The 69,224-nt window shown below is 33.2% G+C and overlaps 4 protein-coding genes across 4 annotated transcripts; all 4 read left to right on the top strand.

The window, feature by feature from the left end:
- Positions 1 to 6,478: 6,478 nt before the first annotated feature.
- On the top strand, positions 6,479 to 7,584 carry LOC132644396 (uncharacterized). The gene has a single exon (XM_060360991.1). The coding sequence runs from the start codon at positions 6,479 to 6,481 to the stop codon at positions 7,430 to 7,432; it is 954 nt and encodes a 317-aa protein (XP_060216974.1). The 3' UTR covers positions 7,433 to 7,584.
- Positions 7,585 to 10,752: 3,168 nt separating this feature from the next.
- On the top strand, positions 10,753 to 14,044 carry LOC132645529 (1-aminocyclopropane-1-carboxylate synthase). The gene is made up of 4 exons (XM_060362546.1): positions 10,753 to 11,030; positions 11,705 to 11,836; positions 11,927 to 12,087; positions 12,811 to 14,044. The coding sequence occupies exons 1-4, from the start codon at positions 10,860 to 10,862 to the stop codon at positions 13,805 to 13,807; spliced, it is 1,461 nt and encodes a 486-aa protein (XP_060218529.1). The 5' UTR covers positions 10,753 to 10,859; the 3' UTR covers positions 13,808 to 14,044.
- A 15,039-nt stretch (positions 14,045 to 29,083) lies between these two features.
- On the top strand, positions 29,084 to 29,665 carry LOC132644397 (uncharacterized). Its single transcript, XM_060360992.1, has 2 exons — positions 29,084 to 29,419; positions 29,531 to 29,665. The coding sequence occupies exons 1-2, from the start codon at positions 29,084 to 29,086 to the stop codon at positions 29,663 to 29,665; spliced, it is 471 nt and encodes a 156-aa protein (XP_060216975.1).
- Positions 29,666 to 38,965: 9,300 nt separating this feature from the next.
- LOC132645530 (1-aminocyclopropane-1-carboxylate synthase-like) lies at positions 38,966 to 41,849 on the top strand. The gene is made up of 4 exons (XM_060362547.1): positions 38,966 to 39,238; positions 39,582 to 39,713; positions 39,802 to 39,962; positions 40,672 to 41,849. Exons 1-4 carry the CDS (start codon positions 39,068 to 39,070, stop codon positions 41,666 to 41,668), a joined length of 1,461 nt encoding a protein of 486 aa, XP_060218530.1. The 5' UTR covers positions 38,966 to 39,067; the 3' UTR covers positions 41,669 to 41,849.
- Positions 41,850 to 69,224: the final 27,375 nt, after the last annotated feature.

Genomic DNA, 69,224 nt, shown 5'->3' on the forward strand with positions numbered 1-69,224 from the left:
AAATGGTAAAAGTGGGTGAGTTTATATTAAATAAGGATTTAATTTTTAAAAAATGCACGTCAGCAAAAGTTGACTCAAATGAGATGAGTGATTTTTGTGTTACAAAAATGAAAGTTGAGTGGCTTTCTAGTTATAAAATAAAGTTAAGTGACTTTTGTGTTACAATGACGATAGTTGAGTGACGTTCCAGTTACAAAGCAAAGTTAAGTGACTTTTGGATTACGATGAGGATATATAGTTGAGTGGCCTTGAGAAATCAACTCTCATGGTGCAATGTCAAAATCAAGCACTAAGAAAGAAAAGAAAAAAAAGGGAAACAACTCTAGCATTGGACAAGTATAAACACAGCCGCAAAATAGGGAAAACGGGCTTAAGTCCTCATATAAAAGATCTACTAAATTTCCCAAAGGTGGACTAACAGTGTGAACATATATCGTTGGAAGTCATTGGCTGGACTCACCAAGCTAATAAGCTTAAGCTCCAAGTAAGTTACATGCATTGACTTTTATGATGTAGAAGTTAAAAATTCTATGCATTCTGCGGGTAGTACAAAAAAATTCTCAAATATTTGCAGAAAGTAGAAGAATGAACAAAATTTTTAAGCTTTGTAGGTATATTTCAAAGTGCTTTCCACCAACTACTTGACTACACTTAAATATTTGTCGGTTCGGACCTTGAGAGATCATTTCGAATCTCAACCTTTTCTTGATTAATACTGTATTAATTAAATACTTAAATAACCTAATTGCGGCATATACTTAATCTGCCCAAAAGTATATGTTTGAAAATGAGGTTTTAATCCATAAATGGTTGCACTAGCGTTTGATATCATGCGTTATTAATTGCATTATTTTTATCATTTTTCAATTATCATTGTTCGTACCAAAAGATTTTTGTAGGCATTACCATTGCACTAGGGAATATGTCCGCTCTTCGCGCGGTCGATAAAAAAAATCAAAGTATGATAAAATAATTTTTTCATAATATTTCTATATTAAAAAAGGTATCTATACCTTTGATAAATTTTATCTCTCTACATTTCTTAATCACAATACTATGGATTGATCTTGAATATAATTATATTCTCAAAGTTGATTGTTTTTTCTTATATCCTCCACCCTCACTTCTTTTGTTTTTAAATACATGGAAGTATAGATTTTTCAACTTCACAAGGTAGTCATGTTTCTTTCTCAAAAAATTTATCGGCCGATATAGAAGTCTTGATTGTACTGCAATATCTTTCTTGACTCATGAAAATAGAATTAAACAATTAAGTTAGACAACATAATTTTAATGAATATGAAGTATCAATTATTAATTTTGGTACCTTAATTTGCCATTTGCCAAACTTGGATGACATCCTAACGTATCATACCTACAAAATGATATTAACATGGTTAAATAATTTCATTTAGAGAAAAAACGAACTATAAATAAATATTGTATTTTTCATAAGATACTAAATTAAAAATCCATAATAACATATATTTTATAAGTAGTAATATGTTTGTAATATTATGATATAACATTAATTTCAGAATAATAAATAAATAAAAAGTTTAAAATAAGAATAGTTCTATAATTTAGTAAAATCTTTGTATCATCCTTCTCTTTCTCTTCTTTTGTATGTATATAATTTTGGATTTCCAAAATAGTGATGTATAAGAGGAATGGATAAAGGATAGTAAATTATATTTTTAAAAAACTAAATAAAAAGTGAAAAAACTATCACTTTTAAATATTGAAAACAAATGGCCGCACAAAGTTTAGTTTTCTATGTAATCAATATTTTTAAACATTGATGTTATAACTTTAATTTCAAGAATGCATAATATAAGCAATTCCAATAGTCAAGGCAAATTCATGAACCTGTTCATTTACAAAACCTGTCCTATTTCATAGAAAATTACACAATCCATCATTAATTGAGAGAAAGAAGTAGAAGTGATAAATTCCCATTCCACCCTATTTAGGTCATTTCTTAAAAACTTCTTGATCAAAATCTTTTTCTAATATATTCCTTCAGGAAAATTAGAAGACAAACAATGCTTCAGTTTCTAACATTTGCAAATTTTACAAAAAAAAAAAAAAAAAAAGAAGATAAAATGTACAATAGACTTTCGGTTAGAGTGTATGAAGATTAATTTTATTTTGGATAAATGCATTAAGATAAACAAAAAAAATTCTCACAAAAGAATGACATCAGGAGGAGCCCAATCACATATCCCTTCCATTCAAATTGGAAGGTTCAACTTCGTAATACATCTTTAAATCCAAACGGATATTCATATATGCATGTAACTTTTCACCAAAGTTTCACAAAATTATCAAAAAAATGATTTCATATATATCACGAATAAAAATATTTTCTAACCATAATTTTACGAGAAAAAGAACCGACAACATATAATAGATAAATACCTATGAATTTTCGGTCTTTGTAAGTATATAACTACAAGAAAAAAAATTTTGGCAACAAAAAATTGATTGATTATTGTTGCAAAGAGTACTTTTGGCAACAAAAAAAAAATTGTTGCATAAACTTTTTCCAACGGCTGTTATTGCAACAACGTGCAACAACTTTTTTTTTTGGTTGCCAAAATTGCTTTTTGCAACAATAATCAATACTATGGCAACAAAATTAAATTGTTTGGCAACAAAAAAGTTCATTTACCAACAATAAAACTAAGTTATTGCCAAATATTAAATTTTTTGTTGCCATTTCTATACTTTCTTGTAGTCAATCGTACTTTCTGAAACAGTTCCTGTAATACATTTCAAAATTAGAGTAAACTTCAATCATTTGTCACCAAAAGAAGAAATGTTACATTAAACGTCAGAACATACCTATAGTGTTGTTTTTGAATACCGTTGAGTATTTATGATCCGCCGAAAATCATCATAAAATATAGAAATCAGAAGTTTAATATACTCATGATGAGAAAAAAAAAACAAGTTCATAGTCATTAATAGATAACTTGATATTCTTGCCCCAAAAAGAAAAGGATTAGATGAGGGCAGAGACGATTTGTTTGAAGTACGCCACAATCGTGAGGAGGAGGACTCCATGTTATTGCTATGACTCTTCGGCGTCCTCATTTACTATGATTCTTAATTAATTGCCTTTGTTATTCTTAATTGTGTTTATTGGCCATTGCTATTAATTTTGTAGTCATGGGAAACATCAACTTTTATTGGAATCCTATATATATATATATATATATATATTAAATTTTTAATCAGAAAAATTAGGTTAAAAGCCCAAAAAAAATGAGAAAAAAGATAAATAGGAATGGTGGCCATACAGAGGTGTCACATCACCTTGTCTATGCCTAACTTTATATTATATATAGATTTTTTTGTGCGGACGGATTGTCCTTCAAAGGCACTGGTCTTTAATTCTTGCCCCTCAAATTGGTGGTCTTTAATTTTTGCCCTTCGCCTAATACCCCGAGGTTCTGAGTTTGAACCCCAGCTCAATTAAAAAAAATAAATTCGCATGGCAGAGGTTTGTAGCAACGTTAGGCCTATTTGGGCAAAAGTTAGGCCTTAAGGCAAACTTTTACCCAAAATTAGGCCATTTGCCTTAAGGCAGAGGTTTCTAAACATCCAACTAAGTAAAAAAAAAAAAAAAAAATTGCCTGAAGGCAGGAAGGCAAAACTGTACCTTAAGTAGAGTTTGAAACTCTGCCTCAAGTAGAGTTTTGCATTGCGAATCCAAACTCCACCTTGCGATTTTTTTAAAATTTTTTTTGACTGAGCGTGAGTTCGAACCCGAAATCAAGAAAGTTTTAGCGAAGGGAAAAAAATTAAGGAGCACCAATTTGAGGGGAAAAAAATTAAAGACCAGTGCCTTTGAAGGGCAATCGTGCAAATGACCCTTACCATTGTCCTAAGCCTGTCAAGTGGGTTGGGTCGGCCCGGTTTATACTGGAACCGAAACGGTCTGGTGGGGCCAGGAGGGCTTTTTTTATTTTTATTTTTATTGGGGGGGGGGGGGGGGGGAGGGGCCGGATGAGCTCTTGGGCCCTGTTGACTGATTCAGGTGCAAGCCCTGGTCTCGGTCCACCAATGCACTGACTCGGTTAGTTGTAATGTTCTTTTAGCAATAAGATTAAAACTAGTCATAAAAGGTTGAAATTTTAAACAGTCAAATCTTTGCGCTAATTTGTCCGATTTACGTGAATTTAGAGAAAAATGATTGTTTTCGTATTCAATTTATATTTCCCTGCAAATTGGTGCGAGCTAATAATTTAATCTTTCGATTTATAATTATTATCAAAAATAATATAGTTGAATAAGTGACTTCTCATTGCTTATGTCAATGTCAGTTAACAGTTATAGTAATTTAGCCAAAAAATAGCCTGACCCAGCCTGCCAAACTTGGCTAAATTTCATGATAGGCAGGGGCTTGGTCGAACACACATTTTTACCCCTAATTCGGCTCCTAAAAGTGAGAATGTCCCGATCCAACACAGGACCGGTATGAGCTTGCCAACCCGGCCCCGCACAGTCGACAAGCTTACATAGTCCTAAAGATAGTGTACGCGAAAATGTTTTTGTACCTTTTTTCTGAAACATTGAATGCCTTAAAAAGTGATGGACGAATTGACACAACATATTTAAGGGGAGCTGTCATGGTGTATGTTATTTGCAGATGACATAATGTACGTTGATTGAGGAAACACACGGTAGAGTCAACAATAGGCTGAAAGTTTGGAAAAAGACCCTAGAGTTAAAAGGTTTAAGGCTAAGTGGGACAAAATTAGAGTACTTGGAGTGCAAGTTTATGTGACGTAACGCCTGAGGCGGATGTGGAAGTACTGAAGATCGATGCATTAGTCATACCCAAGAAGGGAAGCTTCAAGTATCTTGGATCTCTAGTCCAAGGAAAAGGGGAGATTGGCGATGTTGTCACACACAATTCTATTGGAGCGGGATGGGTGGAATAGACGCATGCATCCGGGTACTGTGCATGAAAATGTGTTGCCATTGTTTAAAGATAAGTTTTACAGAGTGGTGGTTAGACCGATATTGTTGTATGGGGTAGAGTGCTGGCTAGTCAAGAATGCAAACGTTTAGAAGATGAAGGCAGTAAAGATGAGGACGTTTAAATGGATATGTAGGCTTATGAGAGATATGATTAAGGAATGAAGTTATGCGAGACAAAGTGGGAGTGACATCAGTGGCGTACAAGATAAGGAGGTGAGACTGACATGGTTCGGGTATGTGAAGAGGAGGTGCAGTGATGCACCAGTTGGAAGTTGTGAGAGGTTGGATATAGCAAGGCTACGAGCAGTAGATGTAGGGCAAAGAAGAACATGGGGGATCGAGATGATTAGATAAGACACGACACAATTTCAGCTGACTGATGATATAACCTTGGATAGGAAGGTATGGAGATCGAGAATGGGTAGAATGTTAGTAGGTAGCTGAGTGTTGTCGCACTTTGTATGGGAGAGGATTGGGGCTAGCCTACTCCTCTCCTCTCCTCCTTTCTAGCTAGTAGTATTATGTAGTTATCGTGTAGTGTCTTATTTTTTAGTAGTATTATTTAGTTATAGCGTAGTCTCTTATTCTTCAATGTGTATTCTTATCTGTTGTTTTCTTTGTTTTTGTATCTTAATATATTGCTGTCCTATTTTTATTTTGAGTCGATGGTCTACTGGAAACAACCTCTCTACCAGAAAAAGTTAGGGGTAAAGTTTGTGTACATCTTACCTTCCCCAGATCCCACTTATGGGATTACACTGAGTATATTTGTTGTTGCATGTATTGATTGCCTTAAAAGAGGCTCCAAAAGGCTTAAAAAAAAATTGACACGTTTATCTTACATAACAATTACACTAATTATATGAATTATCACTATTGTACTGTCATATATAACCTAAATCCTTCATGAAAAAATGTAAGTACGCTTCTTTCATATCATTACCGTTAAATTTCCACCTAATATAATATAAAGATTTGGTTAGGGAAATGCAAATGATTAGGCGCATATATACTCCCTCCGTTTATAAATAAATGGTGTTTTAGGCTATTTATTTTATTTCAAAATAAGTGGTACGTTAGGATTTTAAGAAGAAATTACATAATCAAGAATCATTAAGTAGCTTTTCTGGGAAAGAGGTAACATAGAAAGAGGTAAAATCTGATTAGAGGTAAGTTGATAAAAACACACATAACTTTCTAGGAGTGTGCAATTTCTTAAGGGGTGTGCATAAGCAAAAAACACCAATTATTATGAAACGCTGAGAGTATAATATCATGTCCGTGTTGCACGGGTCAAATTCCATGAGAATTATTTAGGTCGGTGCATTCAATTATTCATACCAAGGAATTCTTGGGTTTATATGTCTTGTCCGTCCGAAAATAGTGTTGTGAAAAATGAGTTTAATATCTCAAAAAGAAGTTTTAAACTTATATCCAAATTCATGATTTTAATATTATATTGATGAGTCATTATTTTGCAATACAAATGTTATCTTTAATGGTCATCTATGATGGGGCCAAGACCAGGGTAAGGACTTTGGGAGGCGACTCAGAGCACTTCCCAGTGGTGATGGGGCTGCATCAGGGATCAGCTCTTAGCCCATTTTTATTCTCCTTGGTGATCGATGGATTGACGCGACAAATTCAAGGTGAGGTGCCATGGTGTATGTTATTTGCAGATGACATAGTCCTTATTGACGAGTCTCGCAGCGGGGTTAACGCTAAGCTGGAGGTTTGGAGACAAACTATGGAGTCTAAAGGGTTCAAGTTGAGTAGGACCAAGACAGAGTACTTGGAGTGCAAGTTCAGTGATATAGTACATGAGGCTGACGTGGAAGTGAAGCTTGGCACCCAGGTCATACAGAAGAAAGATAGTTTCAAGTATCTTGGGTCTATTATACAAGGAAATGGGGAGATTGATGATGACGTCACACATCGTATTGGTGCAGGATGGATGAAATGGAGGCTTGCCTCCGGAGTGCTGTGTGACAAGAAGGTGCCACCGAAACTTAAAGGCAAGTTCTACAAAGTGGTGGTTAGACCAGCTATGTTGTATGGGGCGGAGTGTTGGCCAGTCAAGAAATCTCATGTTCAGAAGATGAAAGTGGCCGAAATGAGAATGCTGCGGTGGATGTGTGGGCACACTAGGAGTGATAGGATTAGGAATGAAGTCATCCGAGACAAGGTTGGAATAGCCTCAGTGGAAGACAAGATGCGGGAAGCGAGGCTGAGATGGTTTGGGCATGTGATGCGGAGAGATGAAAATGCCCCGGTGCGGAGGTGCGAGAGGTTGGCCAGCGACGGCTTCAAAAGAGGTAGAGGTAGGCCGAAGAAGTATTGGGGGGAAGTGATTAGACAGGACATGGCGCATTTCCTGCTTACGGAGGACATGACCCTAGATAGGAGGGTTTGGAGGACTCATATTAGGGTAGAAGGATAGTAGGTAGTTGCGTTTATCATCCCTTGAGAGTTGTTATATTGTTGTATAGTTTCTTGTCTCTTGATTTCTGCGAGTATCTGCTGGTTAATAATGGCTTATTTACCTTCATTGTTTTCATTTTCATAGTTATTTATAGCAGTTAATTCTCCTTTTACCATGACTTTCTTGTTTTGTTATTCCTTGCTTTCATATTGTTTTCAATACGCTTGATCATATCTAACCTTTTGTCTTGTCTTGTCTTTCTTTCTCTCCTCTCTTGAGCCGAGGGTCTTTCGGAAACAACCGCCCTACCTTTCAAGGTGGGGGTTAGGTCTGCGTACACTCTACCCTCCCCAGACCCCACATAGTGGGATTATACTGGGTTTGTTGTTGTTGTTGTTGTTGTTGTTGTATTTGCAATCAAATTGAGCAAAGTTATAACCGAATATTTAATACATTAAATAGCTCTAATGATAAAATTATTATTTTGTGATCAGATTTATTATATACGTATTTGGCTATTTTAAGAGCCTTAATAGCTACTACATTAAATCAATTTGAATGGTCTCTGGCAGTTGATGATAGCCTTGAATGGCTTTAAAGTTGCATGTTATTAGCTTTGTTTTGTAACAGACCCTTTGTCATTTTATTGACATTTACTCCTTTTTGTGGTCATTGGACTTTACTCTTTATTAGCCTATTTTGGTCATTAGTATATTCATATAAACGGTGGGTATCTAGTTATTTGAGGGTATGACTTTTTGTTGCCTATATATATATTATAGTCCTTTTCCTTTGGAAAGAGACAATAAGAGAAATACTTCTTACAATATTATAGTGCTGGGTTTTGTATAAGATAAATCTTTGTTAGATTCTGGCTCCTAGTTTTGTATTAAAAGAGCTTGTTGAATCCTGAGGGATACGCTCATACCGGGTGAAATATCCTTAAGGACAGTGTCATTGGCATGCTTCAAGCTATGAAGAATTCTCTACAAGTATTCGCAATCAAGTATTTTCCTCAAGCTTAGAAGAATTTCCTACAAGTGTTCGTGATGAAGAGAAGTCCCTATAAGTGTGTTCGTGATGAAGAGAAGTCCCTATAAGTGTTCGTGATGAAGAGAAGTCCCTACATGTGTTCGCGATGAAGTATTTTCCATAATATTTCCAACAAATAATTGGGGGGAGGGGGACCCTTACTATGGTAACCGTCCCACATGAATCCTGAATTCTCTGTTTAATCATAAGGAATTGGATATCCCACCAAAAAAAATACACACACAAGTTATCAGTCAAGCCCCAAATTCCAACATGTTTGATGTTTCTCGGTCATCTCCCCAAAAATTGGCGGAAGCAATCTGCATATCAAGTAAGTAAGAATGCAAGAAGAAACAACTCGTTTTTTGTTCTTACAAGTTATGTCCTCATTTAGGATATGAATTCAATTACTAAAACAAAAGGACCACAAAGACTCCTACTTCCTTAATTCCGTCCTTGTACGAAATTCGGCTTTATAGTCTGTTTGCTTAAGTTTTTGGGAAGCCAAAAATGTTTTTATTTTATTTTCAAAAGGTGCTTATTTTTAGAGAGTTGAGGTGCTTTGTCAAACTTTTAAGAAAAATAAGGAATTTTGAGTAGTAGTAGCAGCACTGTTATTCACAAGCCGAAAAAAGTAATTTTTCCTTGTAAGCATTTTTTGAACCTTGACCAACTTGATCAAGTACAAATTGCCGCTCTAATATTGACAAAAGTGAGTGTCAAATTAATTAGCCAAACAACATGCTACTATATTTTAAAAATATTTCTCGGGAAACATTTATGATAAAAAGACACTTTTCGTAATAAATAGATTTAGAAGTTTGTGCGTTATTAATCCTGTCCTTGTTGAACATTTCTACTACGGAAGAAGATTGAACGCTGGTAATGCCATGCAATAAACGAGTATAATCGCCTTTGATCCAGGGTCTAACTAGTGCATGAACTAGAGTAAACTAGTCCGTTTGGGAATACAACACAAGGCTGAAGAAAAAGAACTCTGCACCTTGGGCTATTAGTGGCGGATATAATTAGCATCAGCGGTGAAACAAGAATTTTCAGTTAGGGGGTTTAAAATATGAAAAAGTAAACACACGAAGAAGCCAGAGGAGGTTCAACACGTTTATTACACACACACACACACATACATACATACATACATACATACATATATACATATATATATATATATATATATATGTATGTATACATAAAAGATAATTTTAACGATGTATAAATAGTGTAATTTTCCGCCGAAGGATCGAATCCCTTGGCCCTTCCTCCTCCGCCCTCGATTAGCACTTGAATTCTATTCGAATTATCACTAAAATTAGAAATTAGTTACGAAATTCATCGTTAAATAGCTCACTTAGCTAATAGGAATTTTTCATAATTCGTGCTTATCCGTTGTTAAAGAGGACTAGCTACAAATTTTGCTATTTAGTGACATGAATTAGTGATAGATTCATGTTAGCTACCTGTTATTTAGCGACATTAGCAACAATTTCGTAGCTAATTTTAATTAGTGGAATACAGGACAGTAGAAGAAACAAATAATTTGAAAATGCTAATTATTACGAGATCCATTATGTTTGCAAAATAAAAATAATCCCGCCCGTGGAAAGCTGAAAAATTAATTCAACAATAAGTTAAGTAACCTAGTCAAAATTTACTACATGAAATTTTATTAGTCTTCTAATCACCATTACATGCTTCGAAAAGTCATTGATGCATTTTCTATGTGCTGCTTGTTGGGAAACTTCCTCCAACACAAAGAATATAATGAATTCTCCCACATTTATAGTTGGAGCTTTAATTCACTATTGATACCAACATATTCTGAGGAAAGGAATACGAGCCTAACCAAAGACTAGGCCAATTCACAGCCCATGATAATAAGCCTCCTTTGAAAAGACAAATCAAAGCACCATATTATGTGTATTACTTGAAAAAGAGAAAAGAAAAATAAAATAAATTACCAGTATAAGTACCATATATATTCAACCTTTTTTCTTTCTCACGTGTGCCTCTATAGCTTGAAACATGAAATTTGCTTTCATACGCAAGCAATTACGAATAATTAGTCAAATACCCAGCAAAAAGAAGAGGTAAAAAAAAATAGTCAGAATCGTAAGTTTCTTTCTTTTATTGGATACTTTTATATTCCAACGTTTTGAACATTAAAATAGACTTTTCTATTTTTGTTGCGATTATTTCTTCTATACGTTAGTTGACAGATTTCCAATACTTGAGTCTTTCACCCCTATATATATCCCTCACTCATTTCTCATACAAGAAACACATATACATTTACATACACAGAATTAAACACTTGTGTGCACATACTGATCCCATTTTTATCTTCTTAATTCTCTTCAATATTTAATTTTTTTCACTTTCAAACTCGCTAACAAAAATGGGATTTGAGAGTGCAAAGAACAACTCAATCTTGTCAAAGCTCGCTACTAATGAAGAACATGGCGAAAACTCACCATATTTCGATGGGTGGAAAGCATACGATAACAATCCTTTCCACCCTTTGAAGAACCCTAATGGAGTTGTCCAAATGGGTCTTGCTGAAAATCAGGTTTCTACTCAAAACTTATGATATCCATAATTTCTTACTTCTTTTAATTGCTTCTTTTCTGAATTAAGAAGATGATAGGATGTTATATGTAGTGAGGGTTTGACTAAATTTATAAGTAGGTCAAATCAGCTTAGTACTTTTTAACTAACTTCATCTTTGAGTTTATAACTGAAAATCAGCTTCATCATCTTATTGCACTTTCAACCCAAACATGTAACTGTATACACTACAAGAAAGTATAGAAATCGCAACAAAAAAATTTATATTTGACAACAACTTAGTTTTATTGTTGGCAAATTATTTTTTTGTTGCTAAAGAATTTAATTTTGTTGCTAAAGAATTTAATTTTGTTGCCATAGTATTGATTATTGTTGCAAAAAGTACTTTTGGCAACAAAAAAGAAAGTTGTTGCACGTTGTTGCATTAACAGCCGTTGGAAAATGTTCATGCAACAAAATATTTTTTTTCTTTGTTGCTAAAACTACTTTTTGCAACAATAATCAATTTATGGCCAAAAAAAAAAATTGTTGCGAAATATATTTTTTCTTGTAGTGATATTTATAAAATCAATTTCAGCACCAAAAATTATTTTGCAGCATTTAATACTTATCAACTATTTTCAATCAGCTAATCCGAATGAGCTCATAATTTTCTAACTTCGGTTTGTCTTGCAGCTTTGTTTTGACTTGATAGAGGAGTGGATTAAAAAGAACCCAAAAGCTTCAATTTGCTCCACTGAAGGAATCAAATCATTCAAGGCCATTGCCAACTTCCAAGATTATCATGGCTTGCCTGAATTTAGACAAGTGTGTATTAGTCAATTAAATTGCAATCATAGTATAAAAAATTATCAGAATACCTAACGAGTTTTTATTATTACTCATGCTTGTTTTCAGGCCATTGCGAAGTTTATGGAGAAAACAAGAGGGGGGAGAGTTACATTTGATCCTGACAGAGTAGTTATGGCTGGTGGTGCCACTGGAGCTAATGAGACAATTATTTTTTGTTTGGCTGATCTAGGAGATGCATTCTTAGTACCTTCACCATACTACCCAGCGTATGTATCTTTTATTTTATTGCATTCTCTACGTACAAGAAATATCTATTTCGCTATTTTTATCCTTTTGTATGACATTAAAACAAAAACAAAAAAGGAATAATATGGTTTTTGTCTCTTTATGTTGGACGGTGTAACCATTGACATTGAGAGTTTATAATTAATCTTAATTAATGTCGGGGTCATCCGGAAAGCTCTTCAACTTTTCATAGTAATATTTCCCTTTAGTGGAAGCCAGTCTGTTGGTGAAGTTGGATAAACAGCGTTTATTCACATTATTATATCATTCAAGAAAATTGATTCGGGAAGCAAAGAGAATAAACTAGTAATATAACAATAGTCAAATAGACTAGTAAGCCCAAAAACATATTAAGAAGAAAAAAAATAGAAAAAGGACTAAGTGGTCAATTATTCGGAACACTTTAGAGCAAATTGAGCCGCCACTTTTCTTGCTGGACCCGTGACACATATTCAGACATTGACAATGACATGTCAAAGAAGTGTAAAAGATAGATTGCTGCTCCATTTGTATATATTCTCTTATTCTTCATTGAATTAACAATTTAGCAGCTTTTAGAAGAAAAAAAATATAAAATAATAACTTGAAAGACCTACGTGGGGATGTTACAAATAGTTCTCTTTTTCTTTTTCATTTTGGTCAATTGTTGCATATATAGTACTCCTGAGTCCTAAATAACAATATTTTGCAATTGGCTAATGCAGATTTAACAGAGACCTAAGATGGAGAACTGGAGTAGAACTCATTCCAATTCATTGCGAGAGCTCCAACAATTTCCAAATAACCACAAAAGCAGTGAAAGAAGCGTACGAAAATGCCCAAAAAGCAAACATCAAAGTAAAAGGCTTGATTTTGACTAATCCATCAAATCCACTAGGCACCACTCTGGACGAGGACACACTAAAAAGCCTCTTGAATTTCACCAACCAACACAACATCCACCTCGTGTGCGACGAAATCTACGCTGCCACTGTCTTTGACACACCTCAATTTGTCAGCATTGCTGAAGTCCTCAACGACAACGAAACGAATAATTGCAACAAAGATTTGGTTCACATCGTTTACAGTCTTTCGAAAGACATGGGGTTACCAGGATTTAGAATCGGAATCGTATATTCATTCAACGATGCAGTCGTTAATTGTGCTCGCAAAATGTCGAGCTTCGGTTTAATTTCTACTCAAACGCAACATTTCCTTGCCGCAATGCTATCTGACGAAAAATTCGTTGCAAATTATCTCGCAGAAAGCGCAAAGAGGTTAGCTAAAAGGCACAAATACTTTACCAACGGACTCTTAGAAGTTGGCATTAAATGCTTGAAAAGCAATGCGGGGCTTTTCTGCTGGATGGATTTGCGACCACTTTTGAGGGAATCCACATTCGATAGCGAAATGTCGTTATGGAGAGTGATTATTAATGAAGTGAAGCTCAATGTATCGCCTGGATCTTCATTTGATTGTCAAGAACCTGGATTTTTCCGGGTTTGTTTCGCAAACATGGATGATGAAACGGTGGACATTGCACTATCAAGGATTCGAAGGTTCGTGGGAGTTAAGAGAAGTGGAGATGAGTCGAATGCGGTAGAGAAGAAGCAGCAATGGAAAAAGAATAATTTACGACTTAGTTTCTCGAAAAGAATGTACGATGAAGGTGTTTTGTCACCACTTTCATCTCCTATTCCTCACTCACCACAAGTTCGTTAGAAATTAAAAGGGAAGATTTTGTTTTATATTAAGAAATAAAAAGTTAAGAAGTTAAAGGAAAAGAAAAGAAGAATGTAGGAGGAGGATTCTTTTCAGAAATAATTGTTATCATATGTATTTACTACTGAGATATTTTGACATCATGGCTTGTCTAATTATATGCAAAAACTAAAGTTGTGTACTCTTGGATTCCTTTAGTTTCTTGGACTTTTGGTTCTTTATTAATTCAATGTATTCCATTGATACTTGCGTCCATTTTTATATATGAGAATGACTCCAAATCAGAAGGACCTGGCCCTTTAAGTTGAGTGCAGGCAGACTTGCGTAACGAGACGGTCTTCTAGTTAGTACAGTCTTGGGGTGGATGTGTATGCAGATGAATTCCACATTTTCTCGTCATCAAATTGACCATAGTGTGCTGAAAAATTAGTGGTATCTCAAAAGAGATCGTATTCCTCATTGATTAAAGATTTTCTTCTTCTTCAGTTCACTTTATAGATAATCAATGTCCTTTTAGTAAGTTAGTAAAAAGCAAGAAAAAGTGATTAGTTTCATGTACAAGATTTGAGAGGCAACGCAAAATGAATCGATTTCTTTCCTTGTGCGCGAATAGACATGAGTCAGTAAAAAGTTATAGATCGGCATAGGAACGCTTGATCCATAATAGTTTAATTTTGGCTTTAGAAATAAAAGCGACTGAACCTCAAACATTATTCAGCCACAATTTTGTTTAATTGGAAAATAGGTAAAAGACGGGAAAGTGTGACATTGTTGGATGTCAAGATTTTTATTTGGAGATTCGCTTTCTCATTACTGAAATTTATTTCAACTACTGCAAAATTAAGGAGCCATAGGTAACTTTTTTGGAAGAAATTATCATTTGGACATGGGGACACGGCATTAGTTATATTGCAGCCCAAACACTAATAAGAGTTACACATTAGAAATTCTTTTTTTTTTTGTCTGAAGCACATGAGAAATTCGTGATACTAATATTCATTCATCAAGCATCACATATATATATATATATATATATATATATATATATATATATATATATATATATAAGTAGGACACCAGTCCGCTGACGTGGGCATCACAAGACACAAAATCACAGGGCTTGCATTTATCTATTTTTATAGAATTTTGAGGGGAAAAAACAACATTACAACCTTAAAAAACCACCCCCGCAGCAACACACACCAGTTCGCCCATTGCACCCCCACAAACTTCGGCAAGGTTAAAAAAAAAATATATTAACAGATCTCCCTTGTTTCACCATCAAACTCCCAATTCTTCTTCCTCTTCTCCTTCTTCTTTCCAACATCATTCTCCAGACAACTTTAAAACTCTTCTTTCACGATTCCTCTCGCTGCCCCCCCCCCCCCCTCCCCCCCCAAAAAAAGGACACACAACTCTCCCAGGTATGCTTCTTCCCCATTCTTAACCACCATGCCCTACTCTTGCTTGTGTCCTTTTTGACTTACAAGGACACCGATTTCGCCATTCTTAACCACTATGTCCTACTCCTGCCTGCGTCCTTCCGTGTTAACAGGGTCATCGATTTAGAAACCTGACGTTACACTTTATAGCAAAATCTCCACATAAACTTAACGTCTTTTTGAAAAAGTTCATTCAGCCCATTTAGTAGGGAAGATGAAGATCCCAATGAAGGAAGGAAGAAGTTATTAGCGGATTGAATAAACATGAAGCAAGAGAAGAACGTATGTAGTCTAAAAGATAGAGAAGAAACAATACACAGGGAGAACGAGAGAGCGTGGGAGAAAGTACACCATAGAGAGACCAAAGAACATGTGCCGTGAGAAATAGATGGGCTTTTGAAAAGGTGTTTCATGCGCGAAGGGTTGTTTTCCGATTGAGGGTCGGAAAAGAGTTCCTTTCCGATTGCCAATAAAACTATGATTGTATTCATATTTGTAATCTTCATTGTGATACGCTTACACTTTAGATTGTCTTACAACTTTAGGTACGTGGTGCAGATTTACAACTACTATTTCATTTGATAAAGTTCTTCACCGTCTTCAAATTAACTTGGTTCATACTTGTACTCTCCCCCGTGATACATCTACATTTTAGAGTTTACTTTAGGTGCGCTTCAAAGATTGTCACCATTTTCTTACTCGTGCGCTTTTTGGGTTAAGAGAAACACTATAAAATAGTTGCGATAGTTTTTCGTATATTACATAATTTCTCCACAATAAATATGCTCCAATAGTTATTAAGCACTTTAAATACATTCAATATTTAACATTGACCCATACCATGTGAAAATGGTTCGACGCTTCTTACTACTGATATCAAAGAAATCTTCTGGAACGCCGCAAATTAAAGGACATTACCAAATTTCTGGTTCAAGGCCGCATTATCCAACTTCTTTAAAAAGATAATAACAATAATAAATCCAAACACCACAAAGTAACAAGCATACAAAATTCCTAATGCAACGTCCCCTTGTTAGTTTTAACTACACATCAAAAGTAAACATGTATGAGGTAATAGATAAAATAACATTGAAAACTACTACTTTGACCCTCCTATCCCCGCTGTTTAGCGATTTACCCGGCTGTCTGGTCGCCCATTCATTACATTATAACTGTTGTCATAAATTGGATGAGTTTTTGGAAGGTGAAGTCAAATAAGTTTCATTGGTCTACAATGTACAATAGGTTTTCTGATTAAGTGCTCAGGGTATAACGCACTTTGATTTGTTTTGGTTTATTCGCAATCCAACACCCAAAAGTTTCTGTTTTGAAATCACTATTAGCTGTTGAGTACAATTTGGGATATGTGACAATGTTGAATCTCTTAAGTTATGTTTCAAATATTTTTCTAAATATGTAAACTTTTAACAACAAATGACCTTTAGGTTATCTGTATCAAACGGATATTAGAAAATGATCATATTTATGCTTTAAGGAGGTCGTTCACCACCGCGTTACATTAAACAGACCTATTTGCCATTGAAAAAAGTTAGCTACTATACTACGTTTTAGTGTTAAAATTCTTTTTCTTCTTTAAGTAGGAAAAATACTACCTTCTGGCTCCACTATAAAGTTAATTTATGTATTTTACAACCGTGTGAATAACGGCTAAACTATTTACGATTAATGAAATTACATGAAAAGCTGGTTGTAGCCAAGATGATCCAACATCTCTACCAGCAATTAAATTTATATTTTATCTCCATTTTTTTCAAATTCATTCACTCTCCTACTTTACTCTATTTAAATCCCCCAGCATATATATTCTCTAATTATTATTATTATTATTATTAATAATAATAATTAAAAAAACCAAAAAAAGCCCCAGCGGTTTGCCTATTAAATCCCAAATTAAACCGTTTTGTAAAGCCCTCATGGATCCTAATCGGTTCACTCTGTCTTCATATGGAACCGTAGACGACATCACGTCTGACAACTGTTCATGTGTCTTTTATAAAAAGTTGTACCTCTCCAAACAGTTGCCGCTGTTTGAAAAAATTCAATATATAAACCTTGTAAATATGTCTGTTTTAGACAATTTCTCACGTCCTCTTCTCTCATTCAAACCTTGCAATTACTTTCAAGCAATTTCTGACATCCTCTTCTTTCTCTTCCTTACATTGTTATCGAATATGGCCTATTCTCTTCTTTCAGAAAAAGCAGGACGGGTCTATGGGGATATGCGTGGACTATCAGGCTTTGAACAAAGTAACTGTGAAGAGCTGCGGGTTTAGGATCTCATGCTGGTTCAAAATGGCCATTCAAGCTTAAGAGATGACAGCTTCCTTTAACGCCCTGTTATGCTATGACAATCAATAAAAGTCAAGGATAATCTCTTAACCAAGTCGGACTGTATCTTTAGAAACAGGTATTCACCCATTGACCAATTATATGTAGCTCTGTCTCCTGAGCAACAATAAGAGCAGCATTAACCATACTGAATGTTGACGATGACATAGAAGACCCCGCTTTCATTAAAAATATTGTATACAAAGAAGTATTCCACAATGTATGTCTGAGAGTTGTAGAAAATGAGGTATTTCACACTCAGTCTCAAATAGCAACATACATTACTATATAATCTTATAACAAGGGGTCAATTCATTATAATCAATTTACAATGATGTGCTTCCAGATAACTAGGCATATAGATGATGATTCATAATGGAGATGAACTGCCAAGGCCGATGACCCATACCAATATTTATGCTACTCTTTGGCTTAAACGATCCAGAAAATGATGAAGCCGTTCCAATCGAAAAATTGCAGATAAGTACTTTCAATATAAATAATTCGTAATTTATGTGCGCCTGAATAGATAATTTATATTAATTACATTATACCTCTTGTAATGAATTGGACAAAATTTCTAGGAAGTGAAGACAAAAAAGTTTCATTGGTGTACAATATCTAATTGGTTCTCTAATAAAGTGCTGAGGGTGTAACACAATTTGATTCGTTTGGGTTTTGTTGGCAATCCAGTTTTGATATTGAAATCACTATTACCTGTTGAATACAATTTGGGGTACACCATCTCACTAGATGCAACTAACATTCAATGACTTTGACCCTCTTTCGGCTAAGGTTATAACCAACTATAAGTGTGTAATAAAAAAAATGAAATGTCACCATTAGAATTCAGCTATATATAGAGAGGATGTAACTATGCATGCAGCACCACACCACCTGCGTATGCAACACTAAACACAAAATTTAAAAGAAACTATAATTAGGACCCAATGAGAAAATTTGGTACGTTCCAATTATCATCCAATACTGATAAATTTTGTGTACACAAAAAAACAGAATATAATATTTGCAAGCATTCGTTAGACGGATATTCGGGAATGATCATACATAAGCTTAATGAAGTCGTGGAATATATACCCTAGTCCATGTCTTGATAGTTGATGGATTAGTAATTATCAAACTTTGTGGTATATGATTTTCCAAAATTGGTTGAATAAGTCGACGTAGATACAAAATTGTCCAATGCAGATGCCAAACTATTTCAGATATATCCAGTCAGAAGCAGATGCGTACCATTTTAAAGTCTAGCCATTTTAATTTTCAAATTTTGAGTTCCTTGTATTAACTATACTTCTCATTTATTTTTCCCCACTTTCTTGAATTTCTGCTTCTGATTGCGACAAGTCAAGACCAAAATACCGTGTCATCTAATCTAAATTCCTCCAGTCTTTGAGGTCAATCTTTTCTTGGTGCCCTAACGATTTAGCATTGTGTGATCTAAAAACAATTCTTTTTCTTATTTTTCACCATAGCAACCTTGATTGATCTTTGTTTATACGAAACAAAATACCATTTCACGGCCATTAATTGTCTTTCCCCAAAAAGAACAAGAGATTATGGTAGTGGTTCTTGATAAAAGTTGGAAAGAATAAGAGAAGAAATTGACCATCAGTCAATTTCATAATTTACTCAAATGTTTAAACACTAGTAATTCCATGACTTATAAAAATCACTTTTAGATTAGGATAAGGAATTTAAGATATTGGCACTAAGGAAAATTTGGTAATTTGTTGGAAAGAATTTGTTAGGGAGCTGCATTACTAACACATGTAATGGCGTGTTCATACTTTATATGTCTGAAGTATGGGGCAAGGAAAGTCCCTAGAAAATTAGAGACATTGACTAAAGGGATTGGATTTGGAGAACAATTAGTACAAAAGTACCAGATGTTAAAGATGTATCTATAAATACCTTTACTCTTGCCACGGAACATACCTTCAGATAGCAGAAAAATTAAAATCGGATTTAACATATACGAACATCGAGAAATAATTACTTTTTCGAGTTGGGAAACAGCCCTTGGCTGTGATTTTCTTAAGTTTTTTAGACTATAGTTGGTTTTCGGAAACAAAATTAATTGGTGATTTTATTGGAATCAAATTATTAGGAAATTTAGTCCTCATACATATAATTGCAAGTGTGTCCGACTCTAAAAGCTTGCAAGTATGACTTGGGTAAGAATAGTAGAAAATCTGACCGAAAAAAATGGATTTAATGGAAGACAACCTGACAGGAGGGTTCCAATCCAATTGAATCCCTCAGAAGGATTAAATAGTCGGATGACTTTATAATATTAGAGTGAACATCCACCCAAGCATTTGACTTCAACAGGGCAAATTATAGTACCATGTACTATGAACTTATATTTTTGGTAAAAATTAAGACTTTATGAAAACGCAGAAATAGATTTTGGCCCTTTATAATTTTTTTTTTTGTTTTATGACCTTTTTAACAGAAATCTTCATTTTTTACACGTAAGCGATCTGAAAAAAACACATCAGAGATCTGAAAAAATTATTTTCTTCTATTCAAATTGTAAGCGGCCAAGAGATCTTATTTCCTCGGAAATATTGACTAAATCTTTAAGATGAAAATACACATGTAGTTAATGCTAACGACGTCTTAAACATGGATTTTGCTTCCTTGGGCGTCTTTTTCATGATGTGTTTTCGTATGATTATTTAAATGACTAGCTAGATAAGTAAAAAGTATAGTTATCGAGTGTCCAATATTTGTATTGGAGCTCCAATAATTACTCATTGTGTATAGTCCATTAAAGGAGGAAACACTATATACCACATGATTTTTTTCATTCTCACAAATCGAACCCGAAACTCTTATTAAGAGTGGAGTAATCTTATTTGTCCAACCACAACTCTTGGTGCTAGAGTTATAATGTTGTTGCACCTAAAAAAGAGGTAGATTGCAATAATTAACCTGCAATAAAGAAGTAATTACGGAGTAAAAGTTTTACCTACTAATGGTGAGAGAAAAGTGAATCGGAGATAATTTTACCTTTCTATAAAGTTTGAGGGCACACACGAGATCAAGTATAAGTAAATGTAAAAAAAGGAGAAGAAAAAAGGAGAAACATGTTTTTATTTCAGAAATTATGTTGATCACGTTTTTTAACAATAAAATGCATGAATCACGTAACATATTATATAATCACACGAATACTGAAGGGAAAATTGTCGAGCTACAGATTACACAAGTTTCATGGATTCACATTTTTTCAAATTCATTAAATTCCTCTCTTAATTAAACAACCAAAAAAAGAAAAACCGTTTTGCTTTTGAAGATTTCTCTAATTAAAGCACGTTGATGCATCAGCTTTTGCAGCAAAAAACATATCTATTGTATCATCAAGCACGATTATAATGGTAAATTTTAGGTGTGTGATTCTCGATTTTATGTATTAATGGATTTGTGCTTAAAAATCAACTCCTAAAACATTTCCAGAAAAGATTCGCCTTTGTATAAGTTTATAATTGCACGTACTGTATATACTCGAAATTCTAACTTTAACTTAGTTTTAGTAACCGTAAAATACACGTGAAAGTGTATTCCAATATGTGCCAAGTGATCTTCAAGCTTTCTCGTCAAGGATGAGCACACCGGTACATACGGTGGTAGTAAGTGTGACTGCACCTATTGTCATCGACTTAAAGTATATATGTACAGTTGATTAATTTAAAAGAAAATTACGTATTTATAGTTAGTTTGCCCAGAGTGTGGCAAAACTAGTTCATGAAAATATGACTCGTCCGACCCGCTCAAGAATGAACGGGTTAATGATCTACTCATTTATTAACTCATCTTATTTTAATACGTCCAATTCAGCTCATGTAAAAGTTGTGTTTGATATGTTACATGTAGTCATAATAAAAAAATAAAAACAATTGTTAGTTAGCTTCCGCATGACCCCCTGTTATTTCGATCCAACATTGTTAGTTAACTAAAAAATTATAAGAAAATAAACAAAACAAATTGTAAGAGTTGGGCGAGTTAGGTTATCGCCAATTGTTTAGCCTATCTTGAAATAGTTCATCTCAATTGAAGTAACTTTGAGCAGATTATGACCAATTCTATTTATTAACTCAATCAATTTTAACGTGTTCAAATTTAGCCTAATCCGTACATTTGAGACCGTTAATTCGTACTCACTACCACAAAACAATTGTGAATGTATTGTATTCATCACTCACTAATTTACAATCTTTAAATCTGCCTCTTTCTTCAAGTCACGATAAATCAAGATTACCGTACAAACATAAGGAAAAAATTGTAGCGTTGAATGAGTATGTACTTCAAATGTAGAGAAAAATGTGGCTGAAGACCTTAAAGACTAGTCTGCACATAGTTGGATATTAAAGACTCGACTCATCTACCACCTAGCTAGCAAGCAATAAGGAAATATTTAGCTTAAGCTCCAAGTAAAGGATCTTATATTGATTTTTTGTGATGCAAGAAGTCCAAAAATTCTATCTATTCTTCTAAGTAACTCCCAAATGTTCTCAACTTTTTTTGCACAAAAACAAAAACAATGATCGCAACTTTAACATTGTGGATAAACATCTCTTAATTTTTAGATTTTCAAAGCCTTTTTCTACCCACTACTAAACTATATTAAATCTTTTGTCAGTTTGGACGCAATCTTACATTGTGTCATCTTTCAAATCTCAGCATTTTTCCTGATTAATTAATTTAATAACTACTCTAATTGCGGCGTTGAAATTTATGTGCCCAAAGTGTTTACCGGTATGGAAATGGATCTTTTATTTTTTAATGTAAAAATGGTCGCATTTGGTTTCACCCCATGCATTATTGTTATATTGTAAAAAGAAATTCTACCATAACTATGTAACAATTTGTCAGCCAAGATCGTCAATTTCAGTAAACAACTCAAGTAAAGAAGAATTCGTCTGAGAAATGGAGTTCTTTGAATATGTGAGAAAATTTTAGGCCGATGTATAAATTAAACCTCTCAAACGGGTTGACCCGGACCGGAATCGGCGCCGGTTTGCCTGGTAAAAAACCATCTATGGCCAACGGTTACCGGCTAACCGGGGCCGGTTAGCCGGTTGGGTTTTCACAACCCGTAACCAGCCCGGTTTGATTTCAAAAACCGGTTAGCCGGTTCAACGGCTATACTTCTATTTTATTTTATTAAATTATTAAACTGTGGAGCACCGGTGCTCCACAATGTTTTTTTTTTTTTAAATTTTTTGCTTAAATCCGAATTTTACACATAAATTAACACTATAGTTTATTAGTTTGGGTGTATATATATATATATATATATATATATGGTTATAAGTATTAAGAAACACAAGATTGTATATTATAAGTGTAGTATATGTAATATAGATTGTATACTTTTTATTTTCAAGTATATTTTTAACTTAAGTATATTTATATATGTTATGTATATATTCTAAGTGTGTGTGTGTATATATATATATATATATGTATGTATGTATTATAACTAAAGTTTATATATTTACTAACAACTTATGAGTATTATAAAATTCAAGATTTTTTTTTTCTAAGTATATGTATATTATAAGTATATTCTAAGTATATTGTCTTTTAGGTATATATGTTTAAGTTATATGTATTATAACTTAAATTTTATATTTACTAATAACTCATGAGTATTATAAAATTCAAAATTGTATATTTATAAATATATATAGTTATAACTTTCTATTTTATAATTTAAGTAGATGTATATTATAAGTATATTCTAAGTATATTGTAGGTATATTTCTAACTTAATATAAATAATATTAACTTGAATACTTGTAAGAATATGAACACAAGTAAATAGAAGAAAGCTCAATGAGCCATATATTTTATTTATTAATGGATAACATTTATTTGCAAGTTGTAATTTTTTTTAACTTGCAAATAATACTTGAGTTGCAACTAAGTAGTACAAGAATAAAATCACATTGTTGCAACCATTTCGGTAACATCTGCCATATCATATTCATCCATCGGGATATCTTTCATGTCTTCAATTTGGTCTTCTTCATTTGCTATTAAAATTTCAATCTCTTCCTCTTCGCCTTCCACCGCCGCTAGCCTTTGGTTGCGCCGCTCTGATCTAATCCAATCGCGAATGCAAATTAGTACTTGCAAGATAAATTCGGATAAGGAGTGCATGTGGTCTCCAATTTGTTGTCTTCCTTGGCTAAATGCACTTTTCGAGGCCACGGTTGATATTTGAATATTAAGGATATCCTGAGCCATTCTTGCAAGTACCGGATAATTCGCCTTGTATTTCTTCCACCATGCTAAGACGTCCACTTCGTCGCTCGTTTTCACCGTTGGCTACGTCAAATAAAAGTGAAGTTTATCAAAGTTTGCACTATTACTAGAAGGGGTAGTTATTTTACTCCAAATTCCTAAACTAGACATGCCATGATTTTTAGTTTGAGAAGTAGAAGTAGTAGGACGTGGAGCAACGGGTGTAGCATTTTCTTCCAACTTAGAATAATGTGTAAAAACTTTTATAAGCTCAACATCTACCGCTTTCTCGGCCTCAAATAAAGATGGTAGTATCTAAAAAACGATAAATTTGTCTAACCAACTCAACGGTAAAATAAGTTTTAAGACAAGGATTTAGAATAGAACCCAATATAAATAAAGTTGAGATGGAAAAATAATACTTCTTAAATATTTCCCTCATACTATGAATAGCCGCTTGATAACTCGATTTTTCCCTATACTCATATAAAACTCTTGTTATTTCGGCTAAGTATGCTAAAATTCGGGTAACCGCGGGATAAAATTGTCTAGAAAAAGCAAGAGTAGCATTATAAAAAAATTTCTAAAAGTCCTAAACATTCCACAACATCTTCCCAATTGGAATTACTTAACCACTCACTCATCTCCTCATTGTGATTGTTGTGGGTATCTTGTATGGGAACACTATATTCATATGCTTGTTGCAACATAATGTAAGTGTAGTTCCATCTAGTATCAACTTCAACTTGAATTTTCTTAGGTGTAAGACCATGATACGCTCAAATTACACCTATTAATGGCATAAAGCGGACGTTGTCAAATATAGTAACCCAACAAGGTTGGGGTCGAATCCCACAGGGAATATGGAGAGAAAAGAGTACTAATCGTATGTGATACCAGTCTTTAAATGCTTTAATCCTATTCCGGATAGTTTGAATTGATTGTTGAATAATGTAACTGAATGCTTTGACTTAAAATGTAATTAATGTGAGGTAGAGACTAAGGTTGTGTTCCCCAGTTTGATTAGATATTATGCTTCAGGTTTCAATGTGATATACTTCTAATGGTTGTTCTGTGAATATGTACTTGGTCTCTTAAAGACTTCTTAATGTTTCCCAACAGTTAAGCAGTATTTTCTCTTTATGATTCTTCCGAATATAAAAGAGTTACAATCGAAGAGCGACCAATAATGCCAATTTAGACTTATTCTTATTCCTAAGTTAGTCTATTAAACGAGGGTTAACGCCTCGAGTCATTGTTATTCAATCTTACCAATATTGACTCTCTTTCCCAAGAAAAGTCAATATAATGGCTTCGGCTAATGCTTGCAATCATTACCCTACGTTACAACTCAAAGATAGAATAAATAACGACAACCATTATGCATATATCAATAATAGAAACCCATTCACATAATACCCATCATGGGATTCACAACCTTAGAATTGAAATTAGCTACTCATAATGTTTGTTGACAGAAAAAGCTTAAAGATTAACATAACACACTTACAATGAAAATACAAGATGGAATGAGAGTGAAGTTGTTGCCTTAAATGCTCCAACCACTTCTAAGATTAAAGACCTAGGGTTTGTACCTCTAAAAGAAATCTATGCCAAAAACTGCAGGATAACCCAATTCAAAACCCTAGCAATCTATTTATAGCAGGTCCAAAAACGAGAACAATTTCCAGACAAAATTGCCCCTGTGCATAGAGTGCGAATCGCACTTAGTGTCGCATGTTTAACCCGCGAATCGCGGATTTCACCAGACCATCGCAGGTGATGCATATTCAGTTAATTGTTGAGCAGCATCCGCGACACAACCCGCAATTCGCATGTTACACCTGCGACTCGCAGGTGGTGTCGCATGTGGTGCCACATGTGGTGCTCAAATTTGTCCTCTCTGTCAACAGGTGGTGCACCACCTGCGACTCGCATGTGGTACCTGCGATTCGCAAGTGGTGCCATTGTTCAGTTCTGCTGGGTTTTTGCTTCATTTTGCTTCGTTTTGCTTCAAGTTGCTTCCGGCACATGTTATTCTACAAATTGACACAAAAACACGAGAAACGACATCAAAAGCACTTGGGTATTTCCAAAAGATTAAGTAATTGGCGTCGAATGAGCCGTAATTTCACGACTCATCAGACCAACACTCACGCATTGAATCTTAAAATATCTAATTTTAGCCCTATTGGTATTACAAAAAAAAAAAAAAAGCAACCTCATCTCTAACCTTTTGAATAGGATCATCAAATAACTTATGACCATCTTTAACAATCAAGGTTAAAATGTGACAACTACATCTCACATGGAAAATATTTTCTAGTGGAGGGTTTAATTCCTTTTTTATAAGGCCAACCGCCGATGTGTTGTTAGAAGCATTATCTAAAGCAATACAAAGTGTTTTTTTTGTAAATGTTAAAAGAGTTCATAGTAGTTGTTATTCCCTTCGCTAAAAAATTACAGTCATGACGACCCTTCCCTTCATCATTTATATATAAGCTATAATTATTTTTTGCATCACCCAACTATCATCTATCCAATGACATGTAATAGCAAAAAAATCTAACTTATTAACACTAAGACCAAGATCGGCAGTAAGGGGAACATTACAATTTAAACAATTAATTACATGGAGCAAATAAAATCTATATTACATGGAGAAAATAAAATCTATACTTTTTATATAAATCAATAATATCCGCTCTACAAGTACTTTTAGGAATACCCTCAAACATCGTATTATAACTACGTTGAATATAAGTAAAAAAACTCGGCCTCGAAGGAAAGGAAAATGATAGAGCATGAAAAGCTACCATTTTAGCTATCTCTACACGGTCTTTCTTCTTGTTGTAACTAAAAGTTTTTTTGGTATGTGGGTTTATTGTTTTTTGAGTACCCCCGGAACCCGTTCGCTTTCCCCAAACATCCTTATGTTTTGTCACTAAATGACACGATAGTGAACACGTTCCCCCATCCTTATTGTTCCTTCACTTGAACTGAAATGTTTTTTCCACATATATTACATGTGACTATTTCTTTCTCCCTATCTTTAGTCATATAATTCCAAACTTTAAAGGTTGGCTTACGAGTGGGTTTTGGCGGTGCATCTTCTGTTTGTGATTGTTGTGCTTGTGTATCTCCTATCGGATGTTCCAGTGATTGTGTTTCATCATCATCATCAACTTGGTGAAAGGTTGAGGCAAATCGGTGTTCCATTACTTCGCTATCCAAAATTGGATTATTTTCACTAATGTCATAACCTATATTAGGTGTTTCACCCACAAATGTTTCATCCATATTTCCCCTCCCCCTACCACTGCTACTACTACCACCACCAAAGAAGCTTCATAATTAAATAGCAAGAAATTAAATCACAAGAAAATAAAACGCAGGAAATTAAATTGCGAAAATTAAATTGCAAGAATTAAATTGCGAAAATTAAAGATAGAGTTGGAACGAAGGTACCAAATTGCCGGAATAAATTCCGACAATACAAACGTTGAATTTAAGGCGGCTAGAATTGCAAATCCACCAAAGCTTTGAAGCTACTTCGGACTGTTGCAAAATCTCCAACTCCACCAACATTTTGTTTATATAATTGCAAAATATAAAATTAAAACTTAAAGGAAACTTTATAGTGTATAATTGAGAGAAATTGTACTTTTAAAGTGGCTAGTTGTTGAGAAATAGCTATAAATTGAGAGAAATTGAGAGAAAGTGTAGAGAGAATTTGTGTGGATGAAAATAAAATGGAAAGGGGTTTATATAGGAGTGAGGGAGGGATTAAAGTGTTAAAAATAAAAGTTTGGGGGGTTGGGGGGTGGTGGGGGCCAAACAATCAGATTTTGGTCGTTGCCAACGGCCATTTCTGCAAATTGGTCCATTGGGAAACGACCCAGTAACTGCTATATTTGGATGAATTAAAAAAAAAATTACTTCGACCTGTTCACCGGTTGACCGGTCCACCGGATCCAATTTTGCCAACCCGTAACCAGCCCATCTCAAACGGGTATCCGTCAATCGGGAACGGGAATCTCGGTCCGGGTTCGGGAACGGTTTAGCGGGTTTCGGTCACCGGTTACAACCGGTTCTCCCGAACCGTTTGACAGGTTTAGTATAAATCAATCTTTCATATATACCAAAACTAATCTATTAGGTTTTTGGATAGGAGTGAGAGAGGACCTATTTTTGCTACTATCCCACATGAGTATGGTTGAATTGTACTGAGAAAATGGAACTGAATACCCACTAATTAGGCAATCTCTAAATTCCAAACATGTCTCTTACAAGTCTCCTAAAAGTCAGGAGCAAGCTAAGCAGTTCCCCATAATTCCAAACATGTTTCTTACGTTTCTTGTTGTCATAAGTTAAATCCTCATTTTGGATATGAATTCAATTACTAAATGAGAAGTGCCCCCAAAAATTAAGCCTACTTCCTTAATTCCCTCTTTGTTCGGGATTTGGATTCTAGTTGGTACGAAAACTGTATTCGTAGTTCAAGTAGTCATAAATGTATCTGTGAAGTTGAGAAGATATTCAAGCCAATTCCTACTCAAAAGCGGAAAGAAATAAAAGGAAACTTTTTCTTTGTTGGTTTTCGAGTGTTATTGGGATTTAGATCATTTCTAGGAAAGGATTAGACCTAGTAGTATAAGTACATGCTAGCTAGGATTTATTAAGGACATAACATAGAACCTAAGAGTATTCAATCTTGTAACTTACTTTCTCCCTTGATATTAATAAAAGTGTCGACCGTTCTCCGTGGACTAGGATTACATCGATCCGAACCACGTTAATTACTGTGTTTTTATCGTTTCTGCGCTAACAATTGGTATCAGAAGCCTACAGGTCGTGAGATCTAGGAGACGAGGAGACTATGGCATCTATGAAGTTTGAAGAAGCAAATTTTGGTGGGCGAAGTAATAACTTCAACATCTGGAAGATCAAGATCATGGCGTTGTTATGGAAAGAAGGATCACTCTATACTTTGGATGACTCGTATCCCGAAAATACAAAAGAGGCCGAGAAGAAGAAGATTGAGATGGATGCGTTTAGCGCAATTCAATTATCCTTATCAGACAGCGTGTTATGTGAAGTCAATACCGAGAAAACAGCTGCGAGTTTGTGGAAGAAACTTGAAGATCTCTACTAGAAGAAATCAAAAACAACTACAATGTTGTTAAGGCAGCCTTTACACACCTTCAAGATGAAGACAGGTACAACTTTACAGGATCATCTTGATGTTTTTAATAAATTGGCTATGGATCTTACTCATGCTGATATTAAAGTGGGAGATGAAGAACTAGCGTGCATTCTAGTGTTTTCATTATCACCGGCATACAAAGACGTAGTTAATTCAATGATGTACAATAAGGAGGTGGTCATGTTACAGATGGTAAGACATGCATTGAATTCGGATGAATTAAGAAACCATATCAATAATGATGAGAAAGAGGACTATGGTGAGGGTTTGACGGTTAGAGGTCGCTCAAGCCAAAGAGGAAGAGGCCAATCAGTAGCTAGGTCAAATTCTGGGAAAAGGGTGAGTAGGAAGGATGTTAAATATTGGGGTTGTCATCAAAAAGGTCACTTTGAGAGGGATTGCCCGACTAAGAAGATTGATAAAACAATAGTCAGTGCATCTACGGTTTAGGTAGCTCAGACATCTGGAGAAGATTATGTGCTAACTGCTTCAACAGATGACATTCAGACACATAAGTGGATTTTAAATTCAGCTTGTACCTTTCACATGTGCTTCAGAAAAGATTGGTTTACTAGCTACGAGTAGGCGAGTGAGACTGTACTTATGGGTAACGATACAGTACATGAAATAGCAGGCATTAATTCAGCCCGTATACAGTGTCATGACGGACTCATAAGAACATTAGCTAATGTTCGACATGTTCCTGATATGAAAAAGAATCTGAGCTCTCTTGGTACTCTTGATAAGCTCGGAAACAAATATGCGGGTGAAGATGGTCATATTAAAGGCCAAACTGGAGGGTGGTCTTTATGTACTTATGGGCAGCACCATTCTAGGTACTGTGAATGCTGCAACCTCACAATTATCAGATGATGACAAGGCTAAGATATGGCATATGAGGTTAGGTCACATGAGCGAGAGGGGGTGGGCAATTTTGAGCAACCAAAACCTTTTGAAAGGTGATAAGATTAGTACACTTGATTTTTGTGAGCATTGTGTCCTTGGAAAGCAGAAACGTGTCAGCTTTAGCACGGGCAAGCACAAAACTAAAGGGGTACTTGACAACATTCATTCAGATTTATGGGGTCCATCTCAGGTTCCATCCAAAGGTGGAAAGAGGTATCTTCTTACTTTCATTGATGATTTTTCACGCCAGGTTTGGGTATACTTCTTAAAGGCTAAAAGTGATGTCTATGAGAACTTCAAAACTGGAAGACATTAATTGAAAATCAGTATGGCAGAAAGATTAAGTGTCTCCGAATAGATAATGGCTTGGAGATCTGCAAGATTCATGGTATATTGAGACATAGAACTGTTAGGCATACACCACAACAGAATGGAGTAGCTGAAAGGATGAACCGCGCTCTTCTTAAGAAATCACGATATATGCTCTCTAATGCCAAGGTGTCTAAGGAGTTCTGGACGGAAGCAGTAAATACTGCTTGTTATGTTATTAATCGTTCTCCAGCGTCGTTGATTGTTTCCAAAACTCCAAATGAGGTATGGTCGGGTAAACCGTCTGATTACTCGTACTTGATAATCTTTGGATGTCCAGCATATAATCATGTAAGTGATGGAAAACTAGAACTTAGAGCTCGAAAAGGCTTATTTATGGGATATGCTGAAGGGGTAAAAGGATATAGAATATGGAGTTTAGATCCTCTTAAGTTTGTAATCAATAGAGATTTTACTTTTGATGAAGCCTCTATGCTTGATCCTGGAAATACTTCTATTGAGTTTGAAGGACAGAAAGTTCTTACAACAGAAACGGTGCAGGAAAATGTGAAACTCACCGAACAGGAGGATCAAGTGACTCATGTGGAGTCAGATAATGAAAAAGCTCACACAGTAGTACCTGAAGGCGAACCATACACTATAGCTACTGAAAGGGATAAACGAACTCCGAAGCCTAATCCAAAATATTATCCTCAGCCTTCGCAAGCTAATCTTGTGGCCTATGCATTAGCTACTGCCAAGGAGGAAATAAAGAATCTGGAACCCTCAAGCTATACAGAAGCTACTATGTATGGTGAAGCTGATCAATGGAATTTAGCCATGACCGAAGAGATGGAGTCTCTGCACAAGAACCAGACATGAGATTTGGTGAGTCTACCAAAGGCGAAGAGAACTGTTGGTTGTAAATGGGTCTTCAGAAAAAAGGATGGCATTTCGAGTGTAGAAGATGCTAAATACAAAGTGAGACTGATTGCTAAGGGCTTTTGTCAGAAGGAGGGAATTGACTACAATGAGATTTTCTCACCAGTCGTGAAGCATAGCTCAATTCGTTTGTTACTAGCTTTAGTTGCCCATTATGACTTGAAGCTTCATCAACTTGATGTCAAGACTGCATTCTTACATAGTGAACTTGCAGAGGTGATCTTCATGAATCAGCCCGAGGGTTTCCTTATTGAAGGAAAAGAAGACCAAGTTTGTCAATTGAAGAAATATTTGTATGGTTTGAAACAGTCACCACGACAGTGGTACAAGAGATTTGATGCGTTCATGATTACTAAAGGTTTATCGAGAAGTGCATTTGATAGCTGCGTGTATCACATGTGGGTATCTGGTATTCAAATATTTATTTACTGTTATATGTTGATGATATGCTTATTGTTGCTATTAGTATGACAGAGATAAATGATTTGAAAAAAATGCTAAGGAAGGAGTTTGACATGAAAGATTTAGATGAAGCTAAGAAAGTCCTTGGAATGGACATTCACAGGATGAACGGTGAGGTACATCTCTCACAAAAAAAGTATATTGAGAAGGTAGTTCAGAGGTTTGGCATGAATAAATGTAAACCCGTTACTTTATCGTTAGTACAACATTTCATACTTCCTTCTTTGATGGCATCGCAATCAAAGGAAGAGGTGGAGTATCTGTAAAACCGTGATACAACTACATTTTAGAGTTTAGTTTAGGTGCGCTTCAAAGATGATCACCATTTTCTTGCTCATGCGCTTTTTGGGCTAAGAGAAACACTATAAAATTGTGGTGGTTTTTCGTATATTACATAATTTCTCCACAACAAATATGCTCTGATAGTTATTAAGCACTTTAAATACATTCACTATTTAACATTGACCCATACCATGCGAAAATGGTTCTACGCTTCTTACTACTGATATCAAAGAAATCTTCTGGAACGCCACAAATTAAAGGACAATACCAAATTTCTAATACAAGGCCGCATTGATAATTTCATATCCAACTTCTTTAAAAAGATAATAACAATAATAAATCCAAACACCACAAAGTAACAAGCATAAAAAATTCCTAATGCAACGTCCCCTTGTTAGTTTTAACTACACATCAAAAGTAAACATGCACGAGGCAATAGATAAAATAACATTGAAAACTACTGCTATTACCCTTCTCTCCCCTCTGTTTAGTGATTTACCCGGCTGTCTAGTCGCCCATTCATTACATTATAACTGTTGTCATGAATTGGACGAGTTTTTGGAAGGTGAAGTCAAATAAGTTTCATTGGTCTACAATATATAATAGGTTTTCTGATTAAGTGCTCAGGGTATAACGCAATTTGATTCGTTTTGGTTTGTTCGCAGTCCAACACCCAAAAGTTTCTGTTTTGAAATCACTATTAGCTGTTGAGTACAATTTGGGATATGTGACAATGTTGAATCTCTTAAGTTATGTTTCAAATATTTTTCTAAATATGTAAACTTTTAACAACAAATGAACTTTAGGTTATCTGTATCAAACGGATATTAGAAAATGATCATATTTATGCTTTAAAGAGGTCATTCACCACCGCGTTATATTAAACCGACCTATTTGCCATTGAAAAAAGTTAGCTACTATACTACGTTTTAGTGTTAAAATTCTCTCTCTCCTTTAAGTAGGAAAAAATACTACCTTCTGGCTCCACTATAAAGTTAATTAATGTATTTTACAACCGTACGAACAACGGCTAAACTATTTACATGAAAAGCTGGTTGTAGCCAAGATGATCCAACATCTCTACCATCAATTAAATTTATATTTTATCTCCATTTTTTTCAAATTCATTCACTCTCCTACTTTACTCTATTTTAAATCCCCCGGCATATATATTCTCTAATTATTATTATTATTATTATTATTATTATTATTATTATTATTATTAATTATAATAATTAAAAAAAAGCCCCAGCGGTTTGCCTATTAAATCCCAAATTAAACCGTTTTGTAAAGCCCTCACGGATCCTAATCGGTTCACTCTGTCTTCATATGGAACCATAGACGACATCACGTCTACTAACTGTTCATGTGTCTTTTATAAAAGGTTGTACCTCTCCAAACAGTTGCCGATGTTTGAAAAAAATCAATATATAAACCTTGCAAATATGTCTATTTTAGACAATTTCTCACATCCTCTTCTCTCATTCAAACCTTGCAATTACTTTCAGGCAATTTCTGACATCATCTTCTCTCTCTTCCTTACATTGTTATCGAATATGGCCTATTCTCTTCTTTCAGAAAAAGCAGGACGGGTCAATGGGGATATGCGTGGACTATCGGACTTTAAACAAAGTGACTGTGAAGAGCTGCGGGTTCAGGATCTCATGTTGGTTCAAAATGGCCATTCAAGCTTAAGAGATGACAGCTTCCTTTAACGCCCTGTTATGCTATGACAATCAATAAAAGTCAAGGATAATCTGTTAACCAAGTCGAACTGTATCTTCCGAAACAAGTATTCACCCATTGGCCAATTATATGTAGCTCTGTGTCCTGAGCAACAATAAGAGCAGCATTAACCCTACTGAATGTTGATGATGACACAGGAGACCCTGCTTTCATTAAAAATATTGTATACAAAGAAGCATTCCACAATTTTTGTCTGAGAGTTGTAGAAAATGAGGTATTTCACACTCAGTCTCAATTGGCAACATACATTACTATATAATCTTATAACAAGGGGTCAATTCATTATAATCAATTTACAATGATGTGTTTCCAGATAACTAGGCATATATATGATGATTCATAATGGAGATGAACTGCCAATGCCGATGACCCATACCAATATTTATGCTACTCTTTGGCTTAAACGATCCAGAAAATGATGAAGCCGTTCCAATCGAAAAATTGCAGATAAGTACTTTCAATATAAATAATTCGTAATTTATGTGCGCCTAAATAGATAATTTTTATAAATTACATTATACCTGTTGCAATGAATTGGAAAAAATTCTAGGAAGTGAAGACAAAAAAGTTTCATTGGTGTACAATATCTAATTGGTTCTCTGATAAAGTGCTAAGGGTGTAACACAATTTAATTCGTTTGGATTTTGTTGGCAATCCAGCATGCAAAAGTTTTGATATTGAAATCACTATTACCTGTTGAATACAATTTGAGGTACACCATCTGCACTAGATGCAACTAACGTTCAATGACTTTGACCCTCTTTCGGCGAAGGTTATAACTAACTATAAGTGTGTAATAAAAAAAATGAAATGTCACCATTAGAATTCAGCTATATATATAGAGGATGTAACTATGCATGTAGCACCACACCACCTGCGTATGCAACACTAAACACAAAATTTAAAAGAAACTATAATTAGGACCCAATGAGATAATTTGGTACGTTCCAATTATCATCCAAAACTGGTAAATTTTGTGTACACAAAAAAAAAAAAAAAAGAGAATATAATATTTGCAAACATTCGTTAGACGGATATTTGGGAATGATCATACGTAAGCGTAATGAAGTCGTGCAGTATATATCCTAGTCCATGTCTTGATAGTTGATGGATTAGTAATTATCAAACTTTGTGGTATATGATTTTCCAAAATTGGTTGAATAAGTCGACGTAGATGCAAAATTGTCCAATGCAGATGCCAAACTATTTCAAATATATCCAGTCAGAAGCAGATGCGTACCCTTTTAAAGTCTAGCCATTTTAATTTTCAAGTTTTGAGTTCCTTGTATTAACTATACTTCTCATTTATTTTTCCTCACTTTCTTGAATTTCTGCTTCTGATAGCGACAAGTCAAGACCAAAATACAGTGTCATCTAATCTAAATTCCTCCAGTCTTTGAGGTCAATCTTTTCTTGGTGCCCTAACGATTTAGCATTGTGTGATCTAAAAACAATTCTTTTTCTTATTTTTCACCATAGCAACCTTGATTGATCTTTGTTAATACGAAACAAAATACCATTTCACGACCATTAATTGTCTTTCCCAAAAAAGAACAAGAGATTATGGTAGTGGTTCTTGATAAAAGTTGGAAAGAATAAGAGAAGAAATTGATCATCAGTCAATTTCATAATTTACTCAAATGTTTAAACACTAGTAACTCCGTGACTTATAAAAATCACTTTTAGATTAGGATAAGGAATTTAAGATATTGGCACTAAGGAAAATTTGGTAATTTGTTGGAAAGAAATTGTTAGGGAGCTGCATTACTAACACATGTAATGGCGTGTTAATATTTTATATGGCTGAAGTATGGGGCAAGGAAAGTCCCTAGAAAATTAGAGTCATTGACTAAGTAGGCGTTTGGACATGCGTTTTGAAATCATGAGATGAAATCAGTGTTTGGACATGCATTTCATCTCATAATTTCAAACCATGTTTTCAAAAAATTTAAATATAAAACTTGACCTATAAGTTTATATTTTATAAAAAAAAGACTCATAAGTTGGTAAAATATTTTTAACAATTACTCTCACCAACCATTTACCAACCTCATTAACTTTCACCAACTTTTATTTATATCTACCATGTGGGAGGATTATATTAAAGAGTACTTACATTACTATTCATGTTAAATTTTCGTTTTTATTGAACAAATGTTTGATCAATTGATGTTGTATTTTTAGAAAGGTCTTCTGCTAGCGTATTAATTTTGTTATGAACTATGACTTGCTCATTTGGTAAGATTGTATAAGAATTGAAAATGTTTTGATAGTTTTCACAACTTGTGGGGTTTTTAAGTCTATAAGAGAAAATACAACTTAAAATATCTAAATTACATATCCAAACATAGTTTCAAACCATGTCCAAACGGCTCCTAAAGGGATTGGATTTGGAGAACAATTAGTACAAGAGTACCAGTTGTTAAAGATATATCTATAAATACCTTTACTCTTGCCACAGAACATACCTTCGGATAGCAGAAGAATTAAAATCGGATTTAACATATACTAACATCGAGAAATAATTACTTTTTCGAGTTGCGAAACAGCCCTTGGCTGTGATTTTTTTAAGTTTTTTAGAGTATAGCTGGTTTTCGGAAAAATATTAATTGGTGATTTTTTTGGAATCAAATTATTAGGAAATTTAGTCCTCATGCATATAACTGCAAGCGTGTCAGACTCTAAAGCTTGCAAGTATGACTTGGGTAAGAAAAGTAGAAAATCTGACCAAAAAAATTGGATTTAATGGAAGACAACCTGACAGGAGCAGTGGCGGACCTAGTAAGAGCCCAAGGGGATCCGAACCCCCTTCGGCGAAAAATTACACTGTATATACAAGGTGAAAATTATTTTTTATGTATATATAATAAACGTTGAACCCCCTTAACTTCTTCATTTATGGCTTCTTTATATTTTTTAACCCCCTTGGCATAAATCCTGGATCCGCCACTCTTGACAGGAGGGTTCCAATCCGATCGATCCCTAAGAAGGATTAAATTGTCGGATGACTTTATAATATTAGAGTCAACATCCACCCAAGCATTTGACTTCAATAGAGTAAATTATAGTACTATGTACTATGAACTTATATTTTTGGTAAAAATTAAGACTTTATGAAAAGAGAGAAATAGATATTTGACCCTTATAATTTTTTTGTTTTGTTTTATGATCTTTTTACAAGAAATTTTCATTTTTACACATAAGAGATCTGAAAAAAAATATATAAAAGATCTGAAAAAATCATTTTCTTATATTCAAATTATAAGCGGCCAAGAGATCTTATTTCCTCGAAAATATTGAGTAAATCTTTAAGATGAAAATATTGACACATGTAGTTAATGCTAACGACGTCTTAAAGATGGATTTTGCTTCCTTGGGCGTCTTTTTCATGATGTGATTTCGTACGATTGTTTAAATGACTAGCTAGATAAGTAAAAAGTATAGTTATCCAGTGTCCAACATTTGTATAATTGTATTGGAGCTCCAATAATTACTCAGGAAATGTGTTGTGTATAGTCCACTAAAAAAGGAAACACTATATAATATGATTTTTTTCATTCTCAAAAATCGAACCAGAACAAGTAGATTTAAAAGTTTGTGCGTTATTAATCCTGTCCTTGTTGAAAATTTCTACTACGGAAGAAGATTGAACACTGGTAATGCCATGCAATAAACGAGTATAATCGCCTTTGATCCAAGGTCTAACCGTTTGGGAATACAGCACAAGACTGAAGAAAAAGAACTCTGCACCTTGGGTTATTAGTGGCGGATATAATTAGCATCAGTGGCGGAGCAAGAATTTTCACTAAGGAGTTTAAAATATGAAAAAGTAAACACACGAAGAAGCCAAAGGGAATTCAACACGTTTACTGTATATACATAAAAGATAATTTTAACCATGTATAAATAGTGTAATTTTCCGCCAAAGGATCGAATCCCTTGGCCCTTCCTCCTCCGCCCCCGATTAGCACTTGAATTCTATTCGAATTATCACTAAAATTAGAAATTAGTTACGAAATTCATCGTTAAATAGCTCACTTAGCTAATAGGAATTTTTCATAATTCGTGCTTATCCGTTGTTAAAGAGGACTAGCTACAAATTTTGCTATTTAGTGACATGAATTAGTGATAGATTCATGTTAGCTACCTGTTATTTAGCGACATTAGCAACAATTTCGTAGCTAATTTTAATTAGTGGAATACAGGACAGTAGAAGAAACAAATAATTTGAAAATGCTAATTATTACGAGATCCATTATGTTTGCAAAATAAAAATAATCCCGCCCGTGGAAAGCTGAAAAATTAATTCAACAATAAGTTAAGTAACCTAGTCAAAATTTACTACATGAAATTTTATTAGTCTTCTAATCACCATTACATGCTTCGAAAAGTCATTGATGCATTTTCTATGTGCTGCTTGTTGGGAAACTTCCTCCAACACAAAGAATATAATGAATTCTCCCACAGTTATAGTTGGAGCTTTAATTCACTATTGATACCAACATATTCTGAGGAAAGGAATACGAGCCTAACCAAAGACTAGGCCAATTCACAGCCCATGATAATAAGCCTCCTTTGAAAAGACAAATCAAAGCACCATATTATGTGTATTACTTGAAAAAGAGAAAAGAAAAATAAAATAAATTACTAGTATAAGTACCATATATATTCAACCTTTTTTCTTTCTCACGTGTAGTATAGCTTGAAGCATGAAATTTCCTTTCATACGCAAGCAATTACGACTAATTAGTCAAATACCCAACAAAAAGAAGAGGGGGAAAAAAAGTAAGAATCGTAGATTACGTTGGCCATGAAATTTTTTCACTTTTTTCCGGAAAACGTTTTTACTTTATTCGGAAATCAACATTTGGTCATGAAAATTCCAAATGCAATTGGAATTTGAAAAACACCAAAAAAACTTGTTTTCACTTTCAATACATTCAAACAACTTAATATTCTTTGCAAAAACTATAACCAAACACAACTCCATCCTCAACTCCAACTCCAAAATACCAAATAAAGTGAAAAATATTCGGTTTTCATGGCCAAACGCCTACTTAGTTTCTTTCTTTTATTGGATACTTTTATTTTCCAAGATTTTGAACATTAAAGTAGACTTTTCTATTTTCGTTGCGATTATTTCTTCAATACGTTAATTGACAGATTTCCAATACTTCAGTCTTTCACCCTATATATATCCCTCACTCATTCCTCATACAAGAAACACATATACATTTACATACACAGAATTAAACACTTGTGTGCACATACTGATCCCATTTTTATCTTCTTAATTCTCTTCAATATTTAATTTCTTCACTTTCAAACTCGATAACAAAAATGGGATTTGAGAGTGCAAATAACAACTCAATCTTGTCAAAGCTCGCTATTAATGAAGAACATGGCGAAAACTCACCATATTTCGATGGGTGGAAAGCATACGATAACGATCCTTTCCACCCTTTGAAGCATCCTAATGGAGTTATCCAAATGGGTCTTGCTGAAAATCAGGTTTCTACTCAAACTTATGATATCCATAATTTCTAACTTCTTTTAATTTGCTTCTTTTCTGAATTAAGAAGATGATGGATGGTATATATAGTGAGTGTTTGACTAAGTTTATAAGTCGGTCAAATCAGCTCATAAAGTACTTTTTAACTAACTTCATCTTTGAGTTTATAACTGAAAATCAGCTAATCATCTTATTGCACTTTCAACCCAAACATGTAACTTTATATTTATAAAATTAATTTCAGCACCAAAAATTATTTTGCAGCGTTTAATACTTATCAGTTATTTTCAATCAGGTAATCCGAATGAGCTCATAATTTTCTAACTTCGGTTTGTCTTGCAGCTTTGTTTTGACTTGACAGAGGAGTGGATTAAAAAGAACCCAAAAGCTTCAATTTGCTCCACTGAAGGAATCAAATCATTCAAGGCCATTGCCAACTTCCAAGATTATCATGGCTTGCCTGAATTTAGACGAGTGCGTATTAGTTAATTAAATTGCACTCATAGTATAAAATTATCAGAATAACTAACGAGTTTTTATTATTACTCATGCTTGTTTTCAGGCCATTGCGAAGTTTATGGAGAAAACAAGAGGGGGAAGAGTTACATTTGATCCAGACAGAGTAGTTATGGCTGGTGGTGCCACTGGAGCTAATGAGACAATTATTTTTTGTTTGGCTGATTCAGGAGATGCATTCTTAGTACCTTCACCATACTACTCAGCGTATGTATCTTTTATTTTATTGCATTCTCTACGTACAAGAAATATTCATTTAGCTCTTTTTATCCTTTTTTATGACATTTTAAAAAAAAAAGGAATAATATGTTGTTTGTCTCTTTATGTTGGACGGTGTAAACATTGACTTTGAGACTTTAATCTTAATTAATGTCGGGGTCATCCGGAAAGCTCTTCAACTTTTCATAATAACATTTCCCTTTAGTGGAATCCAGTTTGTTGGTGAAGTTGGATACGCAGCTTTTATTCACATCATCATTATATCATTTAAGAAAATTGATTCGGGAAGCAAAGAGAATGAACTAGTAATATAACAATAGTCAAATAGACTAGTAAGCCCGAAGACAAATTAAGAAGAAAAAAAGCATAGAAAAAGGACTAAGCTGCGTAGTGGTCAATTATTCGGAACAATTTAGAGCAAATTGAGCCGCCACTTTTCTTGCTGGACCCGTGACACATATTCAGACATTGGCAATGACATGTCAAAGAAGTGTAAAAGATACAAGTCAAGATTGCTGCTCCATTTGTTTATATTCTCTTATTCTTCATTGAATTAACAATTTAGCAGCTTTTAGAAAGAAAAAAATATAAAATAATAACTTGGGGAAACAATAGTTCTCTCTCTTTTTCATTTTGGTCAATTGTTGCATATATAGTACTCCTATAACTAACAATATTTTGCAATTGGCTAATGCAGATTTAACAGAGACCTAAGATGGAGAACTGGAGTAGAACTCATTCCAATTCATTGCGAGAGCTGCAACAATTTCCAAATAACCACAAAAGCAGTGAAAGAAGCATACGAAAATGCCCAAAAAGCAAACATCAAAGTAAAAGGCTTGATTTTGACTAATCCATCAAATCCACTAGGCACCACTCTGGACGAGGACACACTAAAAAGCCTCTTGAATTTCACCAACCAACACAACATCCACCTCGTGTGCGACGAAATCTACACTGCCACTGTCTTTGACACACCTCAATTCGTCAGCATTGCTGAAGTCCTCAACGACAACGAAACGAATTATTGCAACAAAGATTTGGTTCACATCGTTTACAGTCTTTCGAAAGACATGGGGTTACCAGGATTTAGAATCGGAATCGTATATTCATTCAATGATGCAGTCGTTAATTGTGCTCGCAAAATGTCGAGCTTCGGTTTAATTTCTACTCAAACGCAACATTTCCTTGCCGCAATGCTATCTGACGAAAAATTCGTCGCAAATTATCTCGCAGAAAGCGCAAAGAGGTTAGCTAAAAGGCACAAATACTTTACCAACGGACTCTTAGAAGTTGGCATTAAATGCTTGAAAAGCAATGCGGGGCTTTTCTGCTGGATGGATTTGCGACCACTTTTGAGGGAATCCACATTCGATAGCGAAATGTCGTTATGGAGAGTGATTATTAATGAAGTGAAGCTCAATGTATCGCCTGGATCTTCATTTGATTGTCAAGAACCTGGATTTTTCCGGGTTTGTTTTGCAAACATGGATGATGAAACGGTGGACATTGCACTATCAAGGATTCGAAGGTTCGTGGGAGTTAAGAGAAGTGGAGATGAGTCGAATGCGGTAGAGAAGAAGCAGCAATGGAAAAAGAATAATTTACGACTTAGTTTCTCGAAAAGAATGTACGATGAAAGTGTTTTGTCACCACTTTCATCTCCTATTCCTCACTCACCACAAGTTCGTTAGAAATTAAAAGGGAAGATTTTGTTTTATATTAAGAAATAAAAAGTTAAGAAGATAAAGGAAAAGAAAAGAAGAATGTAGGAGGAGGATTCTTTTCAGAAATAATTGTTATCATATGTATTTACTACTGAGATATTTTGACATCATGGCTTGTCTAATTATATGCAAAAACTAAAGTTGTGTACTCTTGGATTCCTTTAGTTTCTTGGACTTTTGGTTCTTTATTAATTCAATGTATTCCATTGATACTTGCGTCCATTTTTATATATGAGAATGACTCCAAATCAGAAGGACCTGGCCCTTTAAGTTGAGTGCAGGCAGACTTGCGTAACGAGACGGTCTTCTAGTTAGTACAGTCTTGGGGTGGATGTGTATGCAGATGAATTCCACATTTTCTCGTCATCAAATTGACCATAGTGTGCTGAAAAATTAGTGGTATCTCAAAAGAGATCGTATTCCTCATTGATTAAAGATTTTTTTTTCTTCTTAACTTTACAGATAATCAATGTCCTTTAATAAGTTAGTAAAAAGCTAGAAAAAGTAATTAGTTTCAAGTACAAGATTTGAGAGGCAACGCAAAATGAGTTGATTTCTTTCCTTATGCGCGAATAGACATCAATCAGTACAAAGTTATAGATCGGCATAGGAAAGCTTGATCTATATGACTTATGCAGTGTAAAAATAGTTTAATTTTGGCGTTAGAAATAAAAGCAACTGAACCTCAAACATTAATCAGTCACAATTTTGTTTAATTGAAAAATAGGTAAAAGACGGGAAAGTGTGACATTGTTGGATGTCAAGATTTTAATTTGGAGATTCGTTTTCTCATTACTGAAATTTATTTCAACTACTGCAAAATAAAAGAGCTCCATAGGTAAATTTTTTGGAAGAAATTATCGTTTGGACATGCGTACACGGCATTAGTTATATTGCAGCCCAAACACTACAAGTTACACATTAGAAGTTCTTTTTTTTTTTCTTTTTCTTTTTGGTCTGAAACACATGAGAAATTCGTGATAGTAATATTCATTCATTAAGCATTATATATATATAAGCAGGACACCAACCCTCTGACGTGGCATCACAGGGCTTGTATTTATCTATTTTTACAGAATTTTGAGAGGAAAAAACAACTTTACACCCTTAAAAAATCACCCCCGCAACAACACGCACCGGTTCGGCCATCGCACCCCCCCACAAACTTCAGCAAGAAAAAAAAAATTAACAGATCTCCCTTATTTCACCATCAAACTCCCTATCCTTCTTCCTCTTCTCCCTCTTCTTTCCAACATCATTCTCCAAACAACTTTAAAACTCTTCTTTCACAATTCCTCAAGCTGCCAAAAAAGAAAAAAACGACCCTCCCAGTCCCAGGTAGGCTTCTTCCCCATTCTTAACCAATATGCCCTACTCTTGCTTGCATCCTTTTTTACTTACAAGGACATGGATTTCGCCATTCTTAACCACTATGTCCTACTCCTGCCTACGTCCTTTCAAATTTACAAGGTTATCGATTTAAAAATCCGACGTTACACTTTATAGCAAAATCTCCACGTAAACTTAACTTCTTTTTGAAAAAGTTCATTCAGCGCGTTTAGTAGGGAAGATGAAGATCGCAATGAAGGAAGGAAGAAGTTATTAGCGAATTGAATAAACGTGAAGCAAGAGAAAAATATATCTAGTCTAAAAGATAGAGAAGAAACAATACACATAGAGAGAGAGAGCGAGAGAGCGTGGGAGAAAGTAAACAATAGAGAGACCAAAGAACATGTGCTGTGAGAAATAGTTGGGCTTTTGAAACGGTGTTTGGTGCGTGAAGGGTTGTTTTCCAACCCTTCTTATTGAAGGTCGGAAAGAGTTTCCTTTCCGATTACCAATAAAACTATGATTGTATTCATATTTGTAATCTCCATTGTGATACGCTTACACATTAGACTGTCTTGCAACTTTAGGTACGTGGTGCAAATTTACAACTACTATTTCATTTGATAAAGTTCTTCGCCGTCTTCGAACTAACTTGGTTCATACTTGTACTCTCCCCCGTGATACATCTACATACTAGAGTTTACTTTAGGTGTGCTTCAAAGATTATCACCATTTTCTCTTTAGGTGTGCTTCAAAGATTATCACCATTTTCTTACTCATGTGATTTTTGCGCTAAGAGAAACACTACAAAATAATTGCGGTAGTTTTTCGTATATTACATAATTTCTCCACAACAAATATGCTCCGATAGTTATTAAGCATCTTAAATACATCACTATTTAACATTGACCCATACCACGCGAAAATGGTTCTGCACTTCTTACTACTGATATCAAAGAAATCTTCTGGAACGCTGCAAATTAAAGGACATTACCAAATTTCTGTCACAAGGCCGCATTGATAATTTCATATACAATTTCTTCAAAAAGATAATCACAATAATAAATCCAAAAACCACAAAGTAACAAGCATAAAAAATTCCTAATGCAACATCCCCTTGTTAGTTTTAACTACACATCAAAAGTAAACATGTATGAGGCAATAGATAAAACAACATTGAAAACTACTGCTATGACCCTCCTCGCCCCTCTGTTTAGCAATTTCCCCGATTGTCTGGTCACCCATTCATTACATTTTAGCTGTTGTCATGAATTGGACGAGTTTTTGGAAGGTGAAGTCAAATAAGTTTCATAGGTCTATAATATATACTAGGTTTTCTGTTTAAGCGGGTATAACGCAATTTGATTCGTTTTGGTTTGTTCGCAGTCCAACACCTAAAAGTTTCCGTTTTGAAATCACTTTTAACTGTTGAGTACAATTTGGGATATGTGACAATGTTGAATCTCTTAAGTTATGTTTCAAATATTGTTCTAAATATGTTAACTTTTAACAACAAATGATCTTTAGGTTATCTGTATCAAACAGATATTAGGAAATGATCATGTTTATGCTTAAGGAGGTCGTTCACCACCGTGTTATATTAAATCGACCATATTTGCCATTGAAAAATGTTAGCTGCTATACTACGTTTTTGGTGTTAAAATTCCTTTTCTCCTTTAAATTGGAAAAAAATACTACCTTCTAGCTCCACTATTTTACATAAAGTTTTAGTATATTAATTAATGTATTTTACAACTGTGCGAATAACGGCTAAACTATTTACAATTAACGAAATTACATGAAAAGCTAGCTGTAGCCAAGATGATCCAACATCTCTACCAGCAATTAAATTTATATTTTATCTCCATTTTTTCCAAATTCATTCACTCTCCTACTTTACTCAATTTTAAATCCCACAGCATATATATTCTCTAATTAATATTATTATTATTATTATTATTATTATTTTATTATAATTATTATTAATAATAATTAAAAAAAAAAACAGAAAAAGCCCCAACGGTTTGCCTATAAAATCCCAAATTAAACCGTTTTGTAAAGCCCTTATGGATCTTAATCGGTTCACTTTGTCTTCATATGGAACCGTAGACGACATAACTTCTAACAACTGTACATGTGTCTTTTATAAAAGGTTATACCTCTCCAAACAGTTGCCACTGTTTGAAAAAATTCAATATATAAATCTTGCAAACATGTTTGTTTCGGACAATTTCTCACGTCCTCTTCTCTCATTCAAAACTTGCAATTACTTTCAGGCAATTTCTGACATCATCTTCTCTCTCTTCCTTACATTGTTATCGAATATGGCCTATTCTCTTCTTTCAAAAAAACAAGACGGGTCAATAGGGTTATGCGTGGACTATCAGGCTGAAGAACAAGTATATGGTGCTGCTGGTTCAGGTTCTCATGTTAGTTCAAAATGGCCATTCAAGCTTAAGAGATGTCAGCTTCCTTTAACGCCCTGTTACACTATGACAATCGATAAAAGTCAAGGATAATCTCTTAATCATATCGGACTGTATCTTCCGAAACAGGTATTCACCCATTGGTCAATTATATGTAGCTCTGTCTCCTGAGCAACAATAAGAGCAGCATTAACCCTACTGAATGTTGACGATGACACAGAAGACCCTGCATTCGTTAAAAATTTGTATACAAAGAAGTATTCCACAATGTGTTTTTGAGAGTTGTAGGAAATGAGGTATTTCACATTCAATCTCAATTAGCAACATACATTACTATATAATCTTATAACAAGTGGTCAATTCATTATAATCAATTTACAATGATGTGTTTCTAGATAACTAGGCGTATAGATGATGATTCATAATGGAGATGAACTGCCAATGCCGATGGCCCATACCAATATTTCTGCTACTCTTTGGCTTAAACAATCCAGAAAATGATGAAGTTGTTCCAATCAAATAATTGCAGATAAGTACTTTCAATATAAATAATTCATAATTTATGTGCGCCTAAATAGATAATTTTTATAAATTACATTATACATGTTGTAATGAATTGGACAAATTTCTAGGAAGTGAAGACAAAAAAGTCTCATTGGTGTACAATATTGGTTCTCTGATAAAGTGTTGAGGGTGTAACACAATTTGATTCATTTGGGTTTTGTTGGCAATCCAGCATGCAAAAGTTTCGATATTGAAATCACTATTATCTGTTGAATACAATTTGGGGTACACCATCAGCACTAGATGCAACTAACGTTCAATGACTTTGACCCTCACTACAAAAAAATAAGTAATTTATGAAGGTTAAAAGCTGCAATTCCTAGGGGTTTTAGCCTCCTTAAGCAATTAGAGGAGACTAAAACCCCCACAAATTGTAATTTTCAACCTCCATAAATTACCCCTTTTTTTGTAGTGCCTCTTTCGGCGAAGGTTATAACCAACTATAAGTGTGTAATAAAAAAAATGAAATGTCACCATTAGAATTCAGCTATATATAGAGAGGATGTAACTATGCATGCAGCACCACACCACCTGCGTATGCAGCACTAAACACAAAATTTAAAAGAAACTATAATTAGGACCCAATGAGATAATTTGGTACGTTCCAATTATCATCCAAAATTGCTACATTTTGTGTACACAAAAAAAGAGAATACAATATTTGCAAGCATTCATTAGACGGATATTCGGGAATGATCATGCGTAAGCTTAATGAAGTCATGCACTACCACGCGAAGCGCGAGTGATTTACCTAATTATTTATAATACATCAACGTGTGTGCCTCGTCCACATCTTGATATTTGATGGATTAGTAATTATCGAACTTTGTGGTATATGATTTTCCAAAATTGTTTGAATAAGTCGACATAGATGCAAAATTGTCCAATGCAGATGCCAAACTATTTCAAATATATCCACTCAGAAGCAGATGCGTACCATTTTAAAGTCTAGCCGTTTTAATTTTCAAGTTTTGAGTTCCTTGTATTAATTATACTTCTCATTTATTTTTCCCCACTTTCTTTAATTTCTGCTTCTGATAGTGACAAGTCAAGACCAAAGTCCCAAATACAGTGTCATCTATCTAAATTTGTCCATTCTTTGAGGTCAATCTTTTCTTGGTGCCCTATCGATTTAGCATTGTGTGATCTAAAAACAATTCTTTTTCTTATTTTTTCAACATAGCAACCTTGATTGATCTTTGTTTTGGAAATTTCCAATGAATATTATTATAAATACGAAACAAAATACCATTTCACGACCATTAATTTTCTTTCCCAAAAAAGAATAAGAAATTATGATAGTGGTTCCTGATAAGAGGAAAGAATAAGAGAAGAAATTGACCATCAGTCAATTTCATAATTTACTCAAATGTTTAAACACTAGTAATTCCGTGACTTATAAAAATCACTTTTAGATTAGGATATGGAATTTAAGATATTGACACTAAGGAAAATTTGGTAATTTTGTTGGAAACAAAATTGTTAGGGAGCTGTATTACTAACACATGTAATGGCGTGTTCATATTTTATGTTTGAAGTCAGGAGCGGAGCTAGGTAGCTTTCAGGGGGCCGAACCCCCTCGGTAAAAAATTACGTTGTATATAGAAGGTTAAGAATATTTTTTTATGTATATATAGTAGATGTTGAACCGCCTTAGCTTCTTCATATACTTGAACCCCTAGGCAAAAATTCTGGCTCCGCCACTGTCTGAAGTATGGGGCAAGGAAGGTCCCTAGAGAATTAGAGACATTGACTAAACTAAAGGGATTGGATTTGGAGAACAGTTAGTACAAGAGTACCAGTTGTTAAAGATATATCTATAAATACCTTTACTTTTGCCACAGAACATATCTTCGGATAGCAGTAAAATTAAAATCGGATTTAACATATACTAATTACTTTTTCGAGTTGGGAAACAGCCCTTGGCTGTGATTTTTTTTTTTTTAGTTTTTTAGACTATAGTTGGTTTTCGGAAACAAAATTAATTGGTGATTTTGTTGGAATCAAACTATTAGGAAATTTAGTCCTCATACATATAATTGCAACCGCGTCCAGACTCGAAAGCTTGCAAGTATGACTTGGGTAAGAAAAGTAGAAAATCTGACTAAAGCTTGCAAGTGTGACTTGGTAAGAAAGTAGAAAATCTGACCAAAAAAATTGGATTTAATGGAAGACAACCTGACAAGTGGTTTCCAATCCAATTGAATCCCTCAGAAGGATTAAATTGTCGGATGACTTTATAATATTAGAGTCAACATTCACCGAAGAGTGACGGATCCAAAATTTTCATTCAGGTGATTCGAAAAAAGCAACAAAAGTTAAATATAAAAAATATGTTGTCGATGGGAATCAAACCTAGGACGTTAAAAACAATTTTGAACACCATGAACCGCTTGAGCTAACCTTTGCATTTATTTAGGATATTCAAAAGTTTATATATGTACATAAACACAGAAATTTTATTCTATATATACACTGTAATTTTTTTGCCGATCCACCCGAGCCTTTGACTTCAATAGAGTAAATTATAGTATGTACTATGAACTTATTTTTTTTGGTCAAAATTAAGGCTTTATAAAAAGGGAGAAATAGATATTTGGCCCTTTACAATTTTTTTGTTTTTTGTTTTATGACCTTTTTATAAGAAATCTTCATTTATTACACATAAGAGATCTGAAAAAAAATACATAAGAGATGTGAAAAGTCATTTTCTTCTATTCAAATTATAAGCGGCCAAGAAATCTTATTTCCTTGAAAATATTGACTAAATCTTTAAGATGAAAATATTGACACATCTAGTTAATGCTAACGACGTCTTAAACATGGATTTTGCTTCCTTGGGCGTCTTTTTCATGATATGATTTCGTACGATTGTTTAAATCATTAGCTAGATAAGTAAAAAGTATAGTTATCCGGTGTTCAATATTTGTATTGGAGCTCCAAATAATTAGTCAGGAAATGTGTTGTGTATAGTCCATTTGAGGAAACACTATATACCATTATTTTTTTATTCTCACAGCTCGAACCCGAAACTCTTATTAAGAGTGGAGTAATCTTATTTGTCCAACCACAACTCTTGGTGCTAGAGTTATAATGTTGTTTGTGACGTCCTTAGTCTTCAACTAAGCGCACGTGCGGCACTTGACAACTCGCTCACGTTCTTGCACAACTTGCTCACGATCTTGCTTTGCCAAGTCAGCCTAGATTACTACACTCAAGATCGCTAAGGAAATAGTAATTGAGAAAGACAAGAGAAATTTGCTAGAAGGAAGCTTTATTATAGAAGACTTGTTGGATTTTTGCTTGATGGTTTTTTTACAAATGGATGCCCCTCTATTTATACTACTCACATAGGGACTAGTATGCAAATAATAATTAATGTATAAGTCCCTACTTATTTACAAAGAAGTCCCTACTCTAGAATTATCCACTAGGCTAGAATGTTCTAAGGTCTTCCTAAGAAATCTTCTAGAAAGTCCATAAATATCTAGAGCATCTCCACATGAATCTCCATAGCTCTAGAATCATCCAACCCATGCTAGACTTTTTTTTTCCATGTAAGCATCCACATGGCAAAAATAGCTCCAAATGGCACTTAGGTGGCATGATGACGTGGCGGGTCATCACACTCTCCCCCACCTGATGTTGCGACGACCGCGGCGCATTGCTGCAACATAAACTCTCGAATCTTGTCTTTAAATTGCCACAAGTCTTCATAATGCTCCCATGTGGCCTCTTCCGGTGGTTGCCCCTTCCAGTGGACGAGGAACATGGCGGTGGCTTTCTGCCCTTGTTTTCGCCTGGCCTGGAAATGTCTTAGGAGTTGATTTTTAAGCACAAATCCATTAATACCTAATATCGAGAATCACACATCTAAAATCTACCATTATAATCGTGCTTGATGATACAATAGGTATGTTGACGCATCAGGTTTTGCAGCGAAAAACATACCTATTGTATCATCAAGCACGATTATAATGGTAGATTTTAGATGTGTGATTCTCGATATTAGGTATTAATGGATTTGTGCTTAAAAATCAACTCCTACGACATTTCCAGAAAAGACTCGTCTTTGGATAAGTTTATAATTGCACGTACTGTATATACTCGAAATTCTAACTCTGACTTAGTTTTAGCAACCGTAAAATACACGTGAAATGTATTCGAGCTCGGAGCCAAAATGGGTATTTTTTGCATACATTGGACAAAAATGGTATGCTTTTTTTTTTATATACCAAAATGGGCAGTTCGTGCTTCAATCCACGAAATAGGTGATTTTTTTATTTTATTTTTTACTTTTTTGCAATTCGTGGTGAAATAAATGAAAGAAACTTTTTTTTTTTGGCATTTCGTTGGATGATTCACGAAATAGCCCATTTTTTTTCAATTCTTGAAATTAAAGAAACAAACTGTTTTTTTTTTATTTTGTTTTTTTTTGCATTTCGCACCACAATTCACGAAATGCCATCTTTTTTTTTTTTTATCTCCTGAATAAAAAAGAAAGTAATTTGTAATTTTTATTTATTTATTTTTTTGCATTTCATGACACAAATCACGAAATAGATTTTTTTTTTTTTGAAATACGTGAAATATAAATGAAAGAAACATTTCTTTTTTTTTTGGCATTTCGTTGGATGATTCACGAAATAGCCCTTTTTTTTTTTCAAACAAACTGTTTTTTTTTTTTGTTTTTTTTTGCATTTCGCACCACAATTCACGAAATGCCATCTTTTTTTTTTTTTTATCTCCTGAATAAATAAGAAAGTAATTTGTAATTTTTTTTTTTTTTTTTTTTTGCATTTCGTGACACAAATCACGAAATAGGTTTTTTTAGTTTTTTTTTTTTTTTGAAATACGTGAAATATAAATGAAAGAAACATTTTTTTTTTTTGGCATTTCGTTGGATGATTCACGAAATAGACCTTTTTTTTTTTTTTTCCATTCTTGAAATTAAAGAAAGAAACTGTTTTTCTTTTTATTTTGTTTTGCATTTCGTACCACATTTCACGAAATAGCCTCTTTTTTTTTTGTTTTGCATTTCGTACCACATTTCACGAAATAGCCTTTTTTTTTTTTTAATTTCGTGAATATTAATTAACTTCTTTTTTTTAGCATTTCGTGACATAGTCAACGAAATGGGTTTTTTTTTTTTTTAATCACGAAATAGCCTTTTTTATTTTTTTTAATTTAGTGCATATTAATTAACTTACCTGTTTTTTTTTTTTTAGCATTTCGTGAAATAGTCAACGAAATGGGTGCTTTTTTTTTGTATTTCTTGAATAAAAAAAGAAATAGGAAATTATATTATTTGTTTTTGCATTTCGTGTATTAAAAAACGAAATAGGATAAAAAAAAATTATTTCTTTCATATAAAATGGAAATTAGAAAATATATATATTTTTTTTTTGCATTTCGTGTATTAATGAACGAAATAGGTTTATTTTTTTTTATTTTTTTTTGTATTTCGTGTATTAATGAAGGAAACTGATTTTTTTTTTTTTGCATTTCGTAATCTAATGAAAGAAATTGGTTTTTTTTTGTATTTCGTGAATAAAAAAACGAAATAGGAAATTATATATATATATATATATATATATATACATATATTTATTTTATTTTTGCATTTCGTGTATTAAAAAATGAAATAGGAAAATAATTTTAAAATAGGAATACATATCTTTGAATACTTGTCAAAATAATATCTTTTACATTTCGTGACTTAATTTGCGAAATTTTTTACTTTTCTTCATTTATAAATATTGTCCTATCTTTACTTATGGTATATCCTTAGTCTTTCAATTTTCTTTTATCCATCTCATATCTTTAATCTATTGTTTTCTTTTATCTGTTTCATATCCTTCAACTTTTATTTTTTCTCTCATATATTTCATAAACGATGACGGAAACTCATGTTAAAGTGTATTTATTTTGGGGTGGTGAAGTTGTGTATGAAGCTGGTTCGGTTAGATACAACTGTGGTCCTGAAATAGGGCAAAGGTTTCCAATTTCCCTAAAATATGATCGTCTACAACGCGTCTTAAGGAGTAAAATGTTCGTAAATGATCCTGAACTATCGGTGGTTATAACCGGACGATGTCCAAGTTCATTTACAGCCGATGGTTCACCAATTTATGGTGAGATGCCAATTACGGACGATGAATCTTTATCGTCATTTCTTCGTTGTCCTGAGATTTTTAAAAATCACATATGCATAGCGGCGCTTGACATGTATGCTACAGTTCAACGCTCTACCCAGGTCGAAGTACCGACCGACAATGAGTTCGATTTTGGAGGTACTACCTATCTCCCAAGTTTGAATATTGGTTTTTCAAGGGGTGTAGTTCAACAACAAACAATTGTAGGATTTGGTAGTCAGTCAAATGATACAACTAATTATGGTACACAGTATGATGGTATGGCTTCAACGCATGATCATAACTTTGATTGGAGTGGACAGAATCGGGAGACGGGTGGACCAAATAATGCTACTACGCAGTTACATAATTTGAATTGTAATGTACGACACCCTTCATATCCTGGTCCAAGTGAATTGGACAGTGATAGGTAAATATAATCTTATTTTATTCACTTTATTCATGGATTGTATAATTGTATTTGACTCGTAAATTCTATGATTTTTTCTTATTTATAGGCATAACGATTTTGAAGATAACCCCACATTGACTCAACTCACACAAATTGTGAGCAATAACGATTTAGCTAATGATATAATAAATGAGTCGGATAGCGATAGTCCATTAGATCATGACGGGACGGACGATGATCAATCGTCTGCTGACGGTGACGATTCTGATGAAGATGTTGCGGCCCCCAGTAATGTTAGTGATAATTATCATTCAAATGTGATCCCATATTTGGATAATACAGAAGAAGTAGAACCGGAAGATTTTGCATACATGAGAGATAACGGGTCTGTTCGGGCTGCACTTTGGAATTCTAGTAATCCTAAAGTTATCAAATCAGGTTAGTTTCGTGCGACTAATTTTTGTAATAATATATTATTTTTGAATTTTGTGATTTTAATTGGTGTAATTAGGAGTTGATATTTTTTCTTGGACATGTAAATAGGTATGTTATTTCACAGCAAGAAGCAAATGAAAGGTGCAGTGAGGCTCTATAATATATCTCACAAAAAAGAATATAAAACAGATCAAGCCAAAGGTACATTTTGGAAGGTTATTTGCAAGCGGCATGAGGAAGGTTGTAGTTGGATGATCCGTTTTTCGTTGATCGGAAGTGGTATGTGGAAAGCAGGAAAAATGATTGAGCCACATAATTGTGATACGGATGATTATACAGAGGATCATTTCAATTTGAATAGCAACATGATTGCTACTTCGTTGATACCATATGTTATGATCAATGCACAAATCAGTATTAAGTTTGTTCAGGAAACTATAAAAGGCATCCATCACTATACTCCTAGTTATAGAAAAGCGCAAAAAGGGCGTAAGAAAGCTTTTGAGATGGTGTATGGTGATTTTGAAGGTTCTTTTAGGGCATTGCCTCGATACATGGCTGCCCTAGAACATTTCAATCCGGGCACTATTGTTGAGTGGACACACGAGTCAACTACAATGCAAGGCGAACACATCTTCAAGTATCTTTTCTGGGCCTTTAAACCAAGTATCGATGGATTCAAAAGTTGCAGGCCGGTCATCTCAATAGATGGCACCCATGTCTATGGTAAGTATGAGATGAAATTGTTGATTGCTGTTGGCATTGATGCAAACGGAAATATTTTTCCACTTGCATATGTTATAGTAGCACGTGAGACCTATGAGTCATGGACTTGGTTTCTCAGTTTATTATGGAGACATGTTGTTTGTCATAGAAAAGGCATTGGACTAATTTCTGACCGTCACCAAGGGATCTTGCAATGTGTAATGACTCATGAATGGTTACAGCCACCCACCACACATCATAGATTTTGTGTTCGACATTTAAAAAGCAACTTTAACAAAAAGTTTCTTAACTCTGATCTTGAGAAGCTAATGTGGTTGGCTGCTACAGAGCACCAGAAGAAGAAATACCAAATGAGGATGCAACAAATCAAAACTTTGTCACCTGCAGCGCATATGTGGTTAAGCGAGCTTTCGAAGGAAAAATGGACATTGTATAAGGACGGTGGTTATAGGTGGGGGGCTATGACGACAAATGTCTCTGAGTCTTACAACGGTTTATTGAAGAAAGCCCGTGGATTGCCTGTTACTGCCATGGTTCGCTTGACCTTTAAAAATCTTGTTGATCATTTTGTTAAAAGAAGCGCCCTTGCTGCTCTGCTAATGGTAAATAAGAAAACTTGGCCTCCCAGTGTTGATAAAAAGTTCCATGAATATTGGGATAGGGCCGCTATGCACACTGATATGATGAACTATAATATTGTGACTGGGGTCTTCGAGATTCTGACATTTGCACACGAAGGTAAGGGTGGAAATGTCCATAAAGTCTCTGACAATGGAAAAAAATGTTCGTGTGGAAAATGGAAAAACTACCACATGCCATGTTCCCATGCAATTAAATTCTGTCGGATCCGTAAAATTCAGCCTAAGGACTATGTTAGCAAGTACTACAGTTGTAGGTATTACAAGCAAACATACAGTGGAAAGTTTTCTCCCTTGATGAGGCATATTGGCCTGCAAGTCCCTTCTGTTTAATTGCAAACACTGCATACGAGCGAACTTCTGGAGCCCAGAGAACAACTAGAAGGAAGAATGAAATGGATATTGCTCCTGCTCGCATGTGGGGTTTAGACCTTTCTGCACCATGTATTTTTGTATAAATAGTCTTCCATAGTACCTTATTCATCTCACCACGCTAAAACAAACTCTTTCAAAATGTCATCGTGGAATCCATTCTTCTGGCAACGCGGCCCAATGACATATCACCCAGGTGACATTTTTGAGTCAATGGGTAGGAAATGGGTTTTGGAACGTGAATTTGAGTACTCGCTTAATCCGAGCGAGCGCTACAATAGAAAATACATTAGCAAAATGAGGAGAGAATGGAACTATCGCCTGGATGAAGCTCATAATATTGAGACCGATTTAAGAAGTCGTGGCCTGCATCGTTCAAAACGTCGTGCAATAGGCATGCCGCTCACATCACCCCAAGAACTGAATGTTGCATTGAACCGCATTCGCGAAGAAAATAATAGGATGCGTTTGCGATGGTTGCGTTTGGAGGGACACAGATTGGGGTTAATAGTTACCCCTGATTGGAACTCAGACTGCGAAATGTCTGATGAAGATGATTTTCCTTAAGCATTTTCTGTTGTTATGTTGGCTATTAAGTATTGTATTTGTACCTTTTCAGTTTTCAATGTTATTTCAATTTGTATTTTATGCGAAATGCTATCGTATTCATCTTCATCTTCATCTTCCTCTCCATCTCGTCCATCTTCATTATCGAGTGAGCGATTTTCTCTCCTTTATGTTTTTTTTTAAAACAATCCGCTGAAAAAAGGTTTTTTAGACATTAATGAAGTTAGTTCGATTGAGATATGGATAATCGAATACGATGAATATTGGTTGAAAGTTTATATTTTTTTAGTTGAAATAGTCCGATTATTTATAAATTGGATGAATGCAATTGTAAGAAAATGTTAGCTCTTTCAACAGCCAAGACCAAGGAATCCGTGTAAAAAAAATTGGGATTTGACTTCTCCATGCTAAAAAAATTGTCCCTGCATTTCGCAAAGTATGCAACGAAATATGTAGCTTCTGCCAAGATTCTAAATGAATTGAAAGCTACTAACTAGCTTCCTTTTTAGCTTCCTCTTAACGTATGCAATAATGCTGAGAAAATTAAATAAGTGTACAATGCTTCTGCCAAGATTCTAAATGAATTGAAAGCTACTAACTAGCTTCCTTTTTAGCTTCCTCTTAATGTATGCAATGATGCTTGGACAAAATTAAATAAGTGTACAATGCTTCTGCCAAGATTCTAAATGAATTGAAAGCTACTAACTAGCTTCCTTTTTAGCTTCCTCTTAACGTATGCAATAATGCTTGGACAAAATTAAATAAGTGTACAATGCTTCTGCCAAGATTGTAAATGAATTGAAAGCTACTAACTAGCTTCGTTTTTAGCTTCCTCTTAACATAATGGTTGGAGAAAATTAAATAAGTGTACAATACTTCTGCCAAGATTCTAGGGGGGGGGGGGGGGGGGGGGGTTCGTTATATACCTGCAAAATGGAACAAAACATTTCGTTGGTATATAAAAGAAAAAAAATTATTTTCCTATTTCGTTTTTATTTAAATGAAATACGAAAATATATATATATATATATATATATATATATATATATATATATATATATATATATATATATATTCCTATTTCTTCCTATTTCGTTTTTATATTCACGAAATACAAAAAAAAAAAACCTATTTCATTCATTAGATTACGAAATGCAAAAAAAAAAAAACCAAATCAGTTTCCTTCGTTAATACACGAAATACAAAAAAAAAAATTAAAAAAAAAAACCTATTTCGTTCATTAATACACGAAATGCAATATATATATATATATATATATATATATATATATATATTTTCCAATTTGAACGAAATAAAAAAAAAATTCACGAACAAAAAAACAGTTTCTTTCTTTAATTTCAAGAATGGCAAAAAAAAAAAAAAAGGGCTATTTCGTGAATCATCCAACGAAATGCCAAATCATTTATTTCCCGAATTGCAAAAAAAAAAAAAAAAAAAAAAAACTAAAAAACCTATTTCGTGATTTGTGTCACGAAATGCAGGAGATAAAAAAAATGGCATTTCGTGAATTGTGGTGCGAAATGCAAAAAAAAACAGTTTGTTTCTTTAATTTCAAGAATTGAAAAAAAAAAAGGGCTATTTCGTGAATCATCCAACGAAATGCCCAAAAAAAAATGTTCCTTTCATTTATTTCACCATAATTGCAAAAAAATAATAAAAAAAAATCAATTTCTTCATTTAATTCACGAAATAAAAAAAAAACACCTATTTCCTTGGTATATGAAAGAAAACAAATTATGAATGAAATATATATATATATATATATATATCCTATTTCTTCCTATTTTGTTTTTTTATTCACGAAATACAAAAAAAAAACTTATTTCGTTCATTAGATTACGAAATGCAAAGAAAAAAAAAACAAATCAGTTTCCTTCGTTAATACACGAAATACAAAAAAAAAAAAAAAAAAAAAAAAACCTATTTCGTTCATTAATACACGAAATGCAATATATATATATATTTTCCAATTTGAACGAAATAAAAAAAAATCACGAACAAAAAAACAGTTTCTTTCTTTAATTTCAAGAATGGCAAAAAAAAAAAGGGGGCTATTTCGTGAATCATCCAACGAAATGCCAAATCATTTATTTCCCGAATTGCAAAAAAAAAAAAAAAAAAAAAAAAAAAACTAAAAAACCTATTTCGTGATTTGTGTCACGAAATGCAAAAAAAAAAATACAAATTACTTTCTTTTTTATTCAGGAGATAAAAAAAATCATTTATTTCAAAAAAAAAAAAACTAAAAAAACCTATTTCGTGATTTGTGTCACGAAATGCAAAAAAAAAAAAAATTACAAATTACTTTCTTTTTTATTCAGGAGATAAAAAAAAAATGGCATTTCGTGAATTGTGGTGCGAAATGCAAAAAAAACAGTTTGTTTCTTTAATTTCAAGAATTGAAAAAAAAAAAAAAAAGGGCTATTTCGTGAATCATCCAACGAAATGCCAAAAAAAAAAAAAAATTCTTTCATTTATTTCACCACGAATTGCAAAAAAGTTAAAAAAAAAAAAAAAAATCACCTATTTCGTGGATTGAAGCACGAACTGCCCATTTTGGTATATAAAAAAAAAAAGCATACCATTTTTGTCCAATGTATGCAAAAAATACCCATTTTGGCTCCGAGCTCAAATGTATTCCAATATGTGCCAAATGATCGTCAAGCTTTCTCGTCAAGGATGAGCACACTGGTACATATGGTGGCGGTAAGTGTGACTGCACCTGTTGTCATCGACTTAAAGTATATATGTACAGTTGAATAATTTAAAAGAAAATTATATTATAGATCTACTATAGTTAGTTTGCACCACAGGGTGGCAAACTAGTTCATGAAAACATGACTCGTCCGACCCGCTCAAGAATGAACGGGGTAATGATCTACTCATTTGTTAACTCATCTTATTTTAATACGTCCAATTCAGCTCATGTAAAAGTTGTATTTGATATGTTACATGTTGTCATAATTTTTTTTTAAAAAAAAATTAGTTTTGTTTGTTAACTAAAAAATTATAAGAAAATAAACAAAACAAATTGTAAGAGTTAGGTTATTGCCAATTGTTTAGCCTATCTTGAACCAATCCATCTCAACTGAAGTAACTTTGAACAGATTATGACTAATTCTACTTATTAACTCAATCAATTTTAACGTGTTCAAATTTAGCTTAATCCGTACATTTGTGACCGTTAATTTGTACTCACTACCACAAAACAATTGTGAGTGTATTGTATTCATCACTCACTAATTTACAATCTTTAAATCTGCATTATTGTTCTATTATTTTTTAATGTAAAAATGGTCGCATTTGGTTTCAATCCATGCATTATTGCTCTATTCTAAAAAGAAATTCTACCATAACTATGTAGCAATTTGTCAGCCAAGATCGTCAATTTCAGTAAACAACCCAAGTAAAGAAGAATTAGTCTGAGAAATGGAGTTTTTTCAATATATGAGAAAATTTTAGGCCGGTGTGTAAATCAATCTTTCATATATACCAAAAGTAATCTATTAGGTTTTCGGATGGGAGTGAGAGAGGACCTATTCTTGTCGCTATCCCACATGAACATGTGTGAATTGTACTAAGGAAATGGAACTGACTACCAACTAATTAGGCAATCCCAAAATTCCAAACATGTCTCTTACAAGTCTCCTAAAAGACAGGAGCAAGCTTAGCAGTTCCCCATAATTCCTAACATGTTTCTTACGTTTCTTGTTGTCACAAGTTAAATCCTCATTTTGGATATGAATTCAATTACTAAACGAGAAGTGCCCCAAAAATTAAGCCTACTTCCTTAATTCCATCTTTGTTTGGGATTTGGATTCTAGTTGGTACGAAAACTGTATTCATAGTTCAAGTAGTCATAAATGTATCATAGGAGTATATCATATCAATCTGTCTTAGAAATAAAAATTAACCCGTGCATATGGAAAGCAGAGAAAAGATTCTAACAATCAGATAACATGCATCCAGAAGTCATACATGAATATTGTATGTGCTGCATGCATAACAGCTAAGAATTTACTTGAAATTAAAATCTAATTGGAATGACACGAACAAGGCCAATTAGCAGCCTATGAATTTAATTCGACTTCAAAATATTGTGAAAGTGGAATACTCGGAAGTCGCAAACAAAACTAGGTCAATTAGCAGCCCATGAATGTGATACGCCTTAATTCAAATAAAAAAATCAAAGCACCATCGTACTTAAAAACAAACTACTGACATTCAAGATCATTACATAGAAATGAAGAAGATAAAATGGAGATTTCTACAATTAAAGGAAAAGAGAAGACGAGAGAAGAAGAACAAAGAGTTTTGAGTTCGTAGTGTACTTTGGTCTGAAAATTAGGGCTCTGTTTTTTATATACTTCTGGGCCTATACACATTTGGGTTACAATCTATTTGGGCCAAGTCTCAGCAGATTTCCAATTCAGCAACATAGTAACAGGCCCAAGTCCACCGGATGAAGAGATAACAACAAAATACAACTTGTATACAGCCTATATTTATTTTGTATTCACAATTTATTTTAAGTAGACACTTATGAATACTTCATTTGGTTGGTTAGGCAATAATGTATGGTCTAGGGACAAGTGTAGTAGTCCGTTATTCCCTTAGATATTTTTAGATGCCCTTAGCTAATGTATAAAAACATACCCTTGTACAGATTTACATTCAAGGAAATGCAACAGAAATTTTCTACTATCTTCTTTATTTCTAATAAACACAAAAGGAAATACCAAGTCAACCTATTTACTTTCTCACGTGTCGAAACTAACTTGAAGCATGATTTTATACATGAGCAATTAGGACTGACTTGACTGAAAGTCCACCCACCAGACCAGTAAAAAAGAAGAAGAAGAAAATAAGTAAAAATCACAGGTTACTTCGTCTCATTCATTCTTGGGTATTTTTATTTTCCAATGGTTTGAAAGTTGAAATAGACTTTTCTGTTTTTATCTAAACATGTTTTCAATTATCTCTGGTTCATTTAATTTCTTGGAGACTTTTTTGATTTGGTTAGTAATATCTTTCCACGTATCCATTAATATGTATAGACATGCTAAATTTTATTTTGATGGAACTTATCATCAATTGGAAAAGGGAAAAAAAAAAAAACTAACATGTTGTAACTTTTTTAGAAAAAGAAAAGAGCGCGACGAGCTCTTGAATTTAAATTTCTGCATGTCCCTACCAATAAACTTACACGCAAAATTGGATCTATTTTCTTTGATGTTACCTAAGATGAAGTGTCTATTCTTGTCTCATTCGTTTCTTGGGCCTATTTATTTCAAGTAATTGCACGTTTTTCCCTTCAAATGGACTGGTCTTTAATTTGCCCTTCAAAATCAAACTTATGTCTATAGAGGCATAAGATCTTTAAGGACGCTTTGACATATTTATTTTGTATTCACATTTTATTTTAAGTAGACACTTATGAATACTTCATTTGGTTTGTTAGGCAATAATGTATGGTATAGGGACAAGTGTAGTGGTCCGTTATTCCCTTAGATATTTTTAGATGCCCTTAGCTAATGTATAAAAACATACCCTTGTACAGATTTACATTCAAGGAAATGCAACAGAAATTTTCTACTATCTTCTTTATGTCTAATAAAAACAAAAGGAAATACCAAGTTCAACCTATTTACTTTCTCACGTGTCGAAACTAACTTGAAGCATGATTTTATACATAAGCAATTAGGACTGACTTGACTGAAAGTCCACCCACCAGACCAGTAAAAAAGAAGAAGAAGAAAATAAGTAAAAATCACAGGTTACTTCGTCTCATTCATTCTTGGGTATTTTTATTTTCCAATGGTTTGAAAGTTGAAATAGACTTTTCTGTTTTTATCTAAGCATGTTTTCAATTATCTCTGGTTCATTTAATTTCTTGGAGACTTTTTTGATTTGGTTAGTAATATCTTTCCACGTATCCATTAATATGTATAGACATGCTAAATTTTATTTTGATGGAACTTATCATCAATTGGAAAAGGGAAAAAAAAAAACTAACATGTTGTAACTTTTTTAGAAAAAGAAAAGAGCGCGACGAGCTCTTGAATTTAAATTTCGGCATGTCCCTACCAATAAACTTACACGCAAGATTGGATCTATTTTCTTTGATGTTACTTAAGATGAAATGTCTATTCTTGTCTCATTCGTTTCTTGGGCCTATTTATTTCAAGTAATTGCACGTTTTTCCCTTCAAATGGACTGGTTTTTAATTTGCCCTTCAAAATCAAACTTATGTCTATAGAGGCATAAGATCTTTAAGGACGCTGACATAATTTGTGAATATTATGATGCGTAACTTGTAATCCTATAGGCGTAAGTTTGATTTTGAAAGGCAAAAATTAAAGACAAGGACATATATATTATAAAGACCAGCACAAAATAGGGAGAAAAGTGCAAATCTATTTATTTTCTCTCTCTTTTTACAGGGCCAGGCCAGATTTGGCTTACTTGGCTGGATAAACTTTTTTTTGCGCGGATTGTTCTTCATTTGGGCTGGGCTTTAATTTTTGTCCTTCAAAATTGGTGGTCTTTGAGTTTTACCTCTCGCCTAACAACCCGAAGTTATGGGTTCGAACTCCAGCACAGTAAAAAAAAAAAAAATCACAAGGCAGAATTTTGCAAATCTGTCCAGCGGCCGCACAGGCTAAATTTTGCATGAAGGAGAATTTCTGCTTAAAGGGCAAAATTTAAAAACCATCATTTTGAGGGATAAAAATTAAAAACCAACCCCAGCGAAGGACAATCCTGCAAATTGCCCCTGGATAAACAGCTCAAAATTGGGCTTTTGCCTGATCCAGATGGAAGCTATGCTCTCTAGCAAACTGAGATGAGTTTTCTTTACACTTGCTAGTTTCTTTCTTCTTCATGTGTCCATGCTGCATAACATAATTTCCTCAATGGGAACACTCAGTGCCTATATATGCCATCAACGACACAGTTCTTTGGGCATCTTGGTTCTTGGATTTCTTGTTCTCCACCACAATGCACATTAATCTAGCCATTTTCTTTGTGCAGAATGCCCTTCAAAGGCACTGGTCATTAATTTTTGCCCCTCAAATTTGAATTCTTTAATTTTTTCCCTTCGCCTAAAAACTCATGGGTTCCGGTTCGAACCCCTACTCAGTCAAATATTTAAAAAAAAGGGATAAAAACATAAGTAGACAAAAATATAAAAATATTTACATATTCATAGCAGGTAAATGCTATCAACATTTCATGACATGCTAAGAGTTTTATAGTAAAATAAATGTCTTTGTATAAGGAAACTGCTCGCCATTTTTCGTGGACTCTATATCTGCATTTCTTTACGATATTTTCCATTTTACACTTTCTTCATATATTCCAACATTTCCTCCCTACACAGTTTTTCCACTATATAGTCAAACCTCTCTATAACAGCATTGTTGGGTAAGAAATTTTTCAGCTGTTATAGAGAATGACTATTATACACCTATAACAGCATTAACATTTAAATAATATTTCGCTGTTATAGGCAAAAAAATGCATAAAATCTAATTTTCATTTATCAATTGTCAAATTCTAAGCTTAATCACACTTTGTATAACAAAGGAAAACTGTTTAATGATGAATATATATATATATATATATATATATATATATATATATATATATATATATATATATATAGTTTATTAAATGATCAAATATTTGATCAAATCTCTACGTATTATTGGTAATCATATATATTACTATATTTTTATAAAAATGGTTAATTATTATACGGAAAAGGTCCAAAAATACTCCTGAACTATTGAAAAAGGCTCATAAATACCCTCCTTCCACCTTTTGGTCTAAAAATACCCTTCCATCCACCTTTTAGGTCTAAAAATACCCTTAAGGTTTGTTTTTGGCTCAAATATACCCCTCAAACTAACAAGTTAAAATTAACTCTTTTAAAAAGCCAAATGGCAATTTGTAATTGGTCAATAATAAAATTCCGTAATTTAAAAAAAAAATCCAAATTTAAAAAAAAAATTGCCAATAATAAATTTCCAGTAATTTAAAATTCCAGATTTTAAAAAAAAATTGCCAATAATAAAATTCCGTAATTTACATATTTTTTAAAAAAAAAATTGTGTGGAAACTTAAAAATTAAAAATATGAACGAAACTGTTTTTTTTTTTTTTTTTTGCATTTCGTGAATTAATCAACGAAATATGTTTTTTTTTTTTGCATTTCGTGAATAAAAAAACGAAATAGGAAATTATAATTTTTTTTTTGCATTTCGTGTATTAAAAAACGAAATAGGATAAAAAAAATTATTTTCGTTCATATAAAAACGAAATTGGAAAATTGGACAAAATATATTTTCCAATTTTGTTTTTATATGAACAAAATTAATTTTTTTTATCCTATTTCATTTTTCAATACACGAAATGCAAAAAAAAATTATAATTTCCTATTTCGTTTTTTTATTCACGAAATGCAAAAAAAAAAAAACATATTTCGTTGATTAATTCACAAAATGCAAAAAAAAAAAATCAGTTTTGTTCATATTTTTTAATTTTTAAATTAAATAATATATGTGTCCAATCACAAAATGCCATTTGGCTTTTTAAAAGAGTTAACTTTAACTTTGTTAGTTTGAGGGGTATATTTGAGCCAAAAACAAACCTTAAGGGTATTTTTAGACCAAAAGGTGGAAGGAGGGTATTTATGAGCCTTTTTCAATAGTTCAGGGGTATTTTTGGACCTTTTCCGATTATTATATTACCAAAAAAAGAAGATAGTTGTTATATGGGGGGGGGGGGGATTTTACAAAGAGTGTTATGTTATAAAGTTGGTTGTTGCTATTATAGAGAAGTAAAATATGACATTAAAAATCTGTTCTGAAAATACTTGACTGTTATAGAGAGGTTCTGTTATATGCAGGTACCGTTATAAAGAAGTCTGACTGTATACTCTTGGGCTTTCTATTTTGATTTCAAGGGGTCAATAGTATTAGCGTCATGACGTATAAAAAATCATGTATATTGTTACTTTTATATACAAAGTATTTCTCAGGAAAATATTATACCAAGTGTATATTATTATACCTCAATACTATTAAATATTTAAATTATACTGTGTATATTGACACATTAGTCTACATATTATACCTCTGAAAATAAAATATACCCGGTATAATCTATATTTAAACATGCTTTAAAAAGTATAAATTAAAAATACATGTTATATACATTGAATAATAATGGTATAATGTAATTTTTATATTTAAACTAAAACAAATAACAAATCAAAATACATTCAAGTGTTAGCCAGAAAATAATGGGGTTTATTGGTTGAAGAAGATAGAGAAGTGAGGAAAATAGGGGGTGCTAGTTATAGAAGAGAGAGAAATAAGGAAAATGTGTGTGAATCCCTAATTTAGAGGATATCCTTTTTGTATAGGATTTTTTGTGTGTCATAAATGTAATAAAACATGTTCTTTTTTAGATATGCTAATTACGTTCTTAAGTTTAAAAGTGCGACAAGTGGTGTAATTTTCTAAAAATAAAAAATAAAAAAATCACAAGACAGAAGTTTGTAGCAAAATTAGGCCTATTCGGGAAAAGTTAGCCCTCAAAGTGAAGGGCAAAATAGGCCTAATTTTTCCCGAATAGGCATAATTTTACTACAAATCTCTGTCTTGTGATTTTTTTTTACTGAGCTAAGGTTCGAACCTAGAACCTCGGGATATTAGGCAAAGAATAAAAATTAAAGACCAACAATTTGAGCGGCAAAAATTAAAGACCAGTGCCTTTGAAGAGCGATCGTGCAAATGATCGACCCGAATCTAGCAGGTGGTTTAGTTTATATAACTTGAGTTTAGGGTTGATAAAATTAGCCCATTCAATTAATATGATACATCTAACCCACCCAAATGAGCACATATTTTCATGGCAGATCAATTTGGGCACAACATAAGTCAGTCCATCTAGAAGTTGGACAGATTTGGGCTTAGAATGTAGCAAATTGGACCCACTTTTGTCAAAATACTTCTAACTATATAGAAGAGTGAGTTTTAGACAATGGATCGTCGTCCGTTAACATTAAAGAAAAAAAAAGTATGGTCCCTATATTAAATACCAATCAACTAATATTAAAAAAAAAAAAAAGTAAAAAAAAGTGGAACCCACCATCTCTAAATTCACGGGGAAAAAAAAGTGGACCCCATATTAATAAAATCAAGCAATATAAAAAAAAGTGAATCTCATATTAAAAAAACAAACAATGTCAAAAAAAAAAAGCATGCAGACTTTGTATTCGTAGCAAACACTAATATAATAAAGTTTTAGATACGGAGCACAAACTACAATGTTATATTATTCGTGTTTTGAACATAGTCTTCCATATTGACAAAATCAAGCAATATAAAAAAAAAGTGAATCCCATATTAAAAAAACAAACAATGTAAAAAAAAAAGTGCAGACTTTGTATTCGTAGCAAACACTAATATAATAAAGTTTTAGCTACGGAGTACAAACTACAATGTTATATTAATCGTGTTTTGAACATAGTATATATAAAAAGTGGAACCCACCATCTCCAAATTCACGGGGAAAAAAAAAGTGGATCCCATATTAATAAAATCAAGCAATATAAAAAAAAGTGAATCTCATATTAAAAAAACAAACAATGTAAAAAAATAAAAGTGCAGACTTTGTATTCGTAGCAAACATTAATATAATAAAGTTTTAGATATGGAACACAAACTACAATGTTATATTATTCGTGTTTTGAACATAGTATCCCATATTGACAAAATCAAGCAATATAAAAAAAAGTGAATTCCATATTAAAAAAACAAACAATGTCAAACAAAAAAGTGCAGACTTTGTATTCGTAGCAAACACTAATATAATAAAGTTTTAGATACGGAATATAAACTACAATGTTATATTAATCGTGTTTTGAACATAGTATATATATATATATATATATATATATATATATATATATATATATATGCATAAAAATAGTGCAAACTAATAATGTCCAAAAGGGTGGGCCCCATACTAAACAACACCAAGCAATATGAGAAATAAAAATAAAAAAAAGAAGAAACTATATAAAGCATGGGTTTAGACCCATGCTTCGTCGTCCGTTGTCCCTTAAAAAAAAGAGGTGGGCCCCATACTAAATAACACCGAGCAATTAAAAAAAAGGAAGAAAAAAAAGTGAAACTCACCATCTCCAAACTCATGGGGAAAAAAAAGTGGACCCCATATTAACAAAATCAAGTAATATAAAAAAAAAAAAAAGTGAACCCCATATTAAAAAAAAATATAATGTTAAAAAAAAAGTGCAGACATTGTATTCGTAGGAAACACTAATATAATAAAGTTTTAGATACGGAGCACAAACTACAATGTTCTATTAATCGTGTTTTAAACATCGTATATGTATATATGTTATATGCATAAAAATAGTGCAAACTAATAATGTTAAAAAAAAAAAAAAAAAGTGCACCCCATAAAGGGTGGACCCCATACTAAATAACATCAAGTAATATAAAAAAAAAAAAAAAAGTGGAACCCATCATCTCCAAACTCACGATAAAAAAAAAAAAAAAAAAGTGGACCCCATATTAACAAAATCAAGCAATAGAAAAAAAAAAGTGAACCCCAAATTAAAAAAAAAATAATGTCAAAAAAAAAAAGTGCAGACTTTGTATTCGTAGTAAACACTAATATAATAAAGTTTTAGATACGGAGTACAAACTATAATGTTATATTAATCGTATTTTGAACATAATATATATATATATATATATATATATATATATATATATATATGCATAAAAATAGTGCAAATTAATAATGTAAAAAAAAAACGTGTACCCCATATTAAAAAATCAAACAATATTTATGATTTCCAAAGTATCTCACTAAGTCAATAATGATGGATTCATTGCCACGTGCGTATCAATTCATTAGTGGGAGCAAATGAAATTGTTTTTCTTCAAAAGGTTAAGTAGTCAAACCATACAATTTTCTTTCTTTTTTTATATTAACCTGAGATCTAATCTACATATTAAACTGTTGTATTTGCTATTCCGCCATGTCATTTATTTGTTATGTTTACTAAAATAAATATACTTAAAATATTTATATTTTAAAATAAGATAGAATTTAATTACTTTTTTATTTTTATTCTTACTCTAATAAATGTGAAAAGAGATCAATGTCATAAAAAAAATATCAAATAGAGATCAAATAATGAATAAGGTAAATTAGTCAAATTATAATTCTAATCCATGTTTTTCTTAAAAAACCATACAAAAAACAACATGACAAGTAAAATGAGCTGAACCGAGAATATTTACAAAAAATTAAAAATAGTATTTCTTCGTTTAAATAGAAAATCAATTTCTACTTTGTTTCGTTTTAAACATGTAAAATTAATTTAATAATTTGAATTAGAATTATCCAAATTAAAATTTGATAAAAAATAATAAGTATTTTTTACACCTTTAAATTAATCGAATTAAAATTGAAAATATCAATTGATGGTTAAATATTGATATTGTTTTATCTAAAAGAGAGGAAAATAGTTTCCTTTTAAACAAGTCTTCTCTTTTAAAAAATATTAATAAATTTACCGATTTTGTATTCGTAGCAAACATTAATATAATAAAGTTTTAGATACGAAGCACAAACTACAATGTTATATTAATCGTGTTTTGAACATAATATATATATATATTCACTATTCAAAGACAACTACATACACATAGATACACTATAATCTAAAGTGTTGGGCCCGTGCGGGCATAGGCTGTCTAGTCTATTATAAAAGTGGCAGTTAGTGGGACGAACAAGGCTCAAAATAATTGTACGACAAGCATGGAAAATTGTGCCAGAGGGTGTACCAACAAGGGCAATTTAGAAAATAAATTATTTAATATGGGCAATTTGTTTCACACTTATATAGTCCCTTGATTTCTGTTTATCAATGTTGGACCAACTGCCTTCATTTTCCTATTTTCTATTATATATAAGTGTCTAAAAGGGACTAACATAGCAATGAATACCTGTACCAAAAGCTATAAATTGTACACTTTAACTAATTTTTTTTCATGTGAACAAATGTCATAGTACTGAATATTTATTCTCTTCTCATGTATACACGTATGCATTTTAATTTTAATTCTCCAACACATATTTATTTCTTCCGTGAACTTTTATTTGTTCACTTTTAACTTTTCACGTTGTTTAACAATTAATAAATGAAGTACTCTCACCGTCTCATATTACTTGGCCACAATTACTAAAAATATATGTCCAAATTACTTGCTCATTTACAAAATCAAAATAAAATTAATTAAATCTTTCCCATCTTACCGTCTCAGTCCCATATTACTTGGCCACATTACTTGTTCATTGAGAAAATCAACATAAAATTAATTAAATCTTTCTCATCTTCCCTTAGCAATAAATGTTCTTGAAAATAGTCAATTCTGATTAGAATGTATTTATTGGAGAGAGATAGGGATAAGATAGTAAATTATGTCTTTTATTTATAATTTTTGAAGGGGTGTGCAAAAGAAAAAGTGGCAAGTAATATGGGACGAAGGGAGTATATATTTTATTATAACATTCATATTTATTAGTGTAAGTCTCAATAGCCTTGTAAAATGATTTGAAAATGAGTAATTAATGTGAAGGGTAAAATTAATAATAAGAAGAAATTTTGTTTTCTCTTGATATGTTAACGCGGATAAGTAAAAATGAACAGAGGGAGTGACTTTTATTCCCGTTTTCCTTCTTTGTCAATACTTTAAATGTGAAGAGAAGACGAACAATAGCATTGCAAATTTGTACCAGAATTTATATAAATTGTACACTTTAACTAACTACTTTTTTATCTCATTTGGAC

The sequence above is a fragment of the Lycium barbarum genome, chromosome 6 (genome assembly GCF_019175385.1).
Source record: "Lycium barbarum isolate Lr01 chromosome 6, ASM1917538v2, whole genome shotgun sequence".
NCBI lineage: Eukaryota > Viridiplantae > Streptophyta > Magnoliopsida > Solanales > Solanaceae > Lycium > Lycium barbarum.

Bases quoted from the DNA above. Each gene is read 5' to 3' on its own strand.
- LOC132644397 (XM_060360992.1), top strand. From the start codon at position 29,084: ATGAAGACAGGTACAACTTTACAGGATCATCTTGATGTTTTTAATAAA. The intron at 29,420-29,530 runs GTGAGTAGGAAG...TCTACGGTTTAG, and splicing joins GGTCAAATTCTGGGAAAAGG to GTAGCTCAGACATCTGGAGA.
- LOC132644396 (XM_060360991.1), top strand. From the start codon at position 6,479: ATGTTATCTTTAATGGTCATCTATGATGGGGCCAAGACCAGGGTAAGG.
- LOC132645529 (XM_060362546.1), top strand. From the start codon at position 10,860: ATGGGATTTGAGAGTGCAAAGAACAACTCAATCTTGTCAAAGCTCGCT. The intron at 11,031-11,704 runs GTTTCTACTCAA...TTTGTCTTGCAG, and splicing joins TGGGTCTTGCTGAAAATCAG to CTTTGTTTTGACTTGATAGA. The intron at 12,088-12,810 runs GTATGTATCTTT...TGGCTAATGCAG, and splicing joins CCTTCACCATACTACCCAGC to ATTTAACAGAGACCTAAGAT.
- LOC132645530 (XM_060362547.1), top strand. From the start codon at position 39,068: ATGGGATTTGAGAGTGCAAATAACAACTCAATCTTGTCAAAGCTCGCT. The intron at 39,239-39,581 runs GTTTCTACTCAA...TTTGTCTTGCAG, and splicing joins TGGGTCTTGCTGAAAATCAG to CTTTGTTTTGACTTGACAGA. The intron at 39,963-40,671 runs GTATGTATCTTT...TGGCTAATGCAG, and splicing joins CCTTCACCATACTACTCAGC to ATTTAACAGAGACCTAAGAT.